Source organism: Pinus tabuliformis, chromosome X (assembly GCF_031772625.1).
Source record: "Pinus tabuliformis cultivar Carrire ecotype Pingquan chromosome X, CPIR1, whole genome shotgun sequence".
Classification (NCBI taxonomy): Eukaryota; Viridiplantae; Streptophyta; class Pinopsida; order Pinales; family Pinaceae; genus Pinus; species Pinus tabuliformis.
This window is the reverse complement of record NC_142308.1, coordinates 956,594,026-956,666,114: the sequence shown is the minus strand read 5'-3', so window position 1 is coordinate 956,666,114 and position 72,089 is coordinate 956,594,026. Positions and strand designations below refer to the sequence as shown.

General features: G+C 37.0%; 3 pseudogenes across 1 annotated transcript; 1 reads left to right on the top strand and 2 right to left on the bottom strand.

Annotated features, from left to right (window-relative positions):
* Positions 1-13,630: 13,630 nt before the first annotated feature.
* On the bottom strand, positions 13,631-38,404 carry LOC149142878 (glycosyl hydrolase 5 family protein pseudogene; annotated as a pseudogene).
* LOC149142879 (protein IQ-DOMAIN 2-like) lies at positions 20,933-27,454 on the top strand (annotated as a pseudogene).
* A 4,597-nt stretch (positions 38,405-43,001) lies between the features above and the next one.
* LOC149142877 (2-oxoisovalerate dehydrogenase subunit alpha 1, mitochondrial-like) lies at positions 43,002-47,494 on the bottom strand (annotated as a pseudogene). Its single transcript, XR_016264200.1, has 8 exons — positions 47,224-47,494; positions 47,033-47,143; positions 45,220-45,349; positions 44,718-44,908; positions 44,188-44,344; positions 43,945-44,044; positions 43,692-43,803; positions 43,002-43,578 (listed from the first exon to the last, which is right to left on the bottom strand). The product of XR_016264200.1 is annotated as a 2-oxoisovalerate dehydrogenase subunit alpha 1, mitochondrial-like (transcript).
* Positions 47,495-72,089: the final 24,595 nt, after the last annotated feature.

Sequence of the window (72,089 nt, the reverse complement as noted above, 5' to 3'; positions counted from 1 at the left end):
GTGCCGCGTCCGGGCAACTCCCCTACAGACTCCTTTATAGTCCCGCGCCCTCTTCCAACTGCTTGGAGTGCTGAGACTGGGCTTCCTACGGATAGTCAGGTGGTCGCACCCCTGGTGCAGGGTTTCAATTTTCCTGCTAGCCCGGGCTACGGGCACCTTTCGAGTACCTCTGTATCCAGTGGCGCATCGCGCTCCTCTGTGTATGGTACGCTCCCCTGTTTAGTAAGGTGCGGTTGCAGCCATGATAGCAGGGTCGCAGCTCGCTCCAACACAGTAGTAGGGCTAGCCAAGCCCGGTCCCCTTATTCTTAGATTCACACAGTCTGCTTTTGCGACTCCGGTTTTCATTTTGCTGATTTCTTCGTCCAATATCACGCTTTTCCTCCTCAGCCATGCCCATTCTTCATTAAGTTCGCAAAGTTTCAAGCTCCCACACCGAATGGCTTCCTGTAACTACTGAATTCTTTTATCCAGGTTCTCGCATCTTGTCTGAACTGCTGGGGCTATGGCCGGGGGAGTTCTCTCCATCTTCTTGGTTTCATCTTGTCTGGTCGCTGATAGGGTCATCTTCGCATACCTCTTTCTACTTATGGTTCTATAGGCCCATCGAACCCTTGGTACGCGTAGATTCCAATTGGTTTGTTTTGTCTGGTGAACTTTGTTCAGGATCCCGAATGTTTTTTCAAACACTTTGTCGCGAACTGCTGACGAAGTGTGGTGCCTTCCCTACTGCTGCATTGGGTTCTAGTTTTTGATTCTTAGTTTGGGGAGCGGGTGCACATCATAACTCTGCATCCCTCGCCGTAGGTGGATACTCAACCCGCTTCATCCTTGCTGCCCAGATCGCATTCTACCCTGGGGACCTCCACACCATACATGTAGCCACATTCTATATTCGCGCCAGTTCCACCTACTCTTTTGAGGTGTACTCCACCCTCGTGCAGTTGTCACGTGCAGTGCCCCTTTTTTCACATCGTGTTGCTTTTTCTATGTTATTGTAGTTCCACAGTGGTCTATGAATTCCTTCCCATTTGTTGCGCCATCATCTGCTGGTAGTTTCCTTGCTTCGGTCGTCAAGCATCGCAGTGACCTAATCATCATATTACAATTTAGCGTTGTTACTTCATGCAATCGGTTCTGCCATCGCTCTATTTCTTCATCTGAATCTAACGTGCAGGAACTATCGCGCTCCCATGAGATTCTCCCATCCATTGTTGGATTCACCCGATCCTAGTCTTGTGCCATTATCTGGTAGATGTAGTCCAGTTCATCGTCACTGTCCTCATCGCGCACAGGTTCAGTGTAGCATGCTCCTTCGGCTAGGTCCAGCAGAACTATTACACAAAGCGACTTTTTCTCGAATATCATCTTCTGTCTTTTTAAGTTGATGACCCCATTCATGTCCATGGCCCAGTCTATTCCTAGCAACGCGGGGTACGAATTACTGTCATCAAAAATTTCTATTACCTCAAAGTCTGTCTACATACTTATGCCTTCAATGTCCATTGTCACCCCTTGCAACCTTCCCATGGGTAAGATATTTTGTTGGTTTGCCATCCATAATTGAATAGGAGACCACTACAGTGCGGGCCTACCCATGCATTCCCACATCTGTTTTGGTAACACATTTGCATCTGAACCCAAGTCCAGGATGACCTAATCCATCTCATACTCACCAATTTACACCGTCAATCGCATTTCCCGCCTGGTGCGCAAAGCATGCTTTCCAAGTTTCCGGACCACGTGTGGCTCACCTGACCCTGCGCACCTAGTGATCAGCTCTTGTAATCCCTTAACTGCCTTATTGTCGCGTAGCAGCTTCATACATGTCTCTAAAAAGGTAGTAAGCATAGAAGGATCCATTCCTGGCTCAGGTTGATCCTTACTACCTGAAGTAGAGGCCTCCGTGAAGCTCTTCTTAGCTTCCTTAAACGTTTCCTTCACGTGTTCCAACTCAGACTCAGGTTCCTTTGTAGGAGCCTCGCGAACCCATGAATCTTCTTCGGGCTGCTTCCTCTTATCTTCCCCTGTAGTCGCACCGCTTCTGAGTACCATGTTTACGCTGGGGTCTTCTTCGCGAGGTTCAACCCTCATCATTTGGATGTTCTGGGTCGGAGTAGGTTGTAGTACCCCTTTCTCATGCATCTGAGCAATCAGCGTAGGAAAATCTACCATCTCGTGATCAAACTGCTCACAATACAGACAAGATATTCTGGTCGGGTTTGTACAGTCATGCGCATAGTGCCCAGGTCCTCCACAATTGTAGCAGATTAACTGTCCACACCCTCATCTGGGTCCCATTCCTCCTCATCCTCGTTCGTGTCCCTGGAATCCGTCACGCACTATTCCTGAGGCTGGATCCTGACCTCGTGCCTCAGTTTACATCCTATAGGCAGGTGTTCGATCCATCAACAGTTCATAACTCCGACAGTTTCGTTCTTCGTGGCCCATCGACCTACAAAAATTGCAAAACAGCTGCTGGGGGGTCTGTGTAAACTTCTGCAACAGATGACAGTTGTCCGTCGTGTGCTTTCCTCCCACTTGACAGATCGCGCACCAGAGCATAGGTGTCGTACTTGGCCCTGCCTATGCCTTTGGTCTTAATGGCATTGGTCCCCCTCGTGCCAAATAGTTAGCGAATACCATACAATGATCCTTATCATGGCCCTGGCCTTTACATTTTATGCACCACACTTCTTCGCGCGCTTTTGGCCGGGGCACCCTATCCTATTTCAAAATCTGCATCTCCAAGCATAGGTTTTGTAGTTGCGCATGGATCTGTTGAACTCACAACTCAGGATCCTGTATTGGAGTTTCATGCAACCTCATCGCTATTTCCAATGCTTCTGTCTCGGTTGAAAGATTCCGTTGTGATAGCGTCGTCCTCAGGTGTGGTGTTAAAGACACCACAAACCACGCGCGATGCTGCGCATCCGTCAACGTCATGTTAGCCTCATGGATCGTGCTCTTCAGTCTCTGATCCAGATCCCATGGGGTTTCACCTGGAAGCATCGCGATCTCCTTGAATCCAATGATCGACTGCGTCTCTGATTTCGGCCTGCTAAATTCTCTGTTTAATGAAATATGGATTCCGCTATTCTGGCATTCGGATGATCATTCGAGTGCTTGATATACCAAGTCAGCGCACGATCCTGTAGCGCACTTACCAAGGTGGCCTTCTTAATGTTATCATTCGTAACTTCGTGCGCTTCCCACACTGCTCTTACTACGAACCAAAACTGATCTGGATCTTCGCTCCCTACTCCTCTGAATACAGGCAACTTGATCGCACTCGCCATGCTGAACGGTGGGTTGGGTGGAGGTGGGGTGGTTGAAGATGGAGGAGATGAAGGTGAAGTGGGTGATGGCGTAAGTGGAGGTGACAATGGTGGAATGCGCTACCTTATCAAACTGACCGCACTCCTTGGAGAAACCCAATCACGCTCTTCCTCACCTGCTTGCGGAGGTGAAATTAAAGGATTGTTTCCTAACCCTTCGATACCCTTGTAGACCTTTCTGCTCCACGTCATTCCACTCATTAATGTATTCACATCACCCGTTTTTCACATAACATCATCTTAATCCAAGTATTCAAAGATTTGATGTACCTACCTCGCGGTCCCTTGATAAAATGCCGCTCAGCTTCGTTATAGCTCACGGTGGTGTCTATTGCGAAATCACTGATAAACCCTCCTATTATCCAATCCAGTCAATGATCTATGACTCGTGGGATCTTATCTTCAGATGCCTCTAGCCTATGCACCAACTCTGGAGTCCACACTATTGGTTGATCGAGTTTGCACCTTCCCTAGCTATCAGCTAGCCTCGCGATCCAACCATACAATTCTAACGAGAAGGTTGTGAAGAAGATCTCGTGGATCTCTGTATATATGTAGCAGTCCAGCCACCTCCTCTTGGATATCTGCGGAGTTTTCTTTTCCTGTACCACGAACTCGTGAAGCTTCTGATCTAACCACTCTTCAATTTCTTTCTTAGTAGGGTTCTAGTGTTCCGACATCAAACATCCCTTAGGCAGATCCCAGTCCTGGCAATGGAACCATTTGTTGGCTTATTGGGGCCTGACCCAGGTTTAGAAGTGTTTTAGCCAAGCAAATCCCGCACTACCGGCCCTTTTGGCAACAATCCGTGGAGCGCGGACTGAAGTCTCACCCGAGGTAGTATGGGAGGGTGCTAGAACCAGGTTTCCACACCCTGGGGATGTCTTGATGAGGTTTGGATGGGTTACGAACTGATCTGCGCACTCGCGCCATACTGCAGAACTGTCTGGCCTTCGCGTAGCTCTATGGTGGGCACTTCCTAGATTCCTTATTATTATTGCAGTTATTATAGATCTGATCTAATTCTTGGGGTCTTAATCAAGCATTCAATAGTTATAACCAGCGCGCACAACCATAAATCTTAAAGCTATGCATAAAACCATAACATAAGAACAAACATACAGATTTGCAACCAGATGCACGATAATTCAGAAACTATTATCTTATATTAATCTTCTATTTCCTTACAATCCAAATCTGCCCTGCGCACACAACTGCGAACTCTACCAGGCCTCTGCGCACACAGCTGCAGAGCCTACTCTAACTACTACCACCCACAACTCAAACTTACAGACTCAGAGTGATCTTGTATTCATAAACCCATAACCCTCAAGATCATAATCAAAAGATCCCTTCTACCCTTAGAGCCTCTCTCTATTTATACATTCCTATGGTTCGCGGACCATGGGCAAGCCGACTCACTTTCTATTATATTACATTATTTTCAGGCGGATAACCCTTTGACTTGACCCATTACAATTTGCGCCCCACGCACTTCGCGGAACTCTTACAATATCAATACCCAAAATTGTGGGCTTTAAGCCCCAAAACTGTTACCCAGGGGATCTGCTGCCCAACATAAAGATTCGTCATCTTACACACCCTAAGACATATCAATGGAAATAATTATTATTTAGCAGACTTAGAATAATTTAATTTATGGACATTATTATTATTTAATAGATTTAAAATAATTTAATTTATGGCAATAATTATTATTTAATAGATTTAAAATAATTTAATTAAAAGCTGTAATGAAGTTGAATGTGGAAGTTATTTATAAAATTATTATTTAATAAATTTAAAACAATTTAATTTAAATTTATAATATAGTTAAATGTGAAAATGATTTATAATAATAACTTTTTTTTTTTAACACGATCGGATATTGATTATATTGTAAAATAAGGAGAGAGGAGCAAACTCCTATTACATTCGGTGAGATTTGGATTCAAGTAGAAAGATGAAAATGGGAGCGCAGTCCCTATTTCTAAGCTTGAAATCCAATGATCTATGAATTCCTTTGACTAACTTGGCATATTGCCTTACAAACTGTCCTAGAAGAAAAATATACTTGCAATACATTAAATTATTATTCGATTTCTCAATATTTGTTGATTGACTGCTCCTGCTGAGAGTGTTGCTTCTTGCTTTGCTGGACAAAATTCTCCCCTTCCTAGCTCTGAGTGATTGTCTTGATATACGCTATGGCTTCCTCTAAATGTTTACATTTGTTTTTGAGTTCTAGAATTTTGGCTTTCTGATTATCTATATCTCTCTATTTATAAATATTCTCCCTTCTCATTTCTGACCTGAGTTCCTGGAGTGCATCATTGAACCTGCCTATCATGAACTTATTTTCCCTACATGTTGGGCATCCATCATTTTTTGCAACTCTTTCCATAGGATTGCACTCCATTTTGATCCACTGACTTGCTAATTTTTTTTGCAGATTTTCTATTCCTCTTGTGTGTGCTCTTGCTGTTCTTGTTGTCGTATTGAGTATGCCTTCTACTGATATTTTTTTGTTTTGCTTCGTTGTTTTTGTCGATTGTCCTTCCTTTAAAGAAATGTTTGACCTGGAGTGGCCTATTACTGCCCAAGAGAGAAATAGACACAGCAATGCCCAATCTGGAATAGAAGAGATACTCTGAGCCCGATTTGAAGGGATGCTCTGTAGCCTATTTGATGAGATGTCTGCCTGAATCTTTGGGATGTCTGAGAGGGTAATGTAGAAAATGCAATGGGAAGACAAATAACTTTGCGAGGGGTGATGGAGATTTCGAAAAGAGAAAGACTCACTAATAGATTGACACAGGGAAATGAAGGCACTGAACAGAGAGCTGTGGCGATTCGAGGAGAAATACATAGAGCGATGTTGAGAACTGTATTCTTGTTAATGATCACGCAATTGCGATTTCTATTACCATGATCGGGAGTGGCAGAGAGTGCGATGGAGAAATCGTAGAGGGAAGACTAACTCTGTGGGAGGAGTTGAAGGCTTCGGGGAGAGGGAGGTTCACTGATAGATTGACACAGGGAATTGAAAGTGCTTGATTGAGAGCTTTTGTGATTCAGGGGAGGAATACATAGACTGGTGTAGAGAACACTATACATGTTGATGCTCGCGAGGATATAATTTATGGACTCACATTGAGATTGATATTTGACATTGATATGACATATAGCAACTCGATTCATGCAGAGGATATCTCCATCCTCCTTGGCCTGCGGGATAGGGATGGAGGCAGATTTGTTTTGGATTTTTTGATTATACACCTGTGGATACCCATTGAGTACATCTGCTAACAAATCTACCTTATGATCTTCTATTGTACTCTCCCAGTTGTTTTGAATTTCCTCATACTTTTTTCCATTGTTTTTCTCTTTCCTCATGAAGAATGAAATAGTTTATGGGATGGAACTGCAATATATTTCTTTATTTTCTTTGATGCTTCCTACTTCTCTTTCTGTTGCTTTATTTGCGAGGTTATCAGCCTTTTTATTATGTTCTCTCAGAACATGTTTAAAGCTGACCATTCCTGAGCCTTTTAAATTCAATCTTATCCTCTTGTAGATTCTACTCATAGCTGAATTATTGGGATTTTTACTTTTGATCATTGCTTCAATAACAATTGTTGAATCTCCTATTATTATAGGATCTCGAATTGCCTTTTTTTTTAATATCCTTGAGCCTAATAGAAGACTGTAGGCTTCAGCTTTGTTATTTGTGGTTTCTCCCAGGCCCCATTCATAAGTGACAATCTCTTTCCCATCTGGATCACTTATCACTCCTCCTACTCCTGCTTTCCCTGGGTTGTTTTTCGATGCCCCATCGAAAAAAAGACTGAATCTATTTTGTTTTTTTCTCCACTCTTCGAGTTCTTTTTCACTCATCCTTAGTTTCCAGTTTCTTGCTGTGGGAGCTTTCTTTGTTCTTGCTTTCCCTGTGTGTTCCAATATTGCTTTCCAAATCCAATCTCTCTTCTCTTGCTAAAAACTGTTGTGGTCCACTGCTGACATCCCTTTAGTGTTTATAATTTCTAAGATTAAACCCAATTTTTTTGATAATATTTTACTTGTTCTTGGCTTTTTATCTTTGAAGATGCTTTTATTTCTAGTTAGCCAAATCCGCCAACTTAGAGTTGCTGCAAGGCATTTCCAAATTCTGATTATTGTAGCCTTGTTCTTTGTAGAGTAAGGGTAATTCTTCTCCCATGCCCTATAAAACTCAGAGAAAGTGTTTGTGAAGTTTAAATTAATTTTCAGCGGGCTTGAAATCTACTTCCAGCATTCTTTGGCTATCCTACATTCCAGAAAGAGATGTTGTATGGACTCTTCTTCTTTCAGGTACATGGAGCACCTAGAGGAACCCTAAATTCCTTTTTTTTAAGTTTTCAGTAGTTAGAAATTTTTCCTTTGAGAAGAGTCCATATATATGTTTTTATTTTATGGAGGCATTCAGTCTTCCAAGCTAATTTCCAGAGGTTCCATTCCTGATGGTTTTGGTAATCTTGAAGTGCTTTGCACCCTGTTTTAACCGTATATCCTCCTCCACTTGGATCCCAAACAAAGTCGTCCTCTTCCTTAATACTTATGGGTGCTGCCTCTTTGAGATGATGCTTTAATTTCTCCCATTGTCCCTTCAAGTTTAAAGGGATTGTTGTGATTTTCCACTCATGCCAAGTTTGTTGATCCCAAGCTGAAATTGAATGAAGAGTATTCAGCCCTCTTTCTGTCATCCATCTTTATATGTCTAGGAGGTCCATTTGGAGGTTTGGAGGCTCTTTTCCCATGATTCTATCGTCCCAGATTGACATCGTTTTACCATTTCCCGGGGTTTTAGATATATGATTCTTAATTGAGGGGATTAACTTCTTTACAAGTTTCCAAACTTGCGTACAAGGCCTCACAAGGATGTTGTCAGTGAATAAATTTGTTTTATTTTCATTCAAGTATTTTGTGGCAAGGACTTTTTTCCACCAACTTTCTTTTTCGGTTATCATTCTTCATATTATTTTCATTCCTAGGGCAGCGCTCATTAAGCTTGGTAAACAAATGGATAGTCATCCCTATTCATAAGGTAGTGTGACTTGATCCCACTTGACCAAGCTAAACTTTTTGTTCTCTTGCTTCCCTCCTTGCCATAAAAATCTTCTTATGATTATTTCCATTTGCTTGTGTGCGTTTGCCAGAGCCAGAATAATTGCATATTGATATATTGGGAAAACTGAGATTAGTGCCTTTATCATTATCACCCTACCAACCATATTGAGCTAAACCCCATTTTTGTATTTTGTCTTTCATTTTTTCAACTTGTTTGCTCAACACTTCAGCTTTTACATTCTCTTTAGCTATTGGGAGTCTTAAATAGATGAAGTCCTTCCATCTTGTTTGTGTAGGAATCTCTAGAATTTCTGAGATACTCTACATTATTCTTGGTGGGGTGTTCCAACCATATATTTTATATTTTGAGTTGTTTAAAAGCCCTCCAGATACCTAAAGAAAGTCATCCAAAACTTTTTAAAATCTTCTCGCTATTATACTTGATGCCCCTCCCAATAAAAGGGTGTCATCAGCAAAAATGGAATGATTGATATTTTTTACTCCTCTTGCAATTTGGATACCTGTAATATTTTTTTTTCTTCTTTGTTTTTCTAATGCAGCGCTTAGCGTTTTAGCCATTATAATATATAGGAATGGTGAGAGTGGACATCCTTGTCTCAACCCTCTTGAGCTCTGAAAGAAGTTGTTGGGTCTTCCATTTATTAGAGGCGCTATCCAAGGGGTCGAGATGTAGGCCTGTATGGTCTCTATTATGTCTTGAGAGAACCCAAATTTTTTAATAATTGTTGTTAGATATGTGTGGCCTACTCTATCAAAAACATTTGCCATGTCTAGCTTTATGATGATTCCTTTCTCTTTCCTTTGAATGCTAGTGTGAATAACTTCGTGGACAATAGTCACATTATCAATTATTTGCTTGCTAGGGACAAAGCCACCCTGATTTTCAGAGATTACTTCAAGGAGAACTCTCTTGATTCTTTTGGCTATTATTTTTGTGATAATTTTGTAGGAGGAGTTGCATAGAGATATAGGCATGTATCTGTTGAAGGTTGTTGGATTGGAGTCCTTTGGTATTAGTGCCAGATAAGATGATTTGGTATTTCCTCCCAATTTTTTTTTGAATACATTTTTAATCATTCTCAGAAAATCTTTTTTTATGACATTCCAGTGCTGCCTGTAGAAGGCGATTGTGAAGCCATTTGGCCCCGGGGCCTTGTCTGGATGAAGACTCCATATTGCTGCCAACACTTCTTCTTCAACGATTTCTTTGTTTATTTCTGAATTTTGATCGTCACTTTTTTTTGAATGTGTTGTAGGAAGTCCTCATGATCTACTGGCTATTCATTTGTTGTTAATAAATCTTTGAAGTGGTTATAGGCTGCTTTTTTTAATTTCTCCACTCCTTTTATTTCTTTCCCATCCACTTCAATTTGGTCTATTTGATTTCTAGCTCTTCTCATTTTCATTGTGTTGTGAAAGAAGGCACTATTTTTGTCCCCAACTATCAGCCATAAACATATGGATTTCAATCTAATTTCTTCTTCTTCTTTTCTATTTTCTCTGTATATTTCCCAAAATAATTCATTTTCTTTCAAGTAATCCTTCTTATCCTCCTCTTTGTTTTCCTTTTCTTCTTGCAGACCGTCCAATTTTTTTTGTAGCTCTATTTTTATTTCTTTTTTTTTTAGTTCATTCTCTCTTGCCCATATTTTTAACTTTATTCTCAAAATTTTTAATTTTGTTTCCCATACAAAATGTGGCAATCCTGTAATGTTTTGTGCCCATTCCTCTTTGATTTGAGTTCTGAAATCTTCATTGCTGTCCCAGATTGAGTTGTATCTAAAAGGAAGAGGGCCTTGGTTGTCTATTTTTCCCAGTATGATTGTTACTAGTTTATGATCCAATGTTGTTGTGTATATAATTCTGGGCTTGACAAAGGTGTATTCAGCTACTATGTTTTCTTGAACTAAAATTATGTCCAACCTCTCCTTTATATTACTCTTTCCCACTCTCTTGTTACTCAAAGTGTATTTCCCATTACTTGGCAGGATGCCAATTAAATTGTGCTGCTCCATTATTGCTTCCAAAGCTTCTCTTGACGTATCCGCATGATAAATCCCTCCAAATTTTTCTTCTATGTTTCTAACCAAGTTTAGATCACCTCCCAAAATTATTTTCCCATTTTGAATTTCTGTTAGAGCTTCTTTTATTGAGTTCCAGCATTGTTCTTTTTCTTTATAATGGTTTGGAGCATATATGTTGATGAGGCTATATTTTTCCTTTGTGTTGATTTCCTTTAAATCAGTTTTGATCCAATGCTTATCAATTTTTTGATTGGTCATTTCCATTTCCCTATTTTCCAAATGGTGCAAATTTCTCCTGAGACTCCTGTTGCCTCTAGCGCTAGTCTTTCATAATTTTTTAATTTTTGTATCATTTTTCCATTTTCTTGACTATTTGTTTTGGTCTCCTGGATCATGAAAATGTCCGACACTTCTTTCATTAGAATGTCTCTTGCTGCATTTACTTTATAAGTTGTACCCAGACCACGACAGTTCCAAGAGACCACTATCATTATTTGTTGGTTTGATGGTGAACAATACCCTTCCCTCTCTGTTGATTTTTCTCACTATTTCCTAAGCTTTTCCCAAGGAAGGAGTCCATTGGTTGCTAAGTGCCTAGAGCCATCTCTTTGGCTACTGCTTCATCCCTTATTTCCTTGTTAGATTTTCTGCCTATTTTTTTTATGTTCATTGATTTTTAGAGTCTCTTTGGATTGGTTTCTAGTTAAAATATGGTCCACTGATGGAGGGGGGAGGGGAGAGTGAGGGTTTGAAGGTAGGGAGGACAAGATGAGGGGGTTGTGGGAATGTGAGGGGGATTGGGGTGAGGGTGGCTCAAGAGAGTCTTCCAAGGGCCCAAAGGGGTTTGAATTTGTGAGGGGTGGAGGGAAGATAGCGGAAGGGGATGGAGGAGAGGGTTCATTTGAGACCTGAGGCTGCAATGATGTGGGAGGAGGTTGCTTGTTGGTGGATTTCTTCCTTTTTACTTGTTCCCATTTATTTTCTACTTCCTCAACACTTTCATTTTCTTTTTTTTAGAACATCTATTTGAAAAATGGCCATATTCGTGACATACCTTGCATTTGAATGAGATTTGTTCGTAGTCTAGCTGTTGTATATGCGTCCATTGATCTACCCTGATCTTTATCGCTTCTCGGAGTTCTTTTCCTAAATCCACTTCCACGCATATTCTGGCACATGCGTGCATGTTGTCCTTTGGTTCACATCTGTCTATATATTTCCCTACTGCATTTCCTATGGCCTTTACTGACTCATCTCCCCAGCAGTGTAGAGGAAGATGGGGTAACCTGACCCACACTGGCACTGCACTTGGTACATCCATTTCAGGATCGAAATCTGGAGTCCATCGATTTAAGTATAGTCCTCTAGTATCCATGAAATATGGACCATTTCTGAATATTAGATCTTTGTCTTCTTTTGTTTCAAAATGAAAGGTGTAGTATCCTCTTCCGCAGAACCTTATTGAGATTTTCCCATTGATGGTTGAGCTCCAATTTTTTTCGACCCATTTTTGAACTGATTTGGGTGATGACCATAGCCCAGTGAACTGTCCAACTAAACCATGTTCAGCAAGAGACAACGCTGCTCTGCGAGGGAGAGCAGGTGGAAGAGAAATTTCTGGGATATCATCGAGCTTTTTGACAAACTTGTTTATTGTTGGCCTGATTCTTGGAGGTCCTGTTGCAGCTATAAGAGAGGCAAACGCATTGGCTGCATCTTCATTTCCTTGGAGTCGATCTGGAGGTGGATTGGCCTTCTTTGGGGGATCCATTGGCTCTAAGATCTCAGCAGCAGGAGGCTGCTGAGTGGCGGCTGTGTGCAGGGTGAGAACCACCTAGGTCACGCAGGGCAGCAGTAGGGGCACGCGCACTATGATTTATAATAATTACTTAATAGCTTTAAAATAATTTAATTTAAAGTTGTAATAAAGTTAAATGTAAATTATATTGAAGTTAATTGTAAAAATTATTCATAATATTTTTATTTATTTTATATTATTTGCAATTTTATAAACAAATTTTTAATTAAAATTTAATTATAACTAATGTAATTATATCAATCAAATGATTGATAAACATCAATAAGTATCAAAAAAATTTATCTCGCAATACACTTCAAATCATTCAATATTTGAAAAAATCATAAATATGATTTAAATTAAGCAAAGTCTTTAGGTAGAAATCACATAAGAGAATTTTTGGCCGAGTCGTTTCGAACCAACAAGCAAGTGTGTTCCACATTTGTTGGTTCAAAACGTGTCGGCCAAAAATTTCTTGTATGTGATTTCTACCCAAAGACTTTGCTTAATTCATTATGGATCACAGAAGCTTCAATACAGAAATGATTTAAATTATAATTATATTTTAAATAATAATAATAATAAAATGAATTAATACATGAATGAAATATATATACATTTAAAAAAAACATTTAACAAGATATTCAAGTATCAATATATTCATAATCATTTTCTTATATAGATCGTTAAATTGTAAATGGAGATTTTTAAGTTGTAAATAGACTTTACTATGAGCTAATACCATGGTTTAAAATATCATATACTAAAAAAACCATAATTTATATTTATATAATATTTTTTTAATTAATTAAAAATAAAAATAAGACTATTTTTGAGATAACTCTCCATCTTTTATCTATAATTAATACTAAAAATATTCTAAAATAAACATACTATTTATTTATTTATTTATTTATTTATATATATAACATTACACTTACAAGTATTAAATTTTTTATTTTTTTATAAGTATCCGGTTTCCATGAGAACCACTAAAGTTAAATTTAATTGACTTTTTATATAAACTTATGATAGTTTATCTTGCAAACCATAGCACCCTATCACCACACAAAAATTCACACTTCAAAGATTTTATAATCACATTTTTAATATTCTTGTGCTGAAAGTGAAGGATCAAAATGAATATAACGTCAAAATTAAATACAATTTTTTTCAAATTTGCCTTCACAAACTAAGATTGAAATTTACGGTTGTAGATTTCAGTTACTTGAAATTTACAATTAACTTTTCCAAATAGATTCAAAGTGAACATACAAAAACGAAAAACAAGATAAAACCATAAGCTAAAATTAAGAAAACAGTGACGTAGATCTCTTTAATAAATCAAATTTGGGATGGCTTCTGCAAGGAGCGGAGCTTGGAAAGAAATGCGGGATCCCTGAGATCGTCCCAGCGTGCATTAAAGATCCTGTAAGTCTCTTCGAAGTCTCTGTCATTCCCATTACGAATATAGTAACTCCCCTGCAGAGTCCGGAGCGCCCAGTCGTAATCCCCGGCGGCAAGAAAGGCAAGGAAGCAGTTAATGAATTTGTTATCGCCCACATTCGTTCCTCGCTCATCAATTCCAAACTCGCTGATGAACCGCGGCGCCGGAGGAGATAAGGTTTTGGTAACAAATGCAGTATGGTCCTTTACCCAGGCCGTCACAGTTTGGCAGAGCTTGTCGGTCGGCGTATGCTCCCAGGGCTTCCCGTCTGTGAATGAATACCAGTGCATCTCATACACGATTTTGTGGGTAAACGGCAGACTCACCGGCTTCGACGCCAAGAACTTAAGATCGGCGTCGTAATTGAGCCCCGACATAATAACCAGCACGTCGGGATTGGCATTGTGGACGGCCTGGGCTCCCCGCTGCATGTAATTTGTACCAGTCCGCCGGATGGGTTGTAGAGCACCTCACGGTGCAAAGATTGCTCAAAACTGTTTATTTTCTAGCAAATTGCCATTTTTGGAACCCAAACTTTTCTAGCAAATTGCCATTTTTGGAACCCAAACTTTAATTGACCATATCTTGAGTTTACTCAAAGAAATTTGGGAAAATGAAAATGAGAGTTCGTTGATAAGGATATCAAAGTGATTGCATGACTATATTTGATCATTAAACATTCCAAAAAAAAATAGCCGAAGTAACATCTTTGAATTTGCAACAAAAAGTAGTTTTCTAAATTTGTTTTAGAAAATTTCCATTGCTCTAAATCATCTTGCTATTGCAAATTCCTTTTAGTTTATCCATTTTTCCAAAGAAAATCTCCAAAGAGAAGCAATGAGAATCAGAGAAAAAGTTTAGAAACCTTGGCGAATCTTACTAGTCCCTAATATGAAAATTGTAGAATTTGTGGTGATATTTTTATAGAAATATTTAGATTTCTAATGATTTTATAGTAGTCAATATAATATTTTTGGGATTTTAAAGGTAAAATAATGGTGTACTATAAAATTTGGGTGAATCATTCTAAAAAAAGGAAATTGGTGAATATTTTCTTTTAAAAAAGCATGGAGAAATAGCCCACCTGCGAATATTAGCCCTTAAAATTTTCCGTGATGAGAATCTATAATTTTATTCTATTAAATTATCAAATGGGATTGGAATTCATTAATTTGTTTGTCCCAATTTTAGAAAGCTGAGTTTTTCTCTTGAATTTTGATTGGTTTTTATTTTTATGTTCGTTATTTCATATAAGATTAGCTAGAGAGAAAGAACCTGAGGAGTTTGGCATCAATGGAATTGCACCAATAAAAATAAAAAGATGAACTTTTCAGCTTTAAGATCATGGATCTAAACTGCTTTCAACAACTCTCCTTTTTTATTTTTCTTTTTGTAAATTATAAATAACAATTTGGAGAAGGTAGAATGGGTTCCAATTCTTTGCAAAAGAGGGTTTTTTGCACTATTGTAGAGCACTGAATTTTGTAGAAGATTCGTTATATTTGGGCCAGATCTTACGAGGTATGTTTTTCGTGCAAAACATTTCATGTTGTCATGATTTTTTTGAGAATTCATGTACTCAAAAGCTATGATTAAATCCACAAATTTTGTACATTAATGTCAATATTAAATCCTGATTGATGGCCTTTTTTTCAATTCAATTTTGATTGAATTATTGATCGAGATAAGTATTAGTGTTAGAGAATGCATAGGGAATTTATTAATTCAATTTATCCTTAACCTTAATAATTGTTTGTGAACTTTATTTATCTTCTTTTGTTTATTTATTAGATATTTTTCGTCAAACAATTATCAAGTGAAAAGATAATAAAGACAATGAACACAAAAATTAGGCTCTAAGCTAGGGAAAAACCCATGTAAGGGGAACTCAGAAAATCTCTTCTCTTCTTATAGAATTTGCCTCAAATGAAAAAACCAAGACCCAAAAATCAAAACGAAAGCCTCCTCCAGCACCATGTCAACCCTCCAAGAATCCCTTCTAGTTAGGTCAAATTAAAAACCAAGTCAACAAAAGTAAGACCCTTCCAAAACTACACCAAACTTAGAATTTCGGCCACCAACTTCAATATTTTGGACTTGCAGTAGGTCCGCAACTTCGACCCCTGCAACAACTTCGAATATTTGCATGTGTGAGAGAAAAATAGGGCAAACTTTGACCAAAAACTCGATTTCCCTTCCCTCTTGCTTCAACGTATTCTCTCCTTTCCTTTCTTCATAGAAAAATTTGAGGCGAATGTTAACCCATGGGTGAAATTTAAGGGATTCTATATTTTGAAAGGGAATTTTTTTTATATTACACCTCTTTTCTATAGTCAGTCCAAAAACTATTTAAAAAATAAATAATTATTATATTTTAGCCGTGAAAACTATAAGCTCGTTGAACATTCCAAGCCATGATTAGCCTATTCACAGCTCGGATTTTCTTCCAATCACCCCTAATTTCCTGGAATGGCACTGGTTAGGAGCTCTTTCACCCTCTACCATTCTTGGAAATCAAGGCTAGGGTTGAATTCACCATGGATTTAAGGGGTTTGTAATTTGATTATCCTATATAAATTTGTATGTAGAATCCTCTTCATTGTTGAGTTCCCAATAAATAGGGGTCTCACTAGGCAATGAACAAATTGTATCAGAGAGGGTTTTAGAAGGATGAGATCATCCATCTGTTGCAGTTGCAGTTTTGGCATCCTCATTGTTTTACCCCTATGTCAAGTGCCTGTTTCGGAAGTTGTGCTCATATTGCTTTGAAGACTATGTTTTATGCATTGATTTTGTTTCGAGATTAGTCCTCCTGTGACTTGTTTCCTGATTGTTGTGCTCTACAGAATCTGTGTGAAATATCCACATGGTTTTAATGGGCAATGAATAAGGTGATCGCTGCAGGAATTGATTTTAATTTAGAGAAGCACAATACTCTATTCAGAACACCCTACACTACAACAAAACCAACAATTTGTGCCAAATTTAGTGCTAGATTTTAGTGATTTTTTTTACAATTGGGATGAGCAAATTGGCACTAAATATGACTCTTTTGTATAATTTTTAAAGCGTCCTTTTTGGCTCTTGATTTTGCATCATTTTTCACGCCATATTTTGCATCCTTTTTTACACTAGATTATGTATCATTGTTTGTGTCAAATTTTGAACCAAGATTTGCATCTGATTTTATGACAGGTTTTGCTTCTACTTTTGTGCCATTTTTTGCATCTATTTTTCATCGTTTTTGCTTCCTATTTTGTGTCATTCTTTGCTTCCATTTTTGCGCCATCTTTTGCATCCAATTTAGCATCTTTTTTGGCATCCATTTTGTGCCAAGTTTTGCATCTAGTCTTACGCCAGGTTTTTCATCTAGTCTTACACTAGTTTTTGCTTCTAATTTTGTACCTAATTTTGCACCAGCTTTAGTGCCTATCTTTGCACCATGTGTTGAATTTGATTTACTACCAAATTTTGCAAGCATTTTTGTGCCCATTTTTGCATCTCTTTTTGGACCATTTTTTACATCCACTTTTACGTTTGATTTGTCTCCCTTTTTCACATCCCATTTTGCACCATATTTTGCATCATTTGCTGCATCCAATTTTGCATTGTTTTTAACACCATTTCTTGCATCCAATTTTATATCATTTTGAGCATCCAAATTTGCATCTATATTTTCATCCTATGTTAAGCCATGTGTTGTGTCCAACTTTGCATCCCATTTTGTGTCTACTATTACATTCAATTTTGAGCCATTTTTTACGTCCACTTTTTCATTTGTTTTTGCACCAAGTTTTGCATCACTTTTTGCATCCAATTTTGAGCTAGTTTTATGCCCATTTTTGCACTATTTTTTGTGTCTACTTATGTGTCCAATGTTCCACCATTATTTACGTCCACTTTTTCATCCAATTTTGCATCCTTTTTGGTGTCTAATTTTACATCATTTTCGCCATCCAAATTTGCATCATTTTTTGCCTCATTTTGTGGCCACATTTAAATATCATTTAGTGTCTAAGTTTGATTCTGAATTTTCATTTGATTATGCATCATTTTTAGCATCCAATATGGCATCTTTAGTTTCACCATTTTTTAGCCCCATTGTGCATCTTGTTTTATGTATTTTCTTACATCTATTTTGTTTTGGCACCCAAGTTTGCATCTCAAATTTACAACAATGATTTATGATGATGGACCTTTCATGACCCTCATTATTGATGCATATATATGAGGCGTTCATTAATCGTCACCATTTCATATATTAAAAAAAATGACTTTTGATGATGGTCATTTAATGACCCTCACTATTGATACATATATATGGATGGATAGTGATCATCACCATTCCCCATGAATATTAGGGCACAATGGAATCGAACCACCAACCACCTACTTGTAAAGCAGGTGCTCTTCCATTGAGCTAGCACCCTTCAAAGAATTAGACTTTGAAACTTTATAAATTCTAAATTCTAAAACTTTAATTAAATTATAAAATAATAAAATCACAAGGGAAACTATAGATACTAAACAACAATTATAAATTTATATGCAATGCAAATTCCAATAGAATCCAATTAAAGTATTTATGTTAGCACACCATACTCCATGAATATAGCACTAGGATCTCATAAATTTTCAATAGAAAACTTATTATCTATGTAAATCAGTTGATGTACCAACTGAATGCAATATGAGAGTTGCAACCAACATCTTAATCGCCCTTCCCAACCTCCCTCCTTCCCACGTCCCCCCCAACTATTGTAGTCATAATTAAGCTTCTAATATAAGTTCACATTATTATTCTTCTTCAACTTCCTCCAACCATTTCACAAAAGGATCTAGTGACTTCACAAAGGTTTTCCTGAAATGCCCAAAATCACATCAGATCTTATTTTCACCCTGACAAAACTCAAACTATAAGAACAATATTAGCTTTATGAAATCCCAAAAGTTTCTTAATCAAGCATTTTAATTATCATTTTAATAGAGTTTAAAACTCTCTAAATCATACAATTAGATTTTTCTAAACCTAAATTAATTGCATTTCCTCATAACAAAAAGGTAAAAAAAACAAAGAATAAAAAAATGTTAGGATATTAATACCCACCCTTTGGGTTACTACCTTTGCAAAACCACAACATAATAGTATCTTCACCAAGAACTTCCTTTTCATAGAGATACCTCACAATTTCAGGAAACAATTTCATGAGTATAACATCCTCATAACATTGAATTTGAATCTTGTACATTATCTCCAACTGTAGTTTTGCAATTTTACATAAATTGTTAAGGTGTTGTGCCCATCTCTTAACCCGATAATTCAATAAAGTAGAGAATAATTTTAGTAATATATGTAAGCTTCATATATTTTCCATAAAAACCATGTACAAAACTTCTGATAATTGAACTGTTAAGACTCGAAATAAAATAACTAGAAAACTAATGAATTCCAAATGCCAACCAAAAAACAAAAGATGTTGTCATTTTACATGCAAAAGGAAAATATCCATGTCAGATGGATAACCATCATTAGAAATATTGCACACAAAAGTTGATAAGTACATTATGGTAACCCAGTGGGTTATCTCAATTGGTTTGAATTGACCATCTTTAAGGCAAAGAGGTCATGTGTTCTAGTCCTGCAAAGTCCCTCTTGGTTAGGAGTACAACATATACACCAGCAACATTTACCATGGTTTCCATTCACATGAATGTGAGGAATCCCCTCAAGGATTTCCCCAAGGAAATTTTCCATAGAAAAAAAAGAACATGCTCGATGGAAAGTCATGGATAAAAACATTGCATGCATAACTAATCCCCACATACTACATACAAACAATGCAATTGCAAGATAATAATTCCCTCAAACCAAAGGAGATATCTCTTGACATTAAATGCATGCTCTGACTGTTAAGTTTGATCCTTGTAGCACCTTTGATGGAAAATGGAATTAACATCCAATCTAGCACAAGCATGAACAAATTATTGACTTATGAATTCCAAGTGAGATAAAATGAAAACACATTAACAAAAGACTTTAAAAAATGTATCATATGTTAGAAAATCCAGTGTAACCATATTTATGGCCAAGAAAAGACACGCACACTCTTTACATTGAATGAAACCTTCATGGAAACACAGGTTGAAGGATTCAATACTGCATCTGTATACATTTTGTAATTAATTTCCAAAAAAAATATCTACTGAATTGATAGTTTGATAAAAATATTTATATATACATCAATAAAACAAAACAAACATGTGCAAGAAGCAAAAACATGATATCCAGAGCAAGAAACAAAGTATCCACAATTGCATTAGATTTTAACAAATGTTGTCTATGAAATTGAAACATTCTATTTTCTCATGCACATCAATGAAAGGATCAAAGTGTGTAACAAAACATGATTCTTAAAAGTAGAAAAATGCAAGTCGCAGGGATGACCCTTAAAACAGTTATCCATGGACCCATTTTCCCATTAGATTCTAATATTGACTAAAAGTTGTAAACATATTAAACACTTAACAAGAAGAAAATACTTTTCAAAATTCAGTAAAAATCCATAAAATTGTTAATGATATGATGAGGCATAACACATATGGTAAAAAAAAAGATAGTACATGGTCAGAAAAGATTAAATACTAACTTGATGCAATGCCAAATTTAAATTTTGTTGTTGGTTTTTGCCAAACCACTACAACATCCATAATAACATTCCATAAGATACACACTACTTCAATATTAGGTAACTTTGACTCTTTATGGTGTTGCTTTACTGTTTCAATGACTTCTAAAATATCAACATTCTCTACAATCAAAGTTGTTAATGCACTCTTCATGTCCTTCAATTTCACATCAAAAATTTTCTTTTCATTATATTTGACAAGAGCATCCAAACCCTCCTTACTGCCACACAAAAAGTAAAAAAGACATATTTTAGTAACAATCAACAACAAAAACATGTGACTTTAAGTAGACAGTTTGGTTCCAACAAAAAAGTCTTCCCACATGAAGTGTTCTGCAAAAGTTTCATTGGCATGTTTATATATTAAGAACAAATCAAGAAGATTATCTTCTATCTTCCCTCACTTCAACAATGTTATGAGATCATCAAGATTGTTTTCAACCAGATACTCCTTGAAAATATTTATGATGAATGAAAGCATAATCCCCTTGGAAACAAGGTTGTCTTTGAGAAATGGTTGAAAAACGGTTTCTGGTGAAAGCCCAGGTAATTTCTAAGAGACTGAGTGCAGTAAAAATTTCAAGTTTTTTCCTTCCATTGTCCTCAAAAAGCTCAGGGGACTGCAAAAACCCTTTCATAAAATTTTCAATAATCTTGATGAGGAAAGGTCTCGTGTGAAGTATCTTTTGTATATTCAAAACAGATGGAAATATATTCTTCTTTGCATGTTCACAATTCGAAACAACATAAGGATGTTGATCCCCTTCTTCAGGTTTTATGGTACCCGATTGTGTGCGACCTCCAATGAAGACCACCTATCAATGAACATCAACATTAATAGCTTATTATAATTTTACAAAAAATAAATTTATCGAACAACTAATAGCTAAATTGATGATCAATTATAGTCTAAGACCAAATCATGTAGATTTAGTGTGGGACATCTATATTTCAAATGTAAGCATATAATTCAAGATTGAGGTAAAAATGTCTCAACCTGCCTCTTTTGAGAAAGGAGGGCCAAGGAAGAGGGAAAGCATGAAATGCCACAAATTAAAGCCCAAGGAAGAGGGAAAGCATGACATGCCACAAATCAAAGCCTCTACTTGTCATCAACCAACCCAAAACCGTTCCCATCAAACCTATGTTGTAAATGCTCTAGACCCTAGTTTAAGGGCCACATTTCCAACACTCTAAAACTTTTTATGGAAACAACCTACACCAATTCAACTCTAAATATGAACATGCAGAGGAAACTCATACTCTTCTTGGAAGAACAAAATAATGACTCCAAGGCACAAAACCTATTCCTTCCATCATTAGAAACAATAGAACCCTTGGTTTCCCTTGCTTCAATCATTGGTTTGGGTAAAGTTGATACCTTCAAGTTTCATGCACATAAGAGCAGAAGCACAATGTAGCATTAAAATTTTAAAAAAGACGTAAACAAAATATTATGTTTAGCATTTTGGAAAGCAATAACACACCTACAGCTTCTTAAAAGAATAGGGAAAAATAAACATGCTTAACAATGATTCCATCCTTAAAATAAAAGGTAATAGAGTTAATCATTATTCACTCTACCCTACAAGACCATAGGAAAATATCAACACAACATTTATCATTATAATTGGAGTAGAAGAGAACTAGAGTGCATGCAAATATGAGGATGTACCTTGCCCTTTCAAGGTTTTTGAATTCTACCAAAGTAGAGTTGTTTCTTTTCTTTTCTTCCTAGAGTTCAATTTCTAGGTCCCTACATTACCTCTCAAGAACATGTTCCTAGCTTTGAATTATTAATACCAACCTCTTACATGCAACAAATTTCACTACTTCAACTCTTTCAAAGTTGTTTCATATTCCCAAAACGTAAATGTCTTTTGTCCAAATTACATCACAAAAAATAGATAAGTTTGCCAACACACACACAAGAAGCTCATAACAATTACAATTACAACAAAATCTATTATTCCCATTCTCTTGAAATCTGATAAGTTAGAACTATTTAAATCACCTCCATGTTGCATGAGTAATAAAGCTAAGTTGCATGGAAACATATACCCATGAAGATACCGATACACCATATTTCTTAAAACTCAAGATTTGGATAAAGGAAAACTTTACACACAACAAACAGATACAAAAAAAAAATTAAAAAATAAATAAATTAAGTTAAGATATGGATACATAAAAATGGTATTAGAAACATGTGTCCACACTTATTAAAAACATAGAAAATTCACATTTTCAAATGTGTTTCGCTACAAATATCTATTACAAAATTTAGAAATGTTGATTGATATGAAAGGCTCGGATTTATCTGTTTTAGGATGAGGGAAGGGTTGTTTTATAAGGAAAAATTAGGATTTTAGGTCCCCATACTTGGCCTTTTTTAAATTTTATTTTATATTTTATGTTATATTTTGAAAAAAGTTTTTAAGGATCTGACGACTGGACACTTTTGGCTATCCTGAGTGGATCTCCAACACTTCCAAGCTTGAAACATATCTTGAGTGGATTTGAACATGCAGAAACACAAATCCCATAACTATGGTCAAAAGCTTATCAAATTCTAAGGATTAAATAAGCAAAATATATCCTTCCTCATATTTTTTGTTAATGGTCATTATGTTAAAACTTTGAAGGCATTTCCTCCTCAATAGGTTCTGCATATTCTTACAGTTGTCTTGAAAAACACTACAAAATACCTTGGTTTTGTAAAGAGATTAAATTCATCTTTGAGATTAAAAGGGTGATTGAATAGGAAATTTGTTCAAACATTTAATACGTAATCCAAGTCACAACTATCTGATTGTTTTCACAACGTTTGAGGCTGGGATGATGGAAAAAATGGAATTTAACGACTCCTAAAAACCCATGCACAATATGTAAAATCTTAGATGACCCCAAAAACAAGAATAAGATCAAAACCCAAAAGGACCAGCCCTTTGAAATGTTGCATTTCCTGGTTTTTTGACATGTAGGCTTTTCTTGTTGTAATGTTGTCGCTAAAAAGAGAATAATTAAATCACCAGAACCCCAAATTGAATCCCATCATACAAAACCAATGTTTTGGGATGCAACTTATATAGAAAATTTAGATTCAGTGTAATACAAAAAAAATAGGAAAAATGTTCATATTGTCCAATCGTCAATGTTGATTGTCAAAACTAAAGATACATGCTTGGAATATTCCTAGATCTACCCAGAACATCTCTGAAATATGCCAAGAACATCCCCAAAATCTATCCAAAACATCCCTGTAATTTGTCTCGAACATCATGGAGATGGCCAGCAAGTCCCTGATAAAGTCCCTAGTTGTTCAAGGACATTTCCTAGGATTCTCCATGTCCCCAAAGTGTTGAAACATCAGGTATGGGATTTTGTTTCAATGGGACAGGTCCCTACACATCCTAGTTGAAAATAATGTAACCACAATAATCTACAAACTGCATTCTTACATAAAACTCAAAAGGAGTAACATCCCTATTTTGTAGCACGACATCACCAATTTGTGGAAAGAAAAAGATCAATCAACCTTATGCAATTCCAAATACTTCTTCCCAATCAGATCCTCCAACCACCTTTAGAAAAAAAAATAACTTTCGCAGTGAAGGGGAGTGAAAAGAGAGCATTGAATTCAACAATAACCTATTCCTATTGAAGGGGAGAGAAAAGATAGCATTGAAATCAACAATAACCCATTCCCATAAGACTAATTCAGTCAGGGTTTAGAATTTTTGGATGATATAAATTCTTTGAGAAACACATCTCGCGGAGCCACATTGGAAATCTATATTTTATCCAAAAATGGCAATCTTTCCCAAATCAAATGGTTTTAGTGTACGATCCCATTATGTGGCACAACCTTGATATTTCAGCAAGTATTAGAAACTAATCAAGTTTACAACATTCTAGATACCTTCTCCCAAACTGTCAAACCATCCTACAATCCCCTAGAGTGACCCCTTTCCTAATGAAGGTGATAAAAAAAAGTGTATTGAACTCAATAATAACCCAAATATAGAAGATTCTAGTAGGATCACAATTGAGATTTTGCTTTTTTGGTTGGAAGTTCTTAAAAACACACCCCCAAGGAGCTGCACTGTATATTTCCATATCCCAAGGAGTTGCACTGTATATTTCCTTTAGCTTAAGGGAAAAAAATCTAATCCAAAAGCTGCAATATCACCCAAACCAAATGGAGAAACATTCCCATATATGGCACAATATTATCGTTTCCACAAAAAATAAAGCCTAGTCAATCTTATGCCATTCCAAATAATCATCCTTGATGTTAACATGGTTTGGTTTGATGGTAATGTGGGCATATTTCATATCCTTTACTGAGGTTCAAATCCTTTAGAGAGATGTTCACTAAAATGGGAATAGATTCTGAGACACAACTAAATTAGCTAAAGAGATCTTCCTCAAATATTATAAGCAAGCTACACTATATTGTAATATTCTCAAGTGGACTATTTCAAGTGAATGTACAAGTCTTAGGTGACTTTGGTGAAATAGATACCTTGCCCTTGGCGACTTCACCAAAATGGATACCAAGGCATACAAATTTTTAGCTAAATAGATTTAAAAAATTAATGTGTAAATGTTATACTTGATCCTAATAGCACACTAAACATTCTTGATGAGAAACAGGTTGAGCATTTGGGCTTTTTGAACACTTCTTCATCAACATTAAGTGTGAAGGGCCAATGCACAAGGTGGAACCCTACCATGGTAGACTCACAAATGTTGGAGTAGATTTTGTTTTAGGTATCAAACTATAAATGGATTATTTCCATATGGACCTACTCCACCAACCACAATGATAAATTGATCTAAAAACCAAGATGATCATGAAGTCACTCTCAAAGGGCTCGACAAACTCAAAACGCGTCCAAACCTTTGAAGAAGGGCCACATTGGTTCCACAACTTACTTGTACTATATGAAGGCAACTCCTTGTCAACAAACTTATACTTTAGGGCTCTCCAACTTATAACACAATCTATCAGGATATGTGTGCAAAACATCCAACAGACAAGGGCATGGAACCATACAACCAAAAAGGTAAGGATGTCTAACTAAAAATTAAAACCCAACCTCAAAGACAGTACTCATACATCATCACAGATGTCAGATCCATTGCAATTACCCAAGCAGCTAGTAATAAGTCCAATATAAAATCATATTAAACAAAAAGAACAAATCATGACCTCAAAAAAGCTACGACTGTATCTTGAGAAGTCAATATTTGATGATTCAATACTCTTGGAAACAAGTTCTTGCAAAAAATAAATTCCTTTTAGTTGGGGCTACAATTTTCTTAGTTTTAGTTTCATTGATCATGATAATAATGTGTACCATTTCCAATTAACAAATATTTTTTTATTTGATTACAATGTGCAACTAACTTCCCCATTTGTTGAAGGTGAGACATAAAGCATTACAAATATGTAAAGTTTCATTTAAACAACATGATGTTGTGCAGGTGACTTGTAGAAGGATCAGAATTCTGCCTTTCACCAATAGAATTATCCAAGGACAAAGACAAGCAGAGAATTTCTTAAACATATACCTTAACATCTATACTCTGAGGTGTCAGTTATTAGAACTATATTTTCTTATAAATTCTTCTATGTTTTATTGAATAGAGGTTGTTTTTACCTTTGATGTACTTTTTCCAATGTTGGGTGATTATATTATAGCATATTTATAGACTCTCAAATTATGTTTACGTGGGAATGGCCATTCTTGGCTGGAGAAATAGATTTAATGTCAAAGACTTTATACAATGAGTATGAAATTTTGTAGTTTATGGTGATCTATACCTGCTTTATTGTATGTTATGGCAAACAAGTTATGTTGCAGCTTTAGTATTTCATATATTCTTTCTTTCTATTATTGAAAGCATTAATTGTTTCAGTCCAACAAAAGAAGCAAGTTTTGTGTATCTGTAGTTATTTTCTTAAGGAAATTCAGTTGGTTTCAATGAAAATAATGCATGTTTCTTTATTGTCACTTTGTTGTCCATCATTTGCACTTGCCAAAGACTAAAATCTTGTTGTTTCTGAATAGTTTGAAGTTGATCATCAACAAGATTGGGACAATAACATGCTAACCAAGGAAGAAATTGAGGCTAGACGGAAAATAAAAATAGAGGTTGTTATTAAGCGAGAGAGGGAATTGGCCTATGCATTTTCTCATCATGTATGTGCTTAACTGTTGCTTGAAACTGCTAATATGCCAAATTCAACAATGTTTGACACATTTTGGTAAATCTTGCATGTTTACAACTATGGAAGAATCCTCCAAAATCAGTCCAAACCAAGTTGATGGAGATTGATCCCGAGAAGCCTCACTGGGGATGGAGCTAGTTAGATCACTAGATGGAAACCAGACCATGGGACAACCACGGGATGACCATGAAGGAAAATTCTAACATGAATCTTCAAACTATAGGTGATATTGGACAAAAAAATTCACATATAGAGTTAAAGCAGCATAATGCAGAATTGGCCAACATTGGTCGCATAATATCTAATCCATTTACTCCCCTTTCAAAATCCTCCATACCGAACAAGATGTCATTGATGAGCACAAAAAAAAGAGTGATGACAATGTTTTGAGGTCAGAAAAACCAAGATACAACTCTCATAACGATGTAGTAGGTACATCTTCTATGAGAGATGATGATAGCCTTATGAGCTCTCCTATAATTCCCAACTACATGGCATCTACAAAGTTTGCCAAAGCAAAGGTCAAATCACTAAGTACTCCAAAATAAAGGCCTGGGACTCCTAACACAAAGCCTATTTCATATAGAAGGAAAAGGTTATCTTTTCCTTTGTCATAGGCCAATTCAGGCCCATACAATTCCACTAAAGGCTCCATGCTTCCTCATACAAGTCTCAATTTGAAAGGGATTTCAGGACCATCAAAATAAAATAAGTTCATCAGTTCTTTGAAATATCTTAGTATTGAATCAGATAATTCCTCTTTGACATGGGGTCAATGAAAACCTTTCAGATAAGTATTTATATAGGTACATGTCACAACTACTATAATCTAGATTGACGTAGCTGGCATGGTAAAGGAGATATATTTTTTTTAGATTTACAAAAGGTTTCTCTGGTGGGATGAGCTTGGAAGTTGGGAGTAGTAGCCTCTTATGGATTCCAGTGATGTCTATTTATATTTGATATTTTAGCTAAAGTGATCTGCTTGCAATAAGAGATTTATAGACACCTGGGAAAATCTCATTTCATTGAGACTGCATGTTGGGGAATTGTCAAGGTTTGGGATGGCTGGAAATCTATAGAAGGATATCTTACCAGCTTCCAAGTATGTTATAAAAGGTTTTGCAAGGGTTCAGAGTGGATTCACAAAGAGATGCAATTAACGTTGTTAGTAATTTGTACTTAGAAGAGTGTATTAAGGATTGTTACAAATTCAGGAGAAATAGTTAATTTAAAGGGATTCAATCATTGCATGAGATGAGATGCCAAAATTGTCAAGCCATTTCGTCTTGTCATTGGCTAAAATCTGTCAAGAGATTTAACTTTGTGTTGGATTTTAACATCAACGATAAATCACATTGTGCACCTTTTGAAACTTCCTTTACTGTCAGAATGAAAATACACTTGTACGATTGTTACACAATTGTTATGGAAGTTGGACCTTTCATAGTAGGTTATAATTTTTTCTTACCTTTGAGTAGATCTTTTTTATTAGCTTCGAAGTGATATTAATAATTTTTTCTATGATTATATACATTTCAAAATGCAATCCATTCATTATTCATGGGATTTGATCTAGGGGGGAATGGGCTTTTGGCTTATTGCATTAACATTTATTTCCGTATCTGGATTTTTGACTTCTTTGAAAATTTTAAATAGAGAACTACAAGAATTGTACATGTATTGTCATATGATATGATACAAAATATGAAATGCAAAAATGAACTGATTTTCACTCTTGGTCTTGAGCAATGTTTTTTGAGGAGTGTGGAACTCATGGTTTTCTTAAACTATATATTTTGATATCATCTAGAAATGTTTTCCTAATGGGAAGTGTTCTGCTACTTATAGCACGTTGCCTACTAAAAGATATCAAATTTGGTACTTTCTAACTTTAAGTTTTTAGGGGACAGCAACACATTTTGTCAGGTGGAAAATTGAACCAAATCAGCTACTACCTATGAGAGATGTATATTTCCACCCACTGGTCATTAGGTAACGTTGCCAAATCATAATCTTGTTGAAGTAACTTTTTGGGTTTTCAATAGAATGTCCATTTTTCTAATGTATCCATGATATGCTTGCTGGAACAATATATGTTAGTTATTGTGCTATGTATGGAATGAAGATTAACCCCTGATAATATATGCATATCAAAAGGTTTCAAAGGAATCACATCAAAAGCTAACCTGAGATAGACAAATGCGTAATTTGTCTGGTCAAAATGTAATATGTGATTTCTAATTGGTAAGTATTGCTTAATAAAAACATTAAGAATTTAAAAATGATATATAATACCCTTAATGTTGGTTCTGTGTTTGAATTTATGTATACAAGTAGCTTCTTTACTAGAATTTATCTACACAGACTTGAAGTTGAATAATCATGTTTGCAATTGACTAGTTTTTTGAAAATATATGGACAAGTAACTCTCAGGGGTTTGGAATTACTTATTCCATCTTCTCATTTTTACAAATTCATGAAGTATCTCCCATGCAAGTAGATATGTTATATGATGCTCTTAAGGTAGAGCACAATTTCAGCTCTGTTTCAATTGATTTCTTTCTATTCACTGGAATGAAGTATCTCTTCCTAATAAAGAGTATATATCTCTACTTAATGAAGGAATAAAATAATTTATTTAACTCAAAACATCTTAATAAAATGGGTTCAACCTATGAATGCATTGCAGTTTTAGTTTTGAAGCCAAACGCATGAGGCTGAGGATGTATATGTTACGTATTGCAGCATGAAAATTCTTGACCAACTCAAGCTCTTAATGGAAGAATTGTATACAAGGAGAAATGAGCATAATTCCTTCCAGAGTTATGGAGGAAGAACATAGGCTTATATTTGAAATGTTTTTTTCCACATTTTGCACATTACTCCTACTTACAAGGAGGTCACCACCCTCCTACTCTAGGGTCAATTAGCCTAACTATGGAGATGTATGTTGAATAACCTCCCCAAAATAACCTAGATATGATGTATTCAATCTTGTTTTGTAGTCCAATAGTAGATGTAATAAAAGATATGCATTGTCTAATTGGTATATTTCTTTTACTCCTATCGTAAAAGGACTTCTATAACATAACTTTGTAGTTCAACATCATTCTCTATAATAGTAGAGACCCAAGGAACCTTCTATATTTTATATTATGTAGCTCCTAACAATCATTTCATAGTAGAGGTAACAGATTTTTCAATTTAATTTTTGATAAAAATAACCTAGGACTATGCATATAATTGTGTGGCTCATCAGATCAATTTAGTATCTCACTCTATCTTTTCCTTCGTTTATAAAAACTTATGAGTATTTGAATTCACGATAAGTCCCTGTTTTGGTTACTCTTGTCACTTTTCTTAAGTTTCCTAGAATTAAAATATGTAGATATTCATAAACCATGGGTTGGATGCATGATGTCTATTTTGAGCCATCCTTTTTAATTTACACTACAATGTAGGGCCATCAAATTCTCTCAAATCTTATAAGAGAACTTATTTTCAGTTCTTGCATATATTACCTAATTGGAGGACATGCTTCTATTATTTTGGAAATGTACCCTTGTATACTATCCCAAAGCTACTTGAATCCACCTTCTTTGTAGTCCAACATCATTCTCTATAATAGTAGAGACCCAAGGAACCTTTCGTATTTTATATTATGTAGCTCTTATTAAACCTTTCATAGTAGAGGTAACAAACTTAGTTTTCAATTTAATTTTTGATAACAATAACCTAGGACTATGAATGTAATTGTGTGGCTCATCAGATCAATTTAGTATCTCACTCTATCTTTTCCTTTGGTTATAAAAAATTATGGGTATGTGACTTCACGATAAGTCCCTATTTTGGTTACTCTTTTCACTTTGCTTTCTTGGAATTAAGATATGTACATGTTCATAAACTATGGGTTGGATGCGTGATGTCTATTTTGAGACATCCTTTTCAATTTACACTATAATGTAGGTCCATCAAATTCTCTCAAATCTGATAAGAGAACTTATTTTCAATTCTTGCATAGATTACCTAATTGGAGGACATGCTTTTGTTATTTTATAAATGTACCATTGTATATTGTCCTAAAGCCACTTGAACCCGCCTTCTCTTTAAAATTCCCCATTGATTGTTAAAGGTATTTGTAATCAAATTGAACTAGAGCTCCAGAAGCATACTCTAAAAGTGTGTATTAAACTGACAATACTCCAAAGCTAGGATTATTTCTATAGAAATACCACCAAAATCTTGTCTCAATGATTACAAGGGAAAGCATAACCATAAAAGCTCGTGCAGTTCAAATAATAGATATTGATTGTACTTGAAGATGTCGTTGTCGACATCACTGGAGGAAAAGTTAAAAAGTGTTTCTCACCACATAAATTAATATAATATGTTCTTGGAGTTGTTATGGATTGGTACGCACTAGAAAAATATGTTGTCTAAACGCAGCACATTCCTGAACCATCATTTAAGACTGCCTGTAATGAAACTCTCACTCTTGAGACAGTTGTGTTGGTAATTTGAAACCCCTACAGAGAATTCATCAGAATCTGGAGGATAAGACAAATATGCTCCAACTCCACCATCATCTAGTTGTTTCTACACTCCCCGATGTCAATGTCTTGCTCTCTTTTTCATCCTTGAATTGGATCTCTCAGATCCACAACAACAAAATTTGTAGATTGGCACGTGAAAAAAGGTCTCGTGTTGTTGTAAGCTTACAACCCAAAGTTCCCACACCATGCATACATAAGGAATTGGTCTTCTACTACACTCCATCTAACATGCCATGATGTAGAGCCCTCATGATAGCCATACAACCTCAAGTTCCTATTAGGTTTTAGCTTGATTCTTCTGAGAGTAATAAAGTTATCAATGTAATCGCTGCTCCAAACAACCCAAAGTTGAGCACCTAAACTTAACACTTCTATTCTAAACCAATTGCTTACATAACCAGCTCATAATGAGAGCCCAATTTTAATTCTAATTTTCTTGCCTAGTGACATAATATCATCCTAAATCTTAATATTTTTCCATTTTCATTAATTGTACAAACAAAAGTACATGTATAATAGTAACATACAAATATTACCAAACTCATCATAAATCGGGACTAATATGCACCTCAAGATTGCATATATTAAGTTTGATATATGCATCCTATAGCTTGTGCATGTAAGATTAAGATTTAGATGGGTTAGGCTAGTCCCTATTCAATGCACTACTACACAAAGAGTTGATGAACCACCCCCACGTTCACCTAGGTAGCAGAATGCACTATGCTTCCCTCAGTGCAAAAGTATAGAAGCAAAACTCAAGCATACAAATATTTTTTCTAGGCAGTGATCAAATTTCCATCATACTTAAGCCTATTTCATATTCTCTCCAATGATGAGAAAATAACTATGAGATTATATGCTGAGAGTAACAATCAATTATGGAGGATTCAGGCTTAGCATTACTCTTAAATTCAGGGTATTGTTGGCCCATATCTAAAGTTTTAGGCAAGCATTTCAAAGACTATTAGAGGTTGCAACATATAATCTTAGTTTGGATCAATAAAGGAAGTGTAGAGGATGGGTATATGCCTCCAAAGAAGCAAATTGCATCCACTACAACTTTCATGTCAAGTAAACAACCCAAGTTTCCTCTTGGAAAATTTGAAGCTACAAGAGGAAGGATGAAACTAATTTATACCTTTGATGTGCTCATGTTTGAACCTTGGTTGAATCCTGCCATGAAAGAAAAAGAAATGGATTGAAAGCACAAAGTTTAGGGTATGCCACATATTCATATGTTAATGCTTCTTGTTGCGATATATAGCATCCATTTATATTTCTGGTGTAAGACTGTTGGGGAGTTTGCTATCAAACAACATCATCTCTGTGGTAAAAGGTGTGTTTTTAGGGATTGCTCCATCAAAATATAGCAACCAACAAGGACCCTAAGGTGCACACAGATGAATAATTAAGAAGATCATTGTCTATGAGTGTTGATATGGAGGTCTGGGACAGAATTATACAGGCATCAAACCTTTTTGTTTAGCAGATAAAGAACTAAAAAGGAAAATATGTGATTATATATACATGTGTGATAGTATTTGGAGCAAGGCCAACCTAACCCACAATTTTGTTGAAGTTGACCTATAATTGTTCGTGACGTTATTGAACAAGTAAATCGGGATTGGATTTTCAATAAAAAATATAAACGAATAGGAACATGACCAACTAGTGAAAGCGTAAAAATTGGTATGGTTTGAAGGGAAATATCCCTTTGAAAAGTCTTAAATGTGGCAATGAAAACTGAGCAACTCATTCTAGAACCCCTTTGGGCATCCATCTTAGGAATTGTTGTAGGATGCAATACTTCAGAATAATTTTTGTAGCACTAATGTGAACACTAGTATGGTGACATGGGGTTGGAGTTGACCTATCAAAGACAATTAATCTACTTTGAGATTTCTTACTGCCTTTTCTGAAGGAAGGGACAACCCTTTAAGTGTCCATTTTGGAGCTTCTCTCAGGTGATGCCTTGGATTCTTTAGAGTACATTGCCCACTTTAGAGGATAGGATTTGATGTTTGTTTTTAACTGACAAGCCTTTAGAGGCTGGATGGTGCATTAAAACCCCTTGTTCCGAACTGGGCAACACTTTCCTCTCCACCCCTTCAATCACTTATGGGGGTTTAAACTAGAGGCACTTCGGAACACTCCACTAGCTCGATTCTACCAAGGAAAACCATGCCAATGCAACGAGCGATTGTAATCTTGATCAATCAAGATGGATGAAAAGAGACATTCACAAAATAGTGGAACAATGGAGTGATTTATAATTAGACACCTTTCAAAATTGGAAATGGATCCAAGATCAAAATTGGATTAGACTCCATCATGGGGATGGCAAGAAATCATTCATTATCCTTTCATTTGCTGCAAATCCTTCATAGAAATGACATTATCTGCTTGCAACAGATACATCTAACAGGGACTCAAAACATTGATCAGAAGAGATTGAGAAAGGTCAAAGATCTTGGCATACCAAAGACATATCTTGAGGAAAGGGGGCCATACGTAGCACAGCTTCGATCTGCTTGCATCACTCTTGGTAATAAGCAGGACTATATGATATTGGGGGGGGTAAAATTAAAAGAAAAATCTGATGGTATAGGACATCTAATTTAAGTTTCCAAGGCTCGGGAGGATCAATGACTGTAATAAGAGTCTATAGGATATATGGAGATGGAATCCCCCGAACAAATTAAAATGTTTTTTCTAGCTGGAAACACATGATCATATATTGACATGGAATAACTTACAAAAGTGTGGGTTCGTTGGTCTTGGAATATGCCCCTGATGCATGGGGGGGTGGGGAAGGTACAGATCATTTGTTGATCAAATGCTCATATTTGAGGTTGATTTAGGATGGGGTTATGGAGGAAATGAAGCTTCCTTTCATTGGCACTAATCAACCCTTGTTCGGATGTCTTCTGTCATGGTTCACTTACACAGGTAGTATAAGTCCCTCCCATTATATATCATATGGATTATATGACGAAGTAGAAACGCTAGCATTTTTTATAAGAAAACTGTGATTATTAGAGAAGAAATTATCAAGATAGTTGTTTTTTCAATGAGATTGGGCCAGTGATCAACTCTAACGGAAACAACGAATGCAAATTCATTAATATTTGGAAAGAATATACAGTTGGGTATTTTTATGGAGCCAACAATAAAAGGATATGCAGACGTGGTGCAGTCATATTTACTAGCCTGGTAATTTATTCTACTTTTGTTGGGAGGGCAGAATGGGATAAAACAACAAAGCAGAGATTACAACATTATGGGGAATCCTTATCGTGGCAAAATGGCTAAGGTTAGACAAAATTTAGGTATATGGAGATGCAAAAGGAATCATTGACTGGGTAAACAAGCATACTAATTTCAATCCCCCCATACTTGCAAATTGGATGATGAGGATTCAGAACCTAGTAAGGACTTTTAGTCATATACATTTCATCATATATATAGAGAACAAAATTAGACAGTTGACCTCCTATCTAAAAGAGGTATTTCAAAGGAAACACGTAAAAGTTTTTTCTTAGCCTTCAAGCAGAGTATCATGGTAAACGCAAGCAACATCAACTACTCTTAGGATACATTTTAACACAAACCTGATTATTATGGAAGTTTTCTATCTTTAGAGAATGGAAGTGTTCATTTATGAAAATGTAATGGTTATAAGCTACAATTTTATGTTAAGAAATACACTTTTTTGTTGAACATGAAAATAGAAATATATGGTCATAAGAATGATAGGAGAAGTATGAATGGATAATATAATGAATGAAATATGAATTATGTATTATCCTTATATTTTAATACAAAGATAGTGTTTTTTTCTTTCTTGAAAAAAAGGTTGCGTTCAAAATAAATGAAACAGTAAAAAAACACATATTAAAAGACAATCGATGGAGACCTTGAAAATCATTCCAACTATGTTACTCCCTATCCACGTTCAGCAAAAGTGCCTCCATCGCTCCTCTCATAAAGCACACCTTTGTTTTCAGCCTCCATCACCCTAAATCCTATCATTTGTTGTCAGTCATCATTGCTCCATTATCTGAAGAACCCACAATATCATAAAGACAGACTCCTAATCCTTTACCTTTACCTTTTTTACTAGCGCCTCGTATTGAAATTTTTAAGACAAAAGATCTATTTTATCTTAAAAAATTGTCTTAAAATCCCTCTCCGTGTAGTAGTGTGGAATGCAACATCAAACAAGTTGTCTCTATTCGTATCAACAGAGATTGAAGGGACAGAAGAGGAATTGATGTCCAGGAAATATTGTCAGGAAAAGTTGTCACATTCTTCAGAGTCGGCTACCCCCACAAAACGAAGAGCCCAACAAATCATTGTCTTTATATAAGATAACGTGAATGGTAAGTGAAATAGAAACATCGGTATATGCATGGGACTGGTAGTAATCTACAAACTGAAGACTTAGGGTGCACTCTCAGAGTCAATTTTGCAGTTGTTAGATAATATTGTCTTAAATTGATATGTTTTTGTCTTAATTTTTAATTGTATTAAATGGGCTTCGTCTTAAGTGGTCATTGTCTTAAATATAAAGTTTTGTCTTAAAATATTTTTGTGTCAAACTATTTTTGACTTAAATATAAAGTTTTGTCTTGAAATAATTTTGTCTTTAAATGTTTTTGTCTTAAATATAAAATTGTCTTAAAATTTTTTTGTCTCAAATTGTTTTTTGTCTTAAATATAAAGTTGTCTTTAAATATTTTTTCTTAAACTATTTTTTGTCTTAAATATAAATTTTGTCTTAAAATATTTTTGTCTCAAACTGTTTTTGTCTTAGATTTAAAGTTTTGTCTATTTGACTTAAATATAAAGTTTCGTCTTAAAATATATTTGTCTCAAAGTATTTTTGTCTTAATTTTTATATTTAAGAAAATCTAATTGATATTAATTTTTAATGTAAAATAACAGAAATAAAAGTGATTTTTTTAGACAAAAGATTGTTTTTGTCTTAAAAAAAGTCTTAAAAATTCCCTAGTGATTCAATCTCTTGCCTCTCGGTTCATTGCACATACTCATTCCTGTGACCATTGTCGTGGCCTTGAAAGTGGTGGCCATAGCAGACAACCCCTGGATCCACACTCCTGCATCAAAATCCGCACCTTCAGAAAATCCATTCCGATCGTCGTAGTCGCAACAACAATGGGGTCTATTGATGTGGTTATCAAGTATCACCATCAACACCGCCTCTCCTAGCCCCGCGGCGACTTGATTATAGGCATCCATAAGCGTCAACCCTGTGACCACTCGCTTGTAGGAGTCCATAAGCGTTAGGTCTAGAAACTCCAGGTTGTTAATAGACATTGTGATCACTGCATCGCTTAGATTCATTGAATTCAGAGAAGCTCAAACTATCAAGTTTTGATTCGTAGGGTTAGTGACCATGATCGTTGCCCACATGAGGCGTACAAAGTTGAATCCCTAGGATCTAATGGTCTCATTATGTATTTCAATTGATTCCTATTGAGCCCCTCTGTGACTATGGGCACCAAATGTGATAGGAATCCTTATCTCGATGGTTGATTCACCGAATATTCGGCAATCATACATACATCTATCCACTACAAGCTTAATGAAATCATCAAACAATCCACTTGATCATATACAAAAAATACGAAAGTTAATGTTGAATACTCGAAGAGTAAGATGGAACTACATGCATAACATTGTAGGAGTTGAGTAGTATTTGAGTACATTTCCTTTTGTCATATACAGATAGTTTTAATTACAAAGTACACCATTTATCTAAAGAAGTTGTTAGCATAGATGAAGGGGTATTATATGTGCATGAACATAGGGGTTTAATTGTTTTTGCATTGGAAATTCTAATTTTATTTTGAATATTTTTCTTGAAAGCTATATGATTGTAAGGATGAATATAATGCATTGATATAAGGTAGTTTTCATGTTGTGGGTGGTAGATAGTTATGCTTTTTTGAACTAGTGGAAATGTGTTTTTATTTCTCTTATGAAATATCAAATATAAGGATTTTCAAAAGCTCTAAGTCTTAATTCTACTTAACAACACATGCAATAATATAAGCCTCATGGTGTTCATTTCATCTATAGGCGCAAATGTGTAGTAGTCATATATAATCCTTTCTTTTGCAAATACCCTTTGTAAACATTATAGTTTAAATTCGTTTATTTTACTATAAAAATTGAACTTAGACTTAAAACAATAGTTCTGAGCTAATAAGAACTTTTCTTGTAGAGTAAATTTGTATTGCCTTCAAAACATGAGATTACATAGTGAGGTAGTATTTTTAAATTGGCCTATCACTAGGAAGACTAGACCATATCCAAAGGTGCACCCTTATAAGAGAGATTGAAGAAAAAAAGTTTTCAAAGAGTTTAAAATCAAACATGAATATACTAACGTTTGGCCTTTAGAGGCCATGATACCAAATGCAAGTATTAGAAAACTAGAAAACTAGAGACATAATAAAAAGGGGAATTAGGAGGTAGGATCTGAGTCTATAGCTACGACCTGGATTGGCTCCTAATTGCTACATAGAGAGAAAATAGTAGTGGGGGGAATGCCAATGTGCTTCTCTATTCGTTCCGAAAGAAGGTCATAATGAGAGGTTCATTTCCTTTTGATCTCATGCTAGCTCCACCTGAAGGGGGCCCGATATCAAACTCGAAAGCATGTAGTTGTTTCAACCAATTTTTGGTGGGTTTTAAAACTTCCTTGACTATCCCACTCATGGTACTAAGCAACACTCCATCAAACTCATGCTCGTTGATGGGTCATAGTGGTGTCATAATGGAGGAGATTGAGTCGAAAGATATAAGGAAATATGTCAGGAACAAAACAAGCAAGGGAAAAGGAGAGGTTGTGAGGAACAAGATAAGGCCATGTTGGAAAGATGCACCAAGATTCTAAGTCAACCTCTACCTTGAGAGGCATGAAGGAGGGAAACGTGAGAGACTTCCAACGAGCGATGATATCAAACGAAACAAAAAGCTAGCAAGAAGAGTGATTTTCCTTAATGGGAGGCAATCAAAGAACATGAAGGTGGAGAGGAAAATGTCAAAGCCATAAAAGAGAACCATACCTTATTAACAAATTTTGAGTGAAGCGAACAAAATTTAATCCAGATGAAGCAGAGTTGGACTTGTTTGACGAAGAGTACCATCAGTCATAATGGAGTTGCACAATAATTATGACAAGACGATGGCATGCAATGGTTTACAATTGACCAAGAATCTTTATTTAGACAATTTCAAGATACCAACTACTAGTAATAATAGAAAAAGCCATAACTATGGATTGGAACTTGCTAGTCGAGAAACTCTCCTTTCTATATCTAATCCATAGGAAATTAAAGGTAGTATTGAGATTTGGGTTTGGAAAAAATAGTGGCACCAAGAGGGAGAAATTCAACCTTGGCTTGTCATTTCTTGTGATGAAAAGTAGTGCCCAGGCCTTTGAGAGGCATTTGATAGACTACGTAGGAGATGCAAAAGACTATAGGTTGAGGTGATTTGCTAAGAAGTTGTATTGAGTTTCCATTATAGGGGTGGTAAATGTCATAAGAGGTAGGAGTGGGATAATTCCACAGAGGTAGGAGTGGGATAATTCCTCGAATGGTTTCAGACCAAGCAAGATGGATTAGACAAGTGTGATGCTAGTAGGGCCACATTTGGTAATACATGGCACAGGGAGTGGGTGTTTCGAGATTCAATGAGGGTTGTATGACAACTAGGGGGATGGGATGCCATGTTTCTTGGTTGAATGCCATGTGGGACAATGGAATTCTACACCCCATCACCTCGTTTTTCTAACATCACATTCAAAATTATAGGAAATTTATTTTTAGGCAATGTAGTTAGTTCCAATATCATTTTTTACAATAAAATTATATTATTTTTCATACTAAACTCATATTCTTCTTGAATAGTAAAAATCTATTTCTTACCATCCTCAACATTTTTAAAATTTTAGAGATTGGTCCACATTCATAAATTAAGACATGAAAGGAAAAATAACTTTTATACTTGATTGGTGTGGATTTTTTTAATCTTTTTGGTGCCCTAATCAGTGTGAGCATTAAATATAACAAAAAATTAACGAACCAAATAAAAACATTATGAAACTATCAATTGCCCCTAAAGTTGCAAAGATACACTAAAGGAATGGAAGATTTGGGAACAATTGCATTGTTAATAAGACTAATTAAATAGATTAATTAAAGAGTTTTTTTCACTAGGGTGACCTTTAGATTCTAGGGTATTCTACAATTGACATAAAGAATGAAAGAACATAAAGAAAGAAAGAAGGGTGTTTGTTTTATAATTTTATCCATTTTGTTTTAACAAAAAAATTAAAATAATTCGGAACCATTTTTCTGTCCATCCATTAATAATTTACAAATCTACATAATACCCTTTCGACTATTTTATAACAACTATAACGTCTTTTTTCCTTCATGATTTTAATGTAACCTAATAATTCTCTGAAATGTGTGAGGGATTTTTGGCAGATAAGTGGCAACAAAGAATTAATGGATGGTGGTCTCTCTTGAGTGAGAATACCCTTGGGACCCATATTAGAACTTGTTGTCACCCCTATGGCCTGAAAATGTCATGCGTCTTTCCACCGAGCCGAACTTTTGTAACCTGTGATCCTACATTTCACTGCAAGGCAAAATAATTGTCACAAAAGCACAGGAAACCATAGGAATGATCTGAGTGCAAGCTAGGGTTATTCGCAAATGAAAATGTTAGTTTCAACAATGAAACAAGTTTAATGCAACAATGGAATGTATCTAATGTAATGCAAATGGACTAACAGGAAATAATGCAGAGCAAAAGGGAGCATGCAAACAATAATTTTGGTTCCTATATGGAAAAAGCAACTCAAAATGAAGGTCTCTTTTGAAAAAGACAAAAGAATTAAGCATTGAAATGAACATTATTTTATTTAGTTGAAAAAATATCAAATTAAAAACTAAAATTAAAATATATTTTTACTTAATTTAATTTATATGATATATATATATTTAATTTTATAAAATCCTTACATCAAACATGCCCAAGTGCACATAAGAAGCTTCCTCTAATTTGAAATTAAATATCACTTCCACCCCCTTTTTTATTCACTATACAGAATTACCCCGATAATGGTTAAATTATAACCAAGCATCCTTATGATGGAAACAGGTTCCTGAAAAGAAAGATGGAGACAAAAACTACCATAGCTCCCTTTGCATTCCTTAATACTCGCAAAGAAATCAGACCAACCATTTACAAAGCTCTCCATATCATGAATAAGAATATTTGTTAAAATTATTCCATCCATCCATGCTCAAAACACTGATCATGTGATGTCTAACGGTGCAAAATAGCAAGATCTTAAAATTAATAGAGCTAGCCAATGCCTTATAAATACAATAATCAAAATTCACTCTTTTATAAATATCTATATATATATTATGGATAATCTGCAACATATTGTAACATTTCTGAAGACTACATGGAATTCTAGCAATTAATGCAAGATAAAAAGGCACTTCAAAATGATATCTACAATTCAGTGCCATGTCCCTATGTTTAAATTTTCTACTATATTAACATTTTAATTTCATTTGTGTGCATTAGATGTGTACTAAATAATTCCCATACATAGTAACTAATTATAAACTACTTAGACCAAAAACTTTACCAATCCAGTCCAATGCTAGGTTTCAGATGAGAGTCACCAATTATTATCTATAAACTTTATTTTTTAATATTTTGGAAACTTATTTCAATTGAAACGAAAACATCAAAGTGGCCATAAGCACAAAATGACCACTTGAAACTCTTAAATTTTGACGAATGCTCAATTACATTGAAGCAATGAAATTATTAACACGTCTAACATATCAAACAACGAAATTCTTAACACATGTTTAACATATCAAACTGGACAGACCATAGACATGTCAAACTGGACAGGCCCCTAGCAACTGAATAGTGTATATTAGGATACCAATGATAGTTATCCATATCGAATTGAAAACCAACAATTGTACTGCATTACTAACTTGGTTTTTATATAAAACATTGTTCCTTATGGCCACTTTCACTTTCATGGTGTATCATTTATGGTTGACCTTGTGGTTAAGAATGTCATCGTTATGTTTAACGTCACAGGTTCGATTAACGACATGAGGATGATGATGCTGAAAGAATTGAAAAGCGGTACTCTACAATACCTGTTTAAAAAAAAACTTTCATTTCCATGGTGCGCATCTCGTCCTTGGCCTGATTTGGTACAAACATTGATGTGACTACCATACAAAGGGTTAATCCCTTCTTCTTTCAATCTATCAAAGAGCTGCAATGCACCTTGGACTCTACCCCATCATGCAAGCAACTTGAATCGTTATATCATATGTAATTGTATTATAGGAGAAAATGAGAATGTTCCATCGGAATCACTGCAACATTTGGCGAATCTACTAAAAGAACGGCAAGAAATCCATTAAGACCAAGAATGGCTAGTGTGCAGTGCGCCTTCACAGCTGCTTGATAGTTGTTCCCTCGAACTAACAACGCGCAACGTGCCTTGACAACTGATTGCTCGAACGAATGGTGGCAACTAAAAGTAGTGACAAGTGTTTGCTCGAACGAACGGTGGAAAACAAAAAGGTAGACGATGGTTGGCAGTTAACGGATTCAAAAGAAACACGTTCAGTGTAAAACTAGCAATTGTCCCAAAAGGTACAAAGAGAGGCCGATAGGATCATTAAATTGGAATTGTTGAATTTTTCTAGAAGAGTCAATTGGTCTGTGGAAAACCTTCTTTTCTTGGACTGGATCATTGTGCAATTACTTTTCTTTAGATGTTTTATTTATATCTATATTACAAGGAACACATTGAATGTCAAAGCAAATATAACAATACATGGGTGGGAATACTGCAAATCTATTTCAAACACCATAGACAAATTTGCAAATCGATTTCAAACACCAGAAACCAAAATTAGTAATAAAACTTGCTTTGCTATTGTTTATATCCTCCTCCAAAACACATTAAAAAATACAACACAGCACAGCACATTGATGAAATTGCAACATGGCACATTGATGGAGCGCTCCACCACCCAGACCCATCTTAGCTTTCAATGAGACTGCCTGATACAGCTTTACATTAGACTGCCTAAGAGAAAAAGAGAACTAATAAGCTACCAGAGTCAAAGATATCCCTGTTTAACCTGCTCTATAAAGAGAAAAACCATTTTTTTTTTTTTTTCAGATCGCCCCATATATCTCAAGAATGAATTACAAAAAACAAACAAATTAAGGAAACAGAAAATTACCAAACAGATTGTTTATGAGCCATCAGTGTCCATAAGTGATTAAATTGTTAAATCACAGTGTCTCAAAGTTTATGTGGGATCAGTAAGCCCATGACGACCATTGACTGGGCTGATCGAATGAACCGGGCGGCCTCCTGGGAATCTCCTATAATATATAGGAGTCAAAATTACTTCAAGATGCACCAAATACTCTCCCTGGAAAAATCCGGGCAGGAAATTACAGAGGTGACACAGATCTAATACCCTGATCAAGCTTATGCCAAAGTCAACTAAAGTTAACTATAGGAAACTTTTAGAACTTTAATTTACCTGTCCCCTCTCATCTTGAAATCTTTCAGACTTTTAAACAAGAAAATTAAATGATTAAATCTGCTGATCCTTCCAAAATTGCAAGAAGATGCTTTAAAATTCTTATAAAATAATGCAAAGTCCAGATGCATTGAATTTAGCTTGCCTGCGTGCATTCGTAATCAGAAAGACATCACATACCGTAAATAATCTTTATTCTTAGGCCAAATCAACGCCTCTGGAAGATCCGCATGTGTTTCAGACAAACAGCCTTTCAAAATCAGATAAAATTATGTAAATTGCCAACAGTATCTGACGGTAACAAAGTGAATACAATAAAACAGCATGTGAAGTGTAAGGAGTTAACTCAATGGGTTGTCATGAATATTGTTGGGCATTTTGCTGATTAAAAATCAGCAGGGTCCCTAGTTTGAATCCCACTGGGTTACATGTATTAGTTTATACTAATAGTTTTATTACGGATATTATTCACTAATGTGGGGAAGCATCCCTTTGGTTTCTTGTGAAGTTTTCTTAAAGAAATAATGGAATCTGAACTATGTGAAAAACACTGAAAGTATACCTCTATCAAGATTGGTTTAAACTCATCAATTGCCATCTGTCGTGCCTTGCTAACTGCAAAGTACATAGCAAGTGCATCATTCCCGTCGACACGAATGCTTCTTATCCCATAACCTTGCCCTCTAACAACTACACAATCACCTCGAATTTGCCAAAAGATAGGGAACAAATAGACAATCAAATTAGAGTGCCCTACCAGAAGAGTCATTTTTAGTAACAAATAGGCATACAAATTTATTAAATATGCAGAGTACTTTTGAACCGTTCTGACGATGGGGTACTGATTGCCCATCCATTGTTTCTGCAAATAAATACAACTGGAACTTCTAGAACTGCTGCAAAGTTTAAGGCAGCATGACAATCTCCCTGAGGCAAAAAGGAGAAATGCATCAGTTAAAAGCAATAGAGATTTTGAACTGACATTAGGAGCACATATTAAGATAACATCTTTCTTTGGAAGGATAACTGGGTCAGTAAAAAATGTGATGGTTGAGAGCGGAGACTGACCTCGCTCGTGCCACCATCACCAAAAAAAGTTACTGTACAAGCTTGCTTCTTGTCCATTTTTAGGGAATACGCTGCACCTACTGAATGAGGAAGTTGTGTCCTGGAAAATACACATGATACATGGAATGCAGTAAGAACTCCCAATCAGCCCAAAAGATTGTTTACAAAATAAAACTAATACATAATGTACCTGATATCTAAATTTATAAAGATAACTACCATTCAAGTGAAGGAGACCCTTACGCTATAGGCGATGATATTGTGAAGTAATTCAATGCATTAAATCCATAATGGATAGGCATCTGGCGCCCCTTGCCATAATCAGCACAGTTCCTAAAGCACTGGTTTGCAAATTCTTGCATTGTGAAACCACGCCAAATAAGGACCCTGGTTCTCGATACTGCACACATTAATAACATAAGCCCTTTCGGTTAAGCTTACTGTAGTGCTTAAGTATTTTGGCAGTACATTCAACCATCTATAAAAGGCTTCTAGAATAATAATATAGACCTGAGGTGCTTATTAATGAAACAATTCATAACCCTGGTGGGATGTTGGGATGCTTTTAAAAGTGATATTATCTATATGGAAAGGTTGCAAAACCATGGTGTATATGAATTTGGGAGACTAGCTCTTGCTTCAAAACAGCCATACAAGTTAAAATTCCATTCTCAGCCAAGGTCTTTAGCACTGAACAAGCTGATTAAGATAATTTTTCGAAAACACTTTCATTTTAAATTTCTAAACTAACACATCTTGATCAAACTATATACCTGGGCAAAGACCACATCATCAATAGTCAAAGCTGTTGCTGATGAAATATTGATGGCCTCTTCTCCATTACACGTAAGATAGAAAGAAATTCTGCCTTGCCTCTGTGCTTCATAAAATATGGTGTCCACAACTTGAAGAGTTACCATACTCTCATACATTTTCAATGCCAAGTCTTTGCTAATCTGTCAGACATCAAAATTATGGATATTGATGTCACAGATAAACTCGTGATTAAATATACATCAGAGAAGTCCACGTCACAGCAAGGGAACTCATCAAATATTAATAAGTACATAGATCACCTGACTGAAGCCATCAGTGGAGGCAAGGGCTAACCAGCCTGCCATAGGGCATTAAATGCCCGGGTACATGCATGCTCTATAACAAAATATAACGCGCACGCGGTGGCTACATAAATTAAAAATAAGGGCGGTGTGCTATTTTGTTATAGAGCATGCATGTACCCGGGCATTTAATGCCGTATGGCAGGCTGGTTAGCCCTTGCATCAGTGGAAATCTGACACCCAACCTCATTCAGAACCTTGTAGCAAGGTACACGTTTATTCGAAGACTCAGATATGAAGTTCATTTCATAAGTGAGCTCAACTTTCCCGCCTGGAACATCTAGAAACTGTCAATTCAAAAATAGAATTTAAAATCAGAATTGAGTAATCATTCATTTTCTAGCATTTAAATCTGCAGTTCACAATAACAATCTCTACTCTACATGGCTTTGATTCTTCCTAGTTTTCAAGCAGGTCTTAACTATGTTGAATTAATAACTAATTTTGAATAAATTGGTTGTATATTGAGCTTTCGAAATGCATTTTTGAAGTCTCAGTCAAACTGCAGCAGGGGCATCACATGGAAGAGCTTTTTTACCGAACTACTTCCAAACGAAAATATGCTCAGGCTCACATTGCAATAGATAACAGAAGCGCTGATTCTAAATAAGGTCATGTACAACCAAGCTTCAATTTGAATGAGATTCAACAACAATCATGAAGATCTCAAATTAGAAATGGTAGTCTATAAATGAAAATTAAATAATCTTGACACAGATTCAGGTTTCAGATGTCAAATATATGTAGGCCTGTATTTTAAAGGTTACCCCTATATGCAATTTGGAATATCTCAATAGCTCTTGAAATGCCTGGAAAGGGAATCACCGCGAACTTAACCTCTCAAACCGGATAGAGGGTAAGTTTCACTAAATTGGTTATAACCAGTCCAATTTTGACGAGTATCACCACTAGTGGCCAGAATTTTGATCAACTGATGGTCATTCATAAGCAATGAAACTAATTCAGTCCAAACTCTCGACAAACCTCCAAATGGACACAACTCAATAACAAGGACTTGCCAGAAATTTGATCAATTGATTATCATTGATAAGCAATGAAACTAATTCAGTCCAAACTCTCTACAAGCCTCAAAATGGACACTACTCAATAACAAGGAGGACGATAAAGAATACAAATAAAATTTAAATGAATACTTTCACAGCTAAATGGGGAAAATATAATTTGCTAGTGCTTATGATTCTTAAAAGCTCCTTAACAGAAAATTTGGCTGTGCACTTCTAGGGCTTTGCATTAAACTCTGTTATAGGGGTTGTGTCATTTATCCTAATGAAAAGACTTCATGGCTGTTGAAATCATGACCCTATTTGGAAATTGTCTCCTAAAACCCATGGAGAAGAACAAACCTGTACAAATTGTATACCTCAAGTCATCTCAAACAGAAAACACCTCCTCCTAGGCTCTTCGGCCAAGGAACCCATTGGAGATGACTACAGAAGAATTTTTTTTTATAAAATACTTTTGTTCAATGATGAGCAGCATATCTCAGATGTGAGATGTATCACGACTTAGAAGCATATCATTACCTACCAACATTGATTTATTTTAAACACGGATCTAACATTAGATCTATTTTAAACACTGATCTAACACACTGATCTAACATTAGATCTATTTTAAAAAGGCAACATTCTTGATAAAATTTCTGGTATCTTATAATTAAACTCAATTCCAATTTTCCCATTTTTATTCTCAGAAGAGGTCCTAGAGACCGCGTAGGTCTCGAAGGGCGCTAAACCATAAACATAAACAAACAAAACCAAATTCATCCAAGAACCTTGCAATAACAATGATACAGCTACTCTATTGTTTTGTGCTGATACAGATCCCATTGACCAAATCTAAGACCGCTAGATTTTGATACGATATAGCAACTGTATACTGATTCCTGACTTCACTTCCTAACATGCATAAGACATAACTTCCATTATTGTTTTTGTTCAGAAACAAACCCGTCTTTCAGCATCATCCTCCAACTGTTCGTCAGAATACTCATCAAAACCCTTTTCAGTGGTCAGCCCACGATGGCTTAAAAGCCTCCAGCCATGTTCTAAGCCACATTCCTGCAAGGGATTTTGCTTGTAATGTCCAAACTCTCGACAGTGAAAACTAGATGAACCCCAAAAGCTAGAATCATTATTACCATATACAGAGCCATCAAGACTACAGGGCGCTCTCTGTAACAAACAACCTGGGCGAAGCAGATTCAGACACAACTTAGAAGCTTTGGATGGTAAGAAGATCGCCATGGCAAAATTCAATCCGCTTCCAACCCAAAATCGAAATGTGGATGTGGTCTATGTGGGGGAGGGCAGTGAAAATATCTTCGAGAGTGACAAAAGAATTGGAAAAAGCAGTAATGCATATCTGCGAGAGTGACAAAAGAATTGGAAAAAACAGCAATGTAACTCAAAGGGCCAGGTTCAATGCACAACAGAACTGGAGGTGAAAAAAAGGCAACTCAAATATTTGGAAAAAGCAGTCAACTTCAAATCAACGGTTGAAACTGTCAAACTTGATCAAACGGTTCAGGTTAAAAGTGCAACAGCCATCATGAAGATCTCAAATTAGAAATGGTAGTCTATAAATGAAAATTAAATAATCTTGACACAGATTCAAGTTTCAGATGTAAAATATATGCAAGCCTGTATTTTAAAGGTTACCCCAATATGCAATTTGGAATATCTCAATAGCTCTTGAAATGCCTGGAAAGGGAATGACCGCGAACTTAACCTCTCAAACCAGATAGAGGGTAAGTTTCACTAAATTGGTTATAACCAGTCCAATTTTGACGAGTATCACCACTAGTGGCCAGAATTTTGATCAACTGATGGTCATTCATAAGCAATGAAACTAATTCAGTCCAAACTCTCGACAAACCTCCAAATGGACACAACTCAATAACAAGGACTTGCCAGAAATTTGATCAATTGATTATCATTGATAAGCAATGAAACTAATTCAGTCCAAACTCTCTACAAGCCTCGAAATGGACACTACTCAATAACAAGGAGGACGATAAAGAATACAAATAAAATTTAAATGAATACTTTCACAGCTAAATGGGGAAAATATAATTTGCTAGTGCTTATGATTCTTAAAAGCTCCTTAACAGAAAATTTGGCTGTGCACTTCTAGGGCTTTGCATTAAACTCTGTTATAGGGGTTGTGTCATTTATCCTAATGAAAAGACTTCATGGCTGTTGAAATCATGACCCTATTTGGAAATTGTCTCCTAAAACCCATGGAGAAGAACGAACCTGTACAAATTGTATACCTCAAGTCATCTCAAACAGAAAACACCTCCTCCTAGGCTCTCCGGTCAAGGAACCCATTGGAGATGACTACAGAAGAATTTTTTTTTATAAAATACTTTTGTTCAATGATGAGCAGCATATCTCAGATGTGAGATGTATCACGACTTAGAAGCATATCATTACCTACCAGCATTGATTTATTTTAAACACGGATCTAACATTAGATCTATTTTAAAGACTGATCTAACACACTGATCTAACATTAGATCTATTTTAAAAAGGCAACATTCTTGATAAAATTTCTGGTATCTTATAATTAAACTCAATTCCAATTTTCCCATTTTTATTCTCAGAAGAGGTCCTAGAGACCGCGTAGGTCTCGAAGGGCGCTAAACCATAAACATAAACAAACAAAACCAAATTCATCCAAGAACCTTGCAATAGCAATGATACAGCTACACTATTGTTTTGTGCTGATATAGATCCCATTGACCAAATCTAAGACCGCTAGATTTTGATACTATATAGCAACTGTATACTGATTCCTGACTTCACTTCCTAACATGCATAAGACATAACTTCCATTATTGTTTTTGTTCAGAAACAAACCCGTCTTTCAGACTCATCCTCCAACTGTTCGTCAGAATACTCATCAAAACCCTTTTCAGTGGTCAGCCCACGATGGCTTAAAAGCCTCCAGCCATGTTCTAAGCCACATTCCTGCAAGGGATTTTGCTTGTAATGTCCAAACTCTCGACAGTGAAAACCAGATGAACCCCAAAAGCTAGAATCTTTATTACCATATACAGAGCCATCAAGACTACAGGGCGCTCTCTGTAACAAACAACCTGGGCGAAGCCGATTCAGACACAACTTAGAAGCTTTGGATGGTAAGAAGATCGCCATGGCAAAATTCAATCCGCTTCCAACCCAAAATCGAAATTTGGATGTGGTCTATGTGGGGGAGGGCAGTGAAAATATCTTCGAGAGTGACAAAAGAATTGGAAAAAGCAGTAATGCATATCTGCGAGAGTGACAAAAGAATTGGAAAAAACAGCAATGCAACTCAAAGGGCCAGGTTCAATGCACAGCAGAACTGGAGTTGAAAAAAAGGCAACTCAAATATTTGGAAAAAGCAGTGAACTTCAAATCAACGGTTGAAACTGTCAAACTTGATCAAACGGTTCAGGTTAAAAGTGTTGACAATTGTTGATGTATAGGAAGGCCTATCGGCCTAAATATGACTAAATACCCAATGATATACAAGGATCACTTATAAAAACCTTAATTTAATATAATGTTATTTGGCTTATGGTGAATAGTTGTTTATATTTAAGACATTGAATTTATTGAAACAATCAATATTTTTTTAATTTTGAAAAATAATATATTATATCAAAATGATTAATAAAAATAATATTTTGAGAGATCAATGATATAAACAACATAAGTGACCATTGCTCTATATTATAGTTACTAAATTTGGCTTAAACAGGTTTAAAAATTCAAAAATTTGCTAATTCTGTTCAATTCGGCCATTAATACGCTAAAATTAGATTTAGCACACATCACAGTCTCTCTCTCTCCAAAAAAAAATTGTTAAATTTTTTTGTAATGTGAACTTTTCATAAATGTCATCTTCCATTGTTCTCCCATCATTTTCATCTGGCATGTGTCATCTTTCATTGTTCAGGCATCAGTTTTGTCTGGTATGTGATTTCAAAACTATAAGATGACCGATGAAATTTCCCTACTAACCCTTACATTACAAGAAAATGGAAACTATGATAACAATAGACCATAGTTGTGGCCCTTAATTATTCTATTTATGTGAAGGATATTCAATGGTTTCATTTAATTATTATGTTTATCTAAAGGATACTAAATGGAAGAAACAAAATTTTCACTCCTAGAGGATGTATCCACTTAGAGAGTGCCAAAGAAATACTCAGAATGTAAGATCCCAAACGTTAAATTTTTTAACAAATATAGCATACTTTAGTGTTCTAGTTAAAAATGTTTGTAATCAAAACATTGAACACAACGAGATCTAGAAATGAAATGTTTTATTTATATTATTAACTGAAGAAAATAGTACATGCCCATACAATAAACCTCAACGTTTGCAATGGCATGCACAGTTGTTCATCAAAAGATTAAAAATAAAAAAAAATTGAAGCACAATCGTGGACCCTGAATGGATCTGTTATCACTCTGATATTTCTTTTGAAGTCGATGAAGAAAGAAAAGTCAAAGGTAAACACAAACCACTTTTGGAGATCAGGACCTAGCCTTCCTGATGCTCAGAGAAGGCTCTCTCTTTATAATATAACTTTGTTTTAGTTAAGATTATTTTAGGCTAGTTATTGCTTGCACTTGGGTTTTGGTTTGAAATTTTGGGTTGTGGGATCACTCTACTTAGATGAAAAGAGGTTTGTTTCTACCATTGGGCTATGGATTTAGATGTCAGACAAACAAGACTAGATTCAGTTCTAACAACAATGTCTACAGGGAAAGATAGATGAGTTACTACAGATCTCAAAGGCTAAATGGTGGAATGGTTTCAAATCAAATCTAGGGAGCAATTAAGGGTTCCCTAGGCCGGACTTAGGAAGGAATGAAAGAAGTCAACCAGGGTGGGAGAGAAATTAAGGGTTCTCAAATCCGGGTTGTTAGAGTCGGTCTTCACATTCCTCCATCAGAGATCATTTCTCTTATTGCATTTCATTTTTAGGTGTCTCATACAGTTCATTCATCCGTGTTCTGTTAGGGGCATGCCATAATCTGACGGAAGGGCCTTGTCACTCATTCCCCTCATGTCTTGTACCTGTTGGCTCAGGTATTTTCATCAAGGTCCATCAAAACCATTTTCCAATCAGTGACAGTCAATGTTTGGTCCTTTGGTGGGCAAAGAGTCATTTCAGTCATTAGGTCTAGGGTTTAGCGAATTCAGTCTTCAAAGTGTCCAATAATGCCAGAAGGCCGGAGGGAGGTTCTAAACATGTTTTTATTTCAAAAAATTCATCGTCATATTGCTGGACTATGACTTTTCTTCAAAACTCTGTTTTGAAGAAAATTCGACATTTCGTCCTTTGTAATAAATTGCCATGTAAATTTCAAAATTTTCAGTTCTTGGATATTTTAGATGCAGCCCTGGTCATCCTTTGTCGAAACTCAATGCCAAACATCCCTGCAAAATTGACAAAAAAGTTTCATCATTTCAGCCAAAAATCAAAGAGGAAACAAGAAGAACAGAGTTGTATTAAAATGAGAAAAGTGTCAAAACTAAAACATAAGAAAGTGGGTTTTTGAGAAACAAAAATCAAACCCATCACTATATAAGATATTTTCATTGTTTGAAATGCCCATTGGTATTCCAAGAGATCAATTGAAGTCGACTTAAGTTTTGGAGGAGCGAATTTTGTGTTTGAGGCTGGGACTGTGTGTTGGAATGTTGCGCAGCGCATTGGGAGGTAGTCGCGGCGCACCGGGAGGTCGCGGCGCATAGAGCCGCCATTCACAGTGCAAATTTGAATGTGCATGGCGCACTCACCAGGCGCGGCGCATAGGGCTGACAAGCGAAAATTTCATCATTGCTTCCGAATTTATTCAAATCAACTCAGTCTTCTATGATCCAAGTAAGTGTGGAAGCCTTTGCCATTGCTATTAAACGGTGTTTGTTGTGATTTGGAGAAAAGAATATAAGGTTTGAATGGTGAAAACATAAATCCTATCCTTTTGTTGAAGCTGCTCCTTAGGGTTTCAAATGGTGTTTTAAAAAGTCATTTTCATGCTGAATACTCACTGTCATACTATCATTTCCTACCTGTGATTTCTTCCCCTCACTGTCACATCATTATACCAGTCCCTCTCCTTTTCCCCTATATTCTAAAATCATTCCTATCATTTGACCCCATTTTGTTTTTGTTCCTATCCCTAAACACTACCATTTCTTATCATTATCCCTTTCCCCATATCATTTGCAAAATCCCTAAATCCCCAATTCCCAACAGTCAAGTGATTGTTATTGCACACCTTAATTTCACTTGACAAACTCCACTTTTCCCACTGTTTCATATTCCTCACAGTCCCTCATTTCCCTTTGGTACATTCGGCATTGAAAACAAAACACTCATTTATCATTTTCAAACCAAACCAAGCACATACTTGACATACACCCTTGCAGCACCATGACAGACACTGATTCATCATATGAACAAGACAGTGATTCTACCACAGAGCTTCATGCACCGAGGAGGCCTCGTAAGGGTGGCAGACATGTTAGAGAAGAGCCCACCTCTTTGACTGAATTGCAAGCCTGCCCACTTGCCATGGCATGTTTCCAACAACAGTCATGCTTTCAGTATTGCGAAATGATTGCTCAGATTCAACATCATCAGGAGTTGGCTCGGTTATTTGTTTTGCATTTGCATGATGGTCAGGTGACTCTTGCTGGTGTAAATTTCACCCTGACACCAGAGACCATTTCTCAAGCAACAGGAATACCGAATGTAGGTGAGGAGTGGAACAAAAGAATGCAGGTAGAAAGAGTACATTATGAACCATATATCAGGCCTAGCTATGTGAGACAGCTCAGCAGGGTGTTCCCATTCCGGTTTTTGAAAGAATCCTATGCGCCATTGATGAGACTCATTATCAGATACTTCAGTTGTGAGGGCCGCTTCTCACGCCTCTATGCATACCATATCAGGTTATTGATGCATTTCACGAGAGTGAAGATGATGAACATTCCATATTTCATGTGCCGAAACATCGAGAGGATGACTACTCTTGTGTAGAAGAAGACTCCTAAACAACAGTACAATATCATTTATCACTATGCACTCATCAAGATCATTGTTGTGCATCAGCTTGGTTTGCAGAGTATCACATGGGAAGACTTCATTTCCCGTGAGTTCTTTACAGCTTTAGCGGCTCATCAGGAAGTTGTCCATCATGCTGGTGAACCTTCACATTAGCATGGAGGTCGGGAGGCAGAGACTTCTAGTTTGCCGACATATGTCACCTATCAGAGAGGCATGAGGGGATTGTTTGCAGCAGCTCGACGAGTATTATCTCCACCTGGGGTGGAAGGGGTCTCGTTGCCGTCATCAGAAGCACAGGTACAGGATAGATGCAAGAAGCCTATGCAGGATGAGGGCCCTTCAAGAGGCCAAGACACTAATTTCATACTCATTGATGATGATGTGAGCTCTCCTAGCTCAAAGCTGGGGGAGGTCATTTAGGAGCAGAAAGCCAAGATAGATGCATTGACCGACAAGTTGCAAAGAGCTCAATGGGTCATAAACTATTTGGAGCAGTGAAACAAATAGTTGGAGGATCAGCATACAGTCATGGAGTTACAAAACATTCGGCAAAACCGCCAAGCTGCCCAAAGGAGGAGGATAGAGTTCACTTCATTGGAGCAGGAGATAGAGGTTGATCGAGAGACTTGGCTCGAGAGGGTCAACATTCATCTTGAGAAGCTGTTGGCGAAGGCAAACAAAGACAAGGACATGCTCAGGCACATGAAAAATCATTATTGGGCACGAACTCATGTTTGCAACGCAAGGATCAAAATCCTGAAGGCAAGACTAAGGAGGGCACTAAAACGACGCAAAAGGCATGATAGGCTTCAAATCTTGGCCAAAGTTTCTTTGGCTGAGCATGATACTTGATGATGGGCCTTCAGTCCAAATTTCAGCAACTTTGGAGAATATTTTGTCAATTTTGATTTTTTTGGCTTCAAAACAGATTTTCCTGCCCAACGTGTAGCGCCACTTGGCGTGCGCTTATAATTGGGAGATCATCTCGTGGAAAACTTTAAATTATTGGATTTTTCATCAAAATTTATGCATGCTCATGGATTACTTGAGGATTTCATTAAGTTCTGGGTTGCCTAAAGGGTCAAAAAACCCTAAAAATGACCTCTCTGCCACCTTTTGCACCCACAGGAAGCAATCTTGGGAGATTGAAGATTTTGAGGGTAAAATGACATCCAAATCCAGAAATTCTACTTGTGTTGGAAAGTAGACGGGCAGGGCTTTCCAACAAGCTATCTTGAGCTCAATTTGGACTTCAGGAAGTGCTTCCAAATCAGCTCCAAAATTGTGCTACGCATACAGGTTTTGGGTGCGGCGCATAGAGAATTTTGGCCTGTTTTTCACTCAGCAGCTCAGAATTTCGCCCATTTTTGACTAGTTTTACTTTTTTATGTAACTCTTGATCTACCTTGATGTAATTTCATGAACATGATGTAATTTTGGCACATATTTACTTGTTTTAGTAGATTCATTCACTAAAAAGTGAAAAACAACTGAATGAATCAGTTTCCTAACATATAGAGGCAAGTTGTTTCATTGCCTATTTTTCAGTTCCTTGTTTAGATATGGTGGAAATAGCTCCTAGAATGATGAGCTCGATCCCTAGAGGCATGGGAATGAGTTAAGCTTGCCTATATCATGTAATTTCTCAGTCATTTTCAGGGTTGGACACTTGGGATTGCTTGACACTTCATTATACATTCATTTTCTGCATTTTTGGCAAAGGAAAGACCCAGGTTTTGCAACACTTGTTGGGATCCTTGTGGATCTGTGTTTTGATGGTGTTTTTCTTCATGTAATTGTAAGTTCATTGATGTTTTATGTATGCCATTTCCCTTCTCTTTGCTTCTGAAATTAAACAAATTGAGTGACAAAGGTAGAATTCATGAGTTTATTGTGCTCTACCTTAAACTTTGTTTAGTTTTACATGTTTTCATCTGTTTGGAGAGGATTCTTGCAGCCACTTGCCCTCTTCAGCTCCTCAGTGGTCTTTTCTATCCATTCATTTAATCTAAAGCATCAAAACTACTGCCTACCTTGCCCCAACTGGAACTCTGCAAAAATTTGGCCTCATCCCCGAACCCAAATTTGCCTTTCCCTTTTTCCAACAAAAAACCCTCAAAAAATCAAATCAAATCCTTGCACTTCATACCTAGCCTAATATTAGTTGTTAAAATAGTCATCTCAAGCCCCATCTGATTATTTTTCGCTGAGATTGACCCGGAGAGAGCCCTCTCCTATCCTCGTAGGGCTAGCTATGAGGCTGAGTGTGGTTTGATGTTGGTCCTAGATCCTGCATTTTTAGCCTGAGGTAAATCTAGGCTCTAACATAGTGGTGACCATACTGGGGACTAAATTATTTGTTTGTTGGTATTCTTCATTTTATAAACTACAGACGGAGCCTGAAGATTAGCCAGGTAGCCTTCGAAACGCTTTTGCTTTGCATTAGCGCAAGTAGATAAACGCTACTTCAGTCAATCTCCAGTCTAGTCTTATAAACGGAGTATCTAACTTATAGATCACCCTAGTACATCTAAGAATTCTAAGCTTTTGGATGATAAGTTTAGAATTTGATAGGCTGAACGAGTTGTTAATGTCCATTTGATTTCTTGAAATAATAACACACTGGCTTCCAGAAGACATACCAGAGAAAATCCAGATCCTGATCCTCCTCCTGTTTACGAAAATCCCAATCTTATTCCAAGAATCGTTCGCCAAGGAAGTTCTATCATTCCCGTGTTCAAAGCTCAGTCGTGTCCTGTTGGTTTTGAGTATCTTGAGGATCAAGAATTTGATGAGCAATTTGAGTTGTCTTTGTTTGAAACCAAATCTGAAAGCGTTGTCGCTTCCACTGTCTTAAATCTCGAGTTTGTTCGAAATCTTGAAACTGAAAGGGCTAATAAATCCATTGATGATTATATTTTGAACCAGCTCCAGACTTCAATTGTGGCTTCTAATATTGTTGATTTCTTAGAGACTACTTCTGCAACCCTTGGGTCATCCGCAATTGCGTCTAGTTCAAGAATTCCCACCAAACTGCCTTTCATTCCTACCCTTCCCCCGCAGCCTACTATTTCTGATAAAAAATATGCAGTCGTATCGCCTCCATCTACTCCTTCTACTCCTAAAATAGCCAAGATTGCTTCACCTCCGCATACACCTCCTCATACCCCTCATACATCAGCTCCACCTACTCCCCCAACATCACCAAGACCAATTGCAAATCCACCAAGGGTGATGGCTGCTCGTTTTGCACCTCTCGCGCTGCCTCAAGTTTTGGATGATATGCCCGCAGATTATCAGAGTAAGATTCCATTGTTTGATGGCACTCCTCAGAGTGTTCCAGCTCAACAGCATGTAGACAGAATGGCAGATTTCTTCGATCTCCATGAAATTGATGCAGAGAACGTGACCATGAGATTATTCGTGCAAACTTTCGGTGGTGAGGTAAGAAAATGGTTCAGAGCTTTGGCAGCTAGAAGTATTCCCACATTAGCTGAGCTTCAAAGACAGTTCTTGGATCGCTGGGAAGTAAAGAAAGATCCTCTTCAAATCACTTCTGAATATACCAAGATCAAGCGGAATGTCGGTGAGTCCATGCAAGACTACTGTATTAGATTCAATGCGGTTTATAATGCAATTCCTGATGATTTAAGGCCATCTAGAAAGTCAGCTTTGCTTAAGTTCCCGGATGGTTTTGATCCAGACATGGCATATCAATTGAGAGAGAGAGATCCGGCTACCTTAGAAGAAATGCAGAAAATTGTCGTTAGTGTTGAGGCAAATTTGAATGACAAGAGAGCTAGATTGAAAGCCGAGAAGAAAGTCTCAATAAAGGAAGAAGCTTCTACCTCAGACCAAGTACTCCGCAAGGTAGAAAAGATGATTGAAAGGTTAACACTTGATAAGCCTGAACCGCAGATTCGGAATCCCAATTTTTGTGGCCAGCAGCAACCACAATTCAGGATCAAACAACGTGAGCAACGAGCACAAGAACCGGCACCACAACAACAGCAAGTAAAGACACCTCTTCAGCAGAATTTTGTTGGTCCTGAATCTGATGATGAAGACAATGTAATAGGAGAAGAAAATCACTTCTTTACTCCTGATGATATGCCCACCTTTATCACTGAAGATGATGAGTATGAAGAAAATTTAGCTGTACAAAAGGATGATGATTTTATCTTAGCGAATGACACAACTCCTGAAGAAGAGTCAGATGAGTATCAGAGAGGTTATATGAATTCTTTGTCCACCCAAAAACATCAGTATTCACTTAGAAACAAAAATGTCCCCATCAATCCAATCCAGAAGAGAAAGGAAGTTCCAACATCTAAGAATGAGTCACCTGTTGTACCAAAGAAAGGAAAAGAAATTGTTGATCCTACTACTAGCAAGTCTCCACCAGCAAATGAAAGAGTAAATCAGCCAATTTTATCAAAGGATAAAGCTGAAAGAAAAGACGTTCTAGCCAAAAAGGTAGAAAAGATTTCTTCTTTTAGTTTAGAAAATGAAATTTCTAAATTGAAGGTATCCATTCAATTGACTGAACTAATGAGGAACAACAGTTATAGAGGTCAAGTCTCTAAAATTTTGAATTTTGACCCAATGTCTGATATGGTGAGTGTGGAAGATGATCAACCTGAACTGATTTTTGGACCAACATTAAATGGTGAGTCTCCAAATAGTGATGTGCCACCTTTTTATATCAGTGTAAGATTGCATGAGTTTGTGTTGCATAATGCCATGTTTGCTTCGGCGCTTCCCACAATCTTATGCCGAAGGATATCATGGAGAAGTTGGGTTTGGACGTCACTAGGAAATACCATGATCTTTATTCATTTGATTCTAGTAGGGTGAGATGTATTGGGCTCATTAAAGACTTGGTTGTAAGTTTGGATGAGATTCCAACGAAGAATGTTTTGATGGATGTTGTTGTGGTAGACATTCCTCCCAGATTTGGTATGCTTCTTTCCAGGTCCTGGGGAGAAAAATTGAAAGGGACATTACAACTAGATTTCTCCTATGCAACGATTCCTGTGTTTGGCCAAATGAGAAAATTGTATCAGGAACAAAAAATGAAATACATGATTACAAGCAAGGAGAAACCGATTAATCATCCGATTAATTATGTACATACAGATTTAGAGTCTTTTGTTTTGTATTCAGATAGTTTCAATGATATCGATAGTCAGTTAGTTGTAGCAGATGATATTTCAGAAATAGCAAAGAATTTCAGAGAAGTTTTGAAGAAAGAAGGACAAGAACAGGAAAATACCATTGAGCAATCAGATAAAGATAATGGACAGCAAGCAGAAAAAACAAAGCTAACAGAGTTTCAGCACTTAGAAGAAGAGGAAGATGGTCTGTGGACCATGGATTTCGATGGAGCAGTGGGAAATGATGGTGTTGGAATTGGTATTTGGGTACGCAGTCCTTTGTCTGCTCCGAACAAAGTGCCTAGTAATGTGCGGGTATGTTCTTACAAGCTAGCTTTTGATTGTTCAAACAATGAGGCTGAGTACAAAGCTTTGATTGCTGGCCTAAAAATTCTAAGAAAGTTGAATGCTAAGAGGATTGTTGTATATGGCGACTCTGAATTGGTGATTAAGCAAGTCAAAGGAAAATATCAAGCAAAGCATCCTCGGATGCGAGCTTACCGAAATGCAGTTCTAGATATCCTGAAGTTGTTTTCAGATTATACCTTGACGTGTGTGCCTCGTATTCAAAATAGCATTGCAGATGCACTTGCTAAGGCAACGAGTAATTTGAAGATTCCGATGAACTCAAGTAATAAATTCGAAATCCATGTGAAACATCGTCCGACTGTCCCAGAAAATCAAAGATATTGGCAAGTTTTCCAAGATGACGAGGAGATTGATGATTTTCTGCAAAACAAAGGTAAGTTTAAAGATACCTCAATTGATGTAGAACATGATGATGGTAAAGATGATGTGCAGATCAATCAAATGGAAGTGTTGCAGCTTAAGGATAATATTATTCCTAAAGGCTTGATACCTTTAGAAGAACTCTTTGATCACGATGACGTAGCCCGCAAACCAACATTGCAGCCAACAAAGAAGGGAGTCAAAGAGGTGAATATTGGAACAGCTGAAAATCCAAAGATGGTAAAGCTGTCCAAAGCATTGCCACAAAAGGTAAAGGCCAAATATATCAGTTTGTTGTCATCCTTTGTTGATGTGTTTGCTTGGGACTATTCCGACTTGAAGACATATGATACCAATATAATTCAGCACACTATTCCTATTAAGCCTAATCAAAAACCTTTCAGACAGAAGTTGAGAAGGCTAAATCCAAAACTGCTACCATCAATTGAGAAGGAGGTAAACAGGTTGTACAAATTAGGAATCATCGTTCCCATCAAATTTTCTGATTGGATCTCTAATTTGGTGCCCGTACGAAAGAAGATAGGTGAGATTCGTTTGTGCATTGATTTTAGGAATCTCAATAAAGTTTCATTGAAGGACAATTATCCGTTGCCAAAAATGGATCACATACTTCAGCGAGTAGTTGGAGCATCTTGTATGTCACTACTCGATGGTTATTCGGGATATAACCAAATTTTGGTCCATGAAGACGACCGAGACAAAACAACATTCACCACTCCATGGGGGACTTTTCATTACGCTAAAATGCCTTTCGGTTTGAAGAATGCAGGTGCCACATTTCAGCGGGCAATGGATATGGCTTTCGCAAATGAGAAGGATGTCTTTTTGGTTGTGTACCTTGATGATTTGATGGTGTTTTCCAATTCAGATGAAGAACACATGTATCATTTGAAAATTGTCTTTCAAAAGTGCAGAAAATATGGTGTGTCACTGAATTCGAAGAAGAGCTTGTTTGCCATGGATGAGGGAAAACTACTTGGACACATTATCTCAAAAGATGGCATTTGTATTGATCCAGCATGTGTAGAGGTGATTCAGCAAATTGACCTTCCCCGGAACAAGAAGGAGATACAATATTTTAATGGTAAGATGAATTTTTTACGCCACTTTGTGCCTAATCTTGCTGAACACCTAAGAGAGATTACAAACATGCTTAAGAAGGACAGCCAAGTGAAGTGGATAGAAGAGGCTGTAAAATCTTTCAATCTAGTAAAATTGGCTCTTTCTTCAACTCCGGTTCTAATCAGCCCGGATTACACTCAGGATTTTATACTGTTTTCATTTGCTTCGGAGCATACTATGGCATTTGTATTTATGCATAAAAAATATGAGCACGAAATACCAATTTCTTCCTTCAGCCGAACTATAAGAGATGCAGCCTTGAAGTACAACATCATTGAAAAGCAAGCCCTTGCACTTGTAAAAGCATTGAAAGATTTTCGGGTATATATTCTGCATTCTCATATTTTGGCTTATGTTCCTAACGCTACTGTCAAAGATGTTTTGGTACAAATAGATCTGGAAGGAAGACGAGGCAAGTGGATTGTAGCTTTGCTGGAGTATGATGTGGAGATAAAGCCCACAAAGCTTGTTAAAGGACAGGGATTGGCAAAGTTAATGGCTGAATCGAATTTGCATGTCTTAGACATAAATCTGATTGCTGCTATGTCTGATGAGAATGAGGAAGGTTCATCAATTCAGGTATCTGAAATATTTGTTCTTTCTCCGTGGTATTCAAATATCATATATGTGCTTCAGAATTTGTCACCACCACCCGGCATGGCTAGAAACAAAGGTAGAACTCTCAAGTTAAAGGCTGCTAAGTTTTGTATTTTGAATTCTGCACTTTATTGGAAAGATCCCGGTGGTGTTTTGTTGAATTGTTTGGTGGAAGAAGAAGCAAAGCAGGTCATGGAGGATTTCCATAAAGGAGATTGTGGCGGTCACCTTTTTTGGAAAACAACGGCAAATAAAATTCTAAGAGCGGGATACTATTGGCCGACATTGTTTGCTGATGTATATAAGGTTGTCAAGAGCTGTCATAAATGTCAGATTTTTGAAGGAAGGCAGAAATTACAGCCTTTGCCGCTTAAGCCCATTGAGGTGAGTGCCCCTTTTTAGCAGTGGGGGTTGGATTTCATTGGTGAAATTCATCCTGCTTCTTCAGGTCAGCATAGATGGATCCTCACGGCGACAGATTATTTCACGAAATGGATCGAAGCAATTCCCACCAGGCAGGCTACGGATGTGGTAATAATTTCATTCCTTGAGAATAACATTTTGTCTCGTTTTGGTTGCCCGAATAAGTTAATCACTGATAATGCAACAACTTTCAAATCAAAAAGGATGGTTGAGTTTTGTCATAAGTATCACATTACTTTGGGGCACTCAACCGCTTATCATCCACAAGGCAATGGATTGGCGAAGTCTTCCAACAAATATTTGGTTAACATCATTAAAAAGTTGCTAGAAATAAATAAGAAAAGTTGGCATAAGAAGTTAGTTAATTCACTTTGGGCAGACCGAGTGAGTTAGAAGAAATCCATTGGTATGCCCCCCTTTGAGCTAGTTTATGGAGTTGATACAATGTTTCCTACCTCTCTCGCAGCTCCGGTAGTCAAACTTCTTCAGGAGGCTGGTAGTGAAGACGATCATATGCAGAGAAGATTAAATCAAATGATTCATTTGCAGCAAACGAGAGAAGAGGTTTTCCAAAACACATTCAAGCTACAAGAGAGAATTAAGAAAATCTATGATAGAAAAGCAAAGGCAGACAAGTTCCAATTGGAGGACGTGGTGCTGAAGTGGGATGCAAGGAATGAAGAAAATGGTAAGCACGGTAAGTTCAAGAATCTCTGGAAAGGTCACTTCAAAATTGCTGCATATCGGGGTCAGAATGCTTTTATTCTGAAGGAGATGAACAGGGAAGATTGTCCAGGAGGGCCGGTCAATGGTCGGCTCCTAAAACGGTATCATTTCTAAGTTTTTTTGCTGTTTACATTGTCACTGCAAATACCATTTTATTTCAGTTTCATTGCAAGTGTGCACTGTGATCTTTTCTTCAGTCTGGGGCCCGAAGTGAAGGCTATAATTCTGAAGAAAGATTTCAGTTTTGGGATCAGTTTGTCGAGTCAATTTGGTTTCATAATTGAGTCGGTTTGAGTCAAGTTTCAGTCAATAAATAAGTCAAGAGTCTTGTGTTAATTTGTCAAAATAATGGACTCCATAGCCCAATGGACGAAGGCACTCTCTATCTCTCCCAAAGATCTGTCGTTCTTGGCACCTCCCAGGAGCTACCATCCCCATTGGAGCCAATGTTAGACTCGATCTTTACATCCCTCCGTCAGAGATCATTTCTATTATTGCATTTCATTTTTAGGTGTCTCATACAATTCATTCATCCGCATTCCATTAGGGGCATGCCATAATCTGACAGAAGGGCCTTGTCACTCATTCCCCTCATGTCTTGTACCTGTTGGCTCAGGTCTTTTCATCAAGGTCCATCAAAATCATTTTCCAATCAATGATAGTCAATGTTTGGTCCTTTGGTGGGCAAAGAGTCATTTCAGTCATTAGGTCTAGGGTTTAGCGAATTCAGTCTTCAAAGTGTCCAATAATGCCAGCAGGTCGGAGGGAGGTTCTAAACATGTTTTTATTTCAAAAATTTCATCATCATATTGTTGGACTATGACTTTTCTTCAAAACTCTGTTTTGAAGAAAATTCGACATTTCGTCCTTTGTAATAAATTTCCATGTAAATTTCAAAATTTTCAGTTCTTGGATATTTCAGATGCAGCCCTGGTCATCCTTTGCCGAAACTCAATGCCAAACATCCCTGCAAAATTGACAAAATAGTTTCATCATTTCAGCCAACAATCAAAGAGGAAACAAGAAGAATAGAGTTGTATTAAAATGAGAAAAGTGTCAAAACTAAAACATAAGAAAGTGGGTTTTTGAGAAACAAAAATCAAACCCATCACTATATAAGATATTTTCATTGTTTGAAACACCCATTGGTATGCCAAGAGATCAATTGAAGTCGACTTAAGTTTTGGAGGAGCGAATTTTGTGTTTGAGGTTGGGATTGTGTGTTGGAATGCTGCGCGGCGCATTGGGAGGTAGTCGCGGTGCACCGGGAGGTCGCGACGCATAGAGCCACTGTTCACAGTGCAAATTTGAATGTGCGCGATGCACTCACCAGGCGTGGCGCACTGGGTTGTGCGCGTGGCGCACAGGGCCGACAAGCGAAAATTTCATCATTGCTTCCGAATTTATTCAAATCAACTCAGTCTTCTATGATCCAAGTAAGTGTGGAAGCCTTTGCCATTGCTATTAAACGGTGTTTGTTGTGATTTGGAGAAAAGAATATAAGGTTTGAAAGGTGAAAACATAAATCCTATCCTTTTGTTGAAGCTGCTCCTTAGGGTTTCAAATGGTGTTTTAAAAAGTCATTTTCATGCTGAATACTCACTGTCATACTATCATTTCCTACCCGTGATTTCTTCCCCTCACTGTCACATCATTATACCAGTCCCTCTCCTTTTCCCCTATATTCTAAAATCATTCCTATCATTTGACCCCATTTTGTTTTTGTTCGTATCCCTAAACACTACCATTTCTTATCATTATCCCTTTCCCCATATCATTTGCAAAATCCTTAAATCCCCAATTCCCAACATTCAAGTGATTGTTATTGCACACCTTAATTTCACTTGACGAACTCCACTTTTCCCACTGTTTCATATTCCTCACAATCCCTCATTTCCCTTTGGTACATTCGGCATTGAAAACAAAACACTCATTTATAATTTTCAAACCAAACCAAGCACATACTTGACATACACGCTTGCAGCACCATGACGGAGACTGATTCATCATATGAACAAGACAGTGATTCTACCATAGAGCTTCATGCACAGAGGAGGCCTCGTAAGGGTGGCAAACATGTTAGAGAAGAGCCCACCTCTTTGATTGAATTGCAAGCCTGCCCAATTGCCATGGCATGTTTCCAACAACAGTCATGCTTTCAATATTGCGAAATGATTGCTCAGATTCAACATCATCAGGAGTTGGCTCGGTTATTTGTTTTGCACTTGCATGATGGTCAAGTAACTCTTGCTGGTGTAAATTTCACCCTAACACCAGAGACCATTTCTCAAGCAACAGGGATACTGAATGTAGGTGAGGAGTGGAACAAAAGAATGCAGGTAGAAAGAGTACATTATGAACCATATATCAGGCCTATCTATGTGAGACAGCTCAGCAGGGTGTTCCCATTCTGGTTTTTGAAAGAATCCTATGCACCATTGATGAGACTCATTATAAGATACTTCAGTTGTGAGGGCCGCTTCTCACGCCTCTATGCATACCATATTAGGTTATTGATGCATTTCACGAGATTGAAGATGATGAACATTCCATATTTCATGTGCCGAAACATCGAGAGGATGACTACTCTTGTGCAGAAGAAGACTCCTGAACAACAGTACAATAACATTTATCACTATGCGCTCATCAAGATCATTGGTGTGCATCAGCTTGGTTTGCAGAGTATCACATGGGAAGACTTCTTTTCCCGTGAGTTCTTTACAGCTTCAGCGGCTCATCAGGAAGTTGTCCATCATGCTGGTGAACCTTCACATCAGCATGGAGGTCGGGAGGCAGAGACTTCTAGTGTGTCGACATATGTCACCTATCAGAGAGGCACGAGGGGATTGTTTGCAGTAGCCCGAAGAGTACTATCTCCACCTGGGGTGGAAGGGGTCTCATTGCCGTCATCAGTAGCACAGGTACAGGATAGAGGTAAGAAGCCTATGCAGGATGAGGGCCCTTCAGGAGGCCAAGACACTGATTTCATACTCATTGATGATGATGTGAGCTCTCCTAGCTCAAAGTTGAGGGAGGTCATTTAGGAGCAGAAAGCCGAGATAGATGCATTGACCGACAAGTTGCAGAGAGCTCAATGGGTCATAAACTATTTGGAGCAGCGAAACAAACAGTTGGAGGATCAGCATACAGTCATGGAGTTACAAAACATTCGGCAAAATCGCCAAGCTGCCCAAAGGAGGAGGATAGAGTTCACTTCATTGGAGCAGGAGATAGAGGTTGATCGAGAGACTTGGCTCGAGAGGGTCAACATTCATCTTGAGAAGCTATTGGTGAAGGCAAACAAAGACAAGGACATGCTCAGGCACATGAAAAATCATTATTGGGCACGAACTCATGTTTGCAACGCAAGGATCAAAATCCTGAAGGCAAGACTAAGGAGGGCACTAAAACGACGCAAAAGGCATGATAGGCTCCAAATCTTGGCCGAAGCTTCTTTGGCTGAGCATGATACTTGATGATGGACCTTCAGTCCAAATTTCAACAAATTTGGAGAAAATTTTGTCAATTTTGAATTTTTTGGCTTCAAAACAGATTTTCCTGCCCAACACGTAGCGCCACTTGGCGCGCGCTTATAATTGGGAGATCATCTGGAGGAAAACTTTACATTTTTGGATTTTTCATCAAAAGTTATGCATGCTCATGGATTACCTAAGGATTTCATCAAGTTCTGGGTTGCCTAAAGGGTCAAAAACACCCTAAAAATGACCTCTCTGCCACCTTTTGCACCCACAAGAAGCAGTCTTGGGAGATTGAAGTCTTTGAGGGGAAAATGACATCCAAATTCAGAAATTCCACTTAGGTTGGAAAGTAGACGGGTAGGGCTTTCCAACGCGCTATCTTGAGCTCAATTTGGACTTCGGGAAGTGATCCAAAATCAGCTCCAAAATTGTGCTACGCATAAAAGTTTTGGGAGTAGTGCATAGATAATTTTGGCCTATTTTTCACTTAGCAGCTCAGAATTTCGCCTAGTTTTGACCACTTTTACTTTTTTATGTAACTCTTGATCTACCTTGATGTAATTTCATGAACATGATGTACTTTTTGCACATATTTACTTTTTTTGTAGATTCATTCACTAAAAGGTGAAAAACAACTGAATGAATCAGTTTCCTAACATATAGAGGCAAGTTGTTTCATTGCCTATTTTTCAGTTCCTTGTTTAGATATGGTTGAAACAGCTCCTAGAATGATGAGCTCGACCCCTAGAGGCATGGGAATGAGTTAAGATTACCTATATCTTGTAATTTTTCAGTCATTTTCAAGGTTGGACACTTGGGATTACTTGGCACTTCATTGTACATTCATTTTCTGCATTTTTGGCAAAGGAAAGACCAGGGTTTTGCAGCACTTGTTGGGATCCTTGTGGCTCTGTGTTTTGATGGTGTTTTTCTTCATGTAATTATAAGTTCATTGATGTTTTATGTATGCCATTTCCCTTCTCTTTTCTTTTGAAATTAAACAAATTGAGTGACAAAGGTAGAATTCATGAGTTTTTTGTGCTCTGCCTTAAACTTTGTTTAGTTTTACATGTTTTCATCTGTTTGTAGAAGATTCTTGCAGCCACTTGCCCTCTTCAGCCCCTCAGCGGTATTTTCTATTCATTCATTTAATATAAAGCATCAAAACTACTGCCTACCTTGCCCCAACCGGAACTCTGCAAAAATTTGGCCTCATCCCCGGACCCAAATTTGCCTTTCCCTTTTTCCAACAAAAAAAACCCCAAAAGATCAAATCAAATCCTTGCACTTCATACCTAGCCTAAGATTAGTTGTTAAATCAGTCATCTCAAGCCCCATCTGATTATTTTTCGCTGAGATTGACCCGGAGAGAGCCCTCTCCTGTCCTCGTAGGGCTAGCTACGAGGCTGAGCGTGGTTTGATGTTGGTCCTAGATCCTGGCTTTTCAGCCTGAGCTAAATCTAGGCCCTAACACAGGTATCAGAGGAAAACATGTAAATGACTAACTGTGCAAAATAGAGTGTAGTTAAACAAATTATGAGTGATATTTCCAGTTTATTCATTCAAATTTAGAATACATTTAAGATTATGAAACACATAAGAAGGTAACAAAATCACACAAAGAAAATACTTCACTGCAAATGGCTCATCTCATGAATCCTATAGTGAAATGCTTTTATTACTTGCTCTGGTTTGTTGACTTGAAAATGGTACAACCACCCTTAAGTTTAAGATCAAAATAACTCTACAAATGTAAAATAATCCACCCTAATACTTCGAATTTTGAAGTATTTATACAAAAGGAATTACAAAATATCTAAAACTGCTTTCAGAACTAATCTAGGAAAAAAGAAATATCTTCTTGCAAGAAGATAGAGACAGTTATTGAATTGTTGCTTGATGTCCCTATTATTTAGGTTCTGCTGGCTTTGCTCTTTGATCTTTTGCCCTTTATGCTGCTTGGCTGTTTGGTCTTCACGCTGGATGTTCTGTTTTACTTTAACCCTTCATCTGATACACTTTAACCCTGCTGACCTGTCAATATCCTTTTACCTTGTTGTTTCACTTTTTACTGTGGATTTATAATTTACTATCCTTTTACCACAGTCAATCATTGAGTTTTCTCCATGTTTCTCCATCTGGTAATTGGATATTGTGCATTTTTCTGTATATCTCATCTACCTCTATATATTTGGCAAAAGTGGGCTTATTAATAAACAAATGTTTAACCTCATGCTGGAGGAAAAACAAGTTTCCAAAAGTTTGGTACAACACTTTTCCTGTTGGCATGCCCTTCATGGATGAAGTGATTACCTGTTCTTTGGCCACTTCCCTGATCTTCTTGTTGTAATCTACCTATGTCATTAACTTGTCATTTATAACTAAGGGATTAGGTAATCCCTTTTCCTTCAAAATTTCGAACTTAGCAATGAACTTGTCAATGGCTAGCTGCATGTTCTGACACTTATCTTCTAAATTCAACATCAAATTCCTCTTGGTGAGGACTCTTCTGACTTCCAAAATTGTACCTGTCTTGTCAGGTATCTCCAGTTCTTGCAGTTCATACTTATTCTTGGAGTTGAGGAAGTGGATGATTCTTGCTGCTTCCTCTGGCATATCTCCAAGTTCTGTTTAACCCTTTCAATGGCTTCTGTAGCCTGCTTAATTAAATCAATCTGCTAAAAAATGACCTGGATGGATGGCCAAATATCATTGACAGAGTCAATGATATTGGCCCACTGTTGCTCTTTAGCCTTTCCTATAGGTTTATTCAATGTCAGTTCTTTCTCCATGATTTTTATCCTTTCATTCATCCTTGTAGCCTTTTGTTATTCTTCTTTATGCATGATTTGGGCAAGCTTGCAATCTGTCTCTAGGTTACTGACTTTATCTTTCAGTTTGTTCATCTCATTGGTCTGAATGGAAATTTCTTCCATTGCTTTGACCAACCTGTTTGCTTCATCACTTGTGGATGTTGTTGCTGTTGATCCTGTTGCTTATGTAGTCTGTGCAGATGTTGGTAGTGTAGTGGCCAATGGAGTAGTGGGAGCTAATGTTGCCACCAAAGTAAGAAGGTATAGCTATGGTCACTGTTGGAATGACAGTTGGAGGAGCATTATCAATACTAGCTTGTTTGAGCTGGATCAAGCTATCCAGCTCCTTCTCCATCTCCTTTAACTGGTCATTCAGTTGCAGCACCAAGTCTATCATTTTCTGATGATTGGTCTGGATTTCTAGGACTTCTTTTGTCTGTGGGTGCTGCAAATGAGGCAACTTGGGCTGTTTCTTGAGGGCTTCTATGTCCTCATTCTTCTTCTTGATCAGTTTCTTTGTGGCCTTTAAATCACTTAGGTCATGGCCCAGTTCAATAACCAAGTCCTCCAAGAACTTTATCCTGGTGTCTTTAGCCTGTGAAGAGGCTCTCTCCAGCTTGAATTGAGTTTTTATATTGTCTAATGAATACTGCAGCTTGTAAGCAGCCATGGCCTTTGTTGTGAGGGTGGAGAAGATCATCTCTCCAGGTTTCTTATGAAATTCGATCTGATCAATGGGATGAACATCCCTGGCCAAGACCTCAAAATTTGTCTTCTTGTAGTCTACTGAGGTCTTTGGCTATTGTATAGTGGGATGCAAGAATGAAACCTGCATTTTCCTTCTTTGATGTCAAACGCTAACATCAGTCTAGTCTGGTTTGGCAGTGTGAGCTTGAGATATTGGGAATATGTCTCTACCTTCAGTCTCTCATTCCTCATTTTGATTTCTTTAAATATGTCTTTGATGTCCTTTACCTTGTCAGTTGGCCTAACATAGGAAGAGATCTCGATACTTGGTTGTCTATCTATCAACTGTGTGTTGGATGTTGAGGGATGTTGTGTCTCCTCTGATGCAGTTGCTTCTTTACCTTTCTGTCTCATTGCCTTAGTGTCAATTATTTATTTTGATGCAATGTTATCCTCTTATTCAAAGACAGGATTCAATTTGGGCCTCTTTCTTGGCTCAAACAACTCATCAGTACTCTCCATGGCAGAGCTAGATGCCTCATCCACATGCTCATCTGATGTGTATCCTAGGATGCATGAGAGCATGGTGATTATTCTCCTGCCAGTCTCTGAAAAAATAGTGGCAGCATAGGGTGGAATGCCTTTAGGAGTATGTCTCTCCTCAATGATGAAATTCTGGAATATTTGTTTGATTTTGACTGGGTCCAGTGTGATGTACAGGTCCAACAGGTTTCCAATGGACAAAGGAGTCAGATTAGGACTAGGCTGGATTTGCAGCATCTGGTTGATGGATTCAATAGTAATGGTGAATAATATCTCATGGTTTGGTGCCTCAATAGCCCTATGGCTTGGAACATAACAAGCATGACAAAAATGTACTATGTCTGGGAATGGGTGAACTTTTGGGAATGTATACTTGGGAAAATTGGATTCCCAAAGGTTAATATCATCAGCATGGTTTAGGAACCTATCCTTGGCCGAGCAGTGGCCTCTCAAAAAGTGGCCTGGGGTGGCTGTGTCTTTAATTTAAAAATCCATGTCTGCTAGGGCCAAATGTTCAATGTCCAGGTGAGGGGTTGAGACCCATTTGACATCCAAAGAGGTTGGGGTAGCCATATTTGTGAGAAAATAAGGGAATTTGGCTTATACAACTTGTGAAAATGGAGTCTTGGCAACTTTGATATAGGGATAGGGTATTAGAAGTTTAAAGGATAGGGGTTTTCGATTTTTGAAGGGAAATACTCTCAATTCAATGAAATTTTATTAAATTCAATTAGTTATTTCTTGAATTTAATGTATACTTTTGAATTTGAGAGGGCCATTCTGGTTCTCTGTCAAAATACCTGGAATTTATGGTTCAGGTTGCAAACTGGTTCTGAATGATGGCTGCAGAGGGTTCTGTGGCTTCAATCGTGAACTAGATGATCATATTTGGTGTCTGAAGCTTCTTCGGGCTACAATTGGTGGTTGGAACTGGTCACAAAAGCTCGGGGGTGTAGGAGAGCTTAGAACATTTTCGCAAAGAAAATGAGCGAAAAAGGGTGAAAATGGGGGTTTTCGCCCTTTTAAATAGTAATGGTGTAAAATTGGCGGGGAAAGTGTTTTATGAACAGTGGACGGTTTTTGCATTGGGCGGGGAGGCAGTTTAGGGAGTCATCACACTGCTTTTGAGCGATGGGTGGTATTTTCCCGAGAGCACGCGACTTAACGCAGTGCCACCACGTAACCCAAGGGGGCCCGAGCAATACTGCCCATATCGTGTGCCCTCAAGCCAGTAAAGGTCGGGAGATGATCGGGCGCAATATGGGCAAGGGCCATAGGATCTGGGGGTGGAAGATCCAACGGCCATCGCGTGGTGGAGATGCACGACAGGAGATAGGGGCAGGATTTAGCAGGGCCCAGGGGTTAATTACACTTTAAATGTAATTAATGAACTTATAATTGCGGTATTAAACTGTAATGCGGGTTTTTGGAGTATAACAAGGAAAAATGATTTTGCGGGGTTAGTAAAGTAATGCGGGGGGGATAATAGTTAGGATAGGAGGTTTTAGTGGGTTTTTTGGGGTTTTTAGGGAAATTAATAAAGGAAAACTGATTTTTGCATGGGGAAAAGGGTTTCACACTAGGGAAAAGGGGTTTTTTTGGGTATGGGAATGAATTTAGATGGTCATTCACTAGGGAACATGTGAAACCTAGGGGGAAGGGTAAAAATGAAGAGAAAAGGGGTTTACATAAGAAATGAAGTGGTAAAAGGGGAAATTAGTTAAGTATGTAGTGAGGGGTGAAATGGAATGGGGGAAGTTAACCAAATGAAATTATGAGAATCCTTTTTCTTTCACAACTGCTCCTGCACATTGAAACACACGATTAAACATGATAGATGCGCTTATGCCTCAAATAGCTTGTATTTTTGCAACCTTTCTTCTACTTACCCTTTTACTTACCCTAACATTTTTTCTTCACTTTGTTGGGTGCACTTAAGCTAGCAAACCCTTTTCTTTCCTTTTCTTTTATGAAACAAACTATCTACTTCTAACCTTATATCTTCCAAGGGCTCAGATTAAACTGATGAGCTCCTTTTATTTCTCTACCTATCTACTAATTTTCCAAGATTAAATTGTTTGGCTACATTTTTATTCTCTAACTATAAACATGAAATTCAAAGCATGAAGTAGTCAAGATTAAACAATTTGACTATCATGGGTTGTGGCATGTATGACAAGCTATACACAACCATTATTTACAACAGTAAATTAAAGAGTAGTGGCACTTGGACTTGCACACTTTCATGATCTGTTTTTTGTTTGGGGTTCATATTTTTTCATTTTTTTGATCTTTTCTTATTCTTTTTCTCCTTTTATATTTGTTTTAATACGTACCCTCTTTACATTTTTTAAAATTTTAATATGGAAAACATTTGCAGAACGCGAAGGTATGTACAATATTACAAGACTTAACCTCAGCCAAGTCAAAAATTATGAATCCTGTCACTATAGGACTCTAACAGTGACTCCACAAGAGGATGGCATTTCCTGGTGAAATGTCAAGAACTCTAAAGACTAGTAGCCTTTGAATTCTGACTGTAGTTACCTTGTAAACTGTCTTTCTGTTATTCTGCTTTATTGATACTTATGACAATGAATCCTTCAAAGCTCATGACCTTCTCTCTGGGA